Source organism: Lycium ferocissimum, chromosome 9 (assembly GCF_029784015.1).
Source record: "Lycium ferocissimum isolate CSIRO_LF1 chromosome 9, AGI_CSIRO_Lferr_CH_V1, whole genome shotgun sequence".
NCBI classification, from domain to species: domain Eukaryota; kingdom Viridiplantae; phylum Streptophyta; class Magnoliopsida; order Solanales; family Solanaceae; genus Lycium; species Lycium ferocissimum.
The window spans coordinates 15,420,149-15,492,237 of NC_081350.1; the positions used below are offsets into that span (position 1 = coordinate 15,420,149).

The window sequence follows — 72,089 nt, forward strand, 5'->3', positions numbered from 1 at the left end:
ATCCGGCTATCGACCCCGAAGGCCGAGTCCTACCTCTACCACCAACCGAGGGGAAATCACGCATAATATGGCCCGGTCGACCACGAATAGCAAACCTCGAACCCAATCTCGCACCGACCCCAATGTAACCTCCCACACCGGGAACATCGTGGTACGGTGGCCTCGCCTGACCCTAATCACCTCTAAACTGAGATCCCGAAAAGCTCTGACTCGGCCCGGGATGAGTGGATCTATCAAATCTCTGACCTGAAAACCGTGGAGGCGCACTAGTCATAGAATAGCCTGAATGCCTCGAAAACTGTTGTCGGTGCCCGCCCCTATACTCACTCATCGGACCCGAAGATCTAGCCCTCTTGTTATGCCCTCTATCATGCTCACGCTCACTTCTTTGTTGTTGTAGGCTTTCTTCTAAATTCTGAGCATGGGCTTGGATGTGTGAAATATCCATATTGTCTGAAGGGACGCAACAAGCACCTATCCATCAAATGTGGCCCTAAGCCTTTCACAAACCGGTGCACTCGGTCACCCATATCCGCTACCATGGCCGAAGCATACCTTGCCAAAGAATTGAAGCGGAGACTATGCTCTAGAGCACTCATGCTTCCTTGCCTCAAATTCAAGAGCTTGTCGGCTCTAGCTCGCCGAACTTCTGGAGGTAAATAATGTCGGAGAAATGCATCTACAAATTCTTGCCATACCGGAGGAGGTGCATTGGCTCCCCGTGAAGCCATCCAAACTGTATACCAATGAACCGCAACATCCCTCAATCTATAAGACGCTAACTCCACCGATTCAGTGTCCGAAGCATGTATCAAGCGAAGCGTCCTTAACATACCATCAATAAAATTCTGAGGGTCCTCATCCGGCTTTGATCCAAAGAATTCCGGAGGGTTCAAACTAATGAAATCTCGGGCCCTTGCACTAACAACCCTATCACCTTGCCCCGTACTTTGCCGCCGTGAGCCGGCGTGAACCAATTGAGTAAGCAAATGAATGGCCTCTTTCACATCTTGGCTCGAAGCATCCGGTGAAGGAACCGGGGGTGCTAGAGTCGGGCCGAGGCTCCCTCACGCTCCTCAAAATAGGTACCGAACGGGAGGACCGAGATTGAGCCGCACTCTAGACTCACTTTCCACTACTACCGGTGGCGGTGCTCTTTCACCACTTTTCGCCACCGTCTTACCCTTTTTGACCGTCGTAGCCTTTTTCTTTACAGGCATTTCTGAAATACACAACATACGGTTAAGGAACAAAAAATTCTTATATCATAGCTCTATCGCACGATTCTTATGAAGAAAGAAGGTCATTCATTCCTAAAATGCCCGCAGCTTTTCTTGTTTATAAGTGTGGCATGCAACACACCCATAACTAAGACTCTACTGGACACGGCTCGTAGACACACCCTAGGACTGAACTGCTTTGATACCACTTTTGTCACGACCCAACAGAGGGCCGCGACGGGCACCCAGTGCTAACCCACCCGCGCACCTCTTAACATGCTTTCCCGTACATCTAGGTGAGCCATATAGCTAAATCATACTTTTCATTCATCATCATGCTAATCCCATTGGGCATCAATACATCTACATCATCATAAACAACTATGCCTATAGCAATGTACATAAGATGACGAGGCTAACAAAATAATATCCAAAATATAGGCCGACAAGGACAAACACATCTAACCATATACACATGTCTATGAGCCTCTAAGAAGAGTATGTCATATCGTATAGGCGGGACAGGACCCCGCCGTGCCTATAAATATGTACACAAAAGAATCTATACCAAAAGCTGCAGCTCTGAATGAAATGGAGCCCCGCTATGTAGTCCCTGAATAATGAAGCTATGGATTAAGTCTGTCTCCCTGGCCACCTGCGGGCATGATGCAGCGTCCACAAACAAAAGGACGTCAGTACGAAGAATGTACTGAGTATGTAAAGCATGATCAACATCAATATGAAAGCATAATAGATAACATATGAAATAGCATAGGATGGGAGATAATAGTATCATCGTCATAGCACTTACTTGCTTTTCATAGGGACATTCCATTTCTATTGCGTACCCGTGTACATACATCCATATCCATATCCGTATACGTATTCGTACTCATTTACCTTTCGTATCCATTTTCGTATTTGTATTCATATTTCCATTCATACTCATATTCATATCATATACATTGCATATATATATAGTCTTTACATAGCATTTACACATATTTAACATATTCGTACTCATATTGATGTCATATACATAGCATTTATATAGCATACCCGGCCACGAAGGTTTGGTGTTTCGTATATACAGGCCCTACCAAAGCTCAAGATATCATACATACCAAGGCTCAGGGTTATCAGTACCCAACTACAGTGGTGCGCGCGCATTATATCTATACATTCTACCCGGCCATATAAGCTCGGGGTTTCATAGTAGCCACACATGGACACATATACATATAAACTCATAAGCATCTTTAGCATCATTACTATCGTCGTTCATTACATCTATCCTTAAAGGATTACTCGTCGTATAAGGAACTTAGTACAATCGTATCGTATCGAGAATCATAAGCTCATTAGCTTTTAGAGATAGGATCATTGGAGAATATCGTAAGCTCATAGAAGGATAGATATTTGGCCAAAGAACCATGCCTTATGAAAGAAGGATTATCCTTACATACCTTTCCATTCAACTATTCTATCACGTGCACATTCCCCTTCAATGTTCACGTTTCTACCTTCATTAGAGTACATACTAACATTAGAAAATCGATAGCTTAGCATACTTGACTAAAGCTAGAGAAAATTGGACAACATCTCCTTTATTTATACAACTTTCTCTACCTCATACATCAACTTCCAATCATCAATAATAACCTTCACAACATCATAACCATAGCCTATATTCACCTACATCATCCTTACTTTTCAATTCACTTCCAATCATCCACATTCATGGTCATATCACACGATTACGTTCATTCATATACAATGTCTATTCCATGTTATCAATATCATTTATAACATGATTATAATCATAATGCATCAAGAAGCATAACTCAATCCAAACATTTACTCAAAAGTGACATTACTTCCACATTCATGACCCATTTCCTATTTCCGTATATAATCCAAGTGTTTCAACTTTCAAATACCTTAAACAACATGGAAATACCATAAAACTTACCTTAGATGGTGTAGGAATAAACCTTGGGTGCAAACACTTCACTTGAGCAAAACCCTAGTTTCACCTTCACTTGGATTTCTTGTTTTGGATGAACTTTAATGGGTTTCTCACACTTGATTCACTTCATTTGATGTAGATAATCAATAATATCTCTTGAATTTATGTGGGAGAAGTGTTCTAGAGAGTTCTAGAGAGAAGGAGTGAAAATGGAAATGAAATAATAAACTTGGTCCCCTTTTTAATAACTCAAAAATGTGATCTGTCAGGAGATTATACGGACACTTATACGGTCCCATAAAACTTATACGGTCTGTGTAAGTGACCGTGAAATGGACCCTTCAACGTCTCTTCTACTGGACCATTATACGATCCATTATACGGTCCGTATAAATTTATACGGTCCGTATAAGTGACCGTATAATCCCACCGAAATGGGGACCTTCACCGTGATGGTCCTCGCGGTCTATTATACGTCCGTATAACATTATACGGTCCGTATAATGGGCCATATAACCCATCAGTCCACTGATCTTGTTCTCGTTACTTCGTTTGATTTCCAATCCTTATGGAAACTTCTTAACACTTATTTATCACCTCATTAACAATCTGAGGGACGTTATAACTCTTTTCCAAAACATTATTAAGCCATCATTAACTCGTTACTCGTAAATCTCTTCCAATACTTGTCGTATGCCTTGTCTTCTCTTTGGCAAACTTCATACCCTTACTTCGAATACCTTTAATATCTTAATTAGGGTCATCAAATGCTATTTCTTACTTATCAAAACATCGTATACATCATGCCCTTCGTTAGTCTATTCACTGTGCATCAACGGAAAATTTTTCGAGGTGTAAAAATTATTTTCACCATTTTTGGACCTAGACACTTCCAAAACTCTCTCTACAAGTCCTCATATGATTTAAGACCAAAATCAAGGACAAACCAAGTGATTTTAACATAAAGAATTCCATAATCATCATTAGATTGTTTTCCCCCTTGTGGTGTTGAATTTGAAGACTTCTTGGAGGTGAAGAAATTTCAAATTTAGAGTGATCCTTGTGATTGAAGGTAAGATTATCACTCTATCTTCATGCTTATAGTATTATTTAGCTTTTACATAAGTTATGGGAAGGAGAACATGTGAAAGTAAAGTTTAATTATGCTAGAACGGTTCTTAGCTATGTTTAGTCATGAATTGTTCTAGACTTGATATGGTTGTGATGTTGTTGGGCTGGTTATGCAAATAGAGTTGTAGTATGAAGATGTTGGATTGTTAAGTGAGTTGTGAAGATGGAAAAGAGCTAGTGAATAGTTTGTTGTGCCAAAATATTTATAGGATCAAGTAAAACAAGTTACATGAATCTTATGCACATAAGGTGTTCGACAAAATATCTAAATGAGTTCTTTTATAAGTTATGAACCCATCGTTGATACGGATACTTTGTTTACTGTAGATAATCATTAGTAAAGCGTACGAGGACTCGTGGAATCCGTATAACTAAGGAGACAAGGTATGTTAAGGATAACGCTCTTTCTTAAGGCATGATTCCTTTGTTGTGAACCTACATGTGATATCCATAATGTCCCTATTTCCAAAAAATGCTAGAAGCTTATGATATTGTTGATAAATGTCCTCCATGATGATGATTCCATTTCTAGAGATACTAAAGCTTATAGTTCTTGATATTCTCACAATATTATTGAGCTTGTTGCATGATTATTAATCTTGTTCATTGCTGTTGATCTCATTTTATGATAGTTGTTCCTTCAAGGTAAGATATAGCGATGATGATGATTCCATAATGATAATTGGAGGTTTATTGAACTTACATCACTCCGATTGAGTTGTAACGTTTTATTTGGGCTCTCATGCATGCTTTATATATATGTAGCTATTTTCTCACACCGAACTGCACTATAGTCGGCCGGGTACGGCTCATAGATGTGCACACCACTGCAGTGGGTAAGTTATGATGTTATCCCGGATGCGGGATGATATGATATAAGGATCGGGTTGCACGTTCCGCAACACTAACACTTATATTATATATATGTATGTATGAAAATGTTTCTTTAAAAGAAAAGGCTAAGCATGCATGATATCCGCCTTAAGAGGCCATCAGATGTACAGGTTATTTCTCTTATCTTATGTTTCTTCCATATTTTCATTATGTAGTTATTCATGCCTTTCATATTCAGTACATTATTCGTACTGATGTCCTTTTGTTATGGACGCTCGCGTTCATGCCCACGAGTGCAGACAAGAAGACGGACTGCACCCTAGTCGCTTTTCACCGCCGACATTACGAAAAGGGAGCGCTCCATTTGCCCACAGAGCCACGCTTCACCCGGTATTATTCTTTTGTGTATATATGGCATGGCAGGGCCCTGTCCCGTCCTTATGATTCTATATGTTCCATGTAGAGGCTCGTAGACAGATGTATATAGTTAGATATCCTATAACCTCATCGGTTCATATTTTTGTATATAATTTTGGTAGCCATATCGGCTTGTGCATACGGGCATAGTTGATGATGATCATATAGATGTGCATTTAACTTGTGGACTCATGCCCTTACAGATTATGATTATTATGAGTTACCTTTGTGGTCCACCCAGATATGGTTATGAGTTGTATGTCAAGAGGTGCTCGGTAGGTTAGGTCGGAGTACTCGTCATGGCCCTCTGGTTGGGTCGTGATATCCATAAACATTGTAAAAATCATTAAACTCTTCACTGCAAAACTCCAAGCTATTTTCTGTGCGAAGATACTTGATTTTCCGCTCCATTTGATTCTCAACCAAAATCTTCCACTCTTTAAATGCTTCAAAAGCATCACTTTTCTTCTTCAAAAAACGCACCCAAACCTTTCGTGAGAAATCATCAATAAAAGTGAGAAGATACCTCTTTCCACCCTTCGATGGAAGTTTAGAGGGACCCCATAAATCTGAATAGATGTAGTCTAGCACCCCTCCTATCTTGTGCTTGCAGTGAAGCCGACCTTTTTCTCGCTTTCCTGTGGCTGCGTGCTCATAAAATTCAAGTGTACTGATCCTCTCACCTTTCAAAAGGTTACGGTTGCTCAACATCTCCAGTCCACGTGTGCTCATATGACCCAATCTCATGTGCCATAATCTTTCCTTGTCATCATTAGATGACTACACTATAGATGCATTTGCAGAGCCAACAATGGTGCTTCCTACCAATGTGTAAAGGCCATCCTCCAGTTGCCTTTCAAAGATGACTAAAGAACCTTTAGTCACCTTCATAGTTCCTCCTTCGCTCATATACTTGTAGCCTTGTTCATCCCGCAGTACCCGGGGAGATCAAATTCTTCTTCGCATCGGGAACACGACGGACTTGTGTAATAGTCCTCGTGGCTCCATGGCATGGTAACCCGAACTGAGCCAAAGCTTACTATTGCACAAGTTGCATTATTGTCCATTACTACGGTTCCTCCACTTTTCTCATAGCTGCTAAACCAGTCTCTTTGGAACGTCATATGAAGAGTACAAGCAGAGTCTAACACCCATTTGTTTCCATAACTTCCATTATTGCACGATGTTATAAGTACATAATCATTATCATAATCATGTACCTGTTCAACTGTGGATGCACTCGCCTTTCCTTGGACTTTGACGTTAGACAATCTCGTTCAAAGTGCCCTTCTTGTCGCGGCCCCAACAATCTGCATTCTTCTTATTCACACGAGATTTTGATCTGTGCTTTGATTTACTCCTTCCCTATTGGCTAGCTCGGCCTCTCACAAAGAGCCCACTTGCCTGATCATCTTTGTCTCCTTCAATATGCCTCCCCACATCACTAGAGTTAAGTACTTACCGCACTTGCTCAATGTTTATAGGCTCCTTGCTATACATCATTGAATTCTCGATATCACGATATCCTGAAGTCAATGAAATAGCAAAGCACATGCAAGCGTTTCCTCGTCCTTTTTAATTCCTACAATCTGTAAGTCCATGACAAGTTTATTGAACGCGTCTAAATGATCTTGTAACAAAGTACCTGACCCCATCTTAAATGTGTGAAGATGCCATTGTAACAACATCCTTGTTGTCATCGATCAGCCCTGGTAAAGCCCTTTTATCTTGTCCCATAACTGCTTGGCCGTCTCTTCGGTTCTTGTACTCACTTCACAAAGCACATTAGATGCAAGGGACAGTTGGATTACACTTAATGCATCCCCTTCAATCTTCTCCTTGTCGGAAGCCGATGTACCATCGGGATACTTTCCGTCAATAGCATGGATTGAACCTTCCCTCCGCAGTAACGCCATCATCTGGATCTTCTAGATATTGAAGTTGTTGCGCCTACTGAATCTATCGATTTCAAACTTCATGGAACTCATCTTTTCTTGCTCTTCCTCCTAGGATCTTCAAAGATTCCTAAAGCTCTGCTACCAATTGTTAGCGGAAACGTAAAAGAAAAAACACAGGATTTAACGTGGTTCGGATCAAAATGATCCTACGTCCACCAGAGAACAGTTGCCTTTATATTATTAACAAAGAAAAATTGCCTACTCTTTTATAGGCAAACAATGACTTGGGCTCCAAGTGTGCTACATGGGCATTTCAATTCTCCTCCACATCTTAGCATCCTTTGGCTCTAAGTAATGCATCATTTGGCTCCAAATATCATTTGGCTCCAAGTAATCGAGCATCCTTTGGCTCCTAGTAATAGAAAATCATCCAACTAAAATTGGCACATGAGTTTTTCTATCAAATAACAAAAAAACAACTCTTTCCCTTCTCTCTACAAAAAGTAACTTTTTGTCTCTCCAAAATTCATTCTCTCTCTCGTGTACTCTCAACACTAACTATTCCAACACATGTTTGACCTTTTTCTCCTTTTTCCTTTGCTGTACATTTCTTTTTATCGATTTAACACTTGAATAATCTTGTAACTTGTTGTTTTGTCTTTGTCTCGTTAAACTTTTTAATTTTTTATAGCATGATGCAGGAGATTCCAATTTGATAAAAAGGCCTCCAAAGAGAACTAGCAAAATAAAAGAGGCAACTTTGTATAAGAATTTTAGTTTGCAATATGTATTGAAGATTAACGGTGCAATGAACCCCAATTTCACCCAATTTAACGGTGGTGTGGTGTATTATTCTTGTATTTTTTATTTTATTTTTGCCTACGATTTCCACTATTATATGTTGTTTCTTGTATTTTGATTATCGTACTATTATGTGGTAGTTACTACTTCTTTGTTTTTTTAGACGGCTTTTTCATGCTTTTTACGGTGTTTTTTTTTTCATGTCTTTTATATACTGCTTTGAACTGCTTGTCCTTGTGCCGAGGGTCTACCGGAAACAGTCTCTCTACTTCCCAAGGTAGAGGTAAGGTCTGCGTATATTCTACCCTCCCCAGACCCCACTATGTGAGATTTCATTGGGTATGTTGTTGTTAACGGTGGTGCGGTGTGGGGTGGGGTGGGTGATGGTATGGGGTAGGTGTGGGTGAAGATGAAGTGCGTTCGACGATGGTAGTTGGATGGGGGTGGGATTTGGTTGAGGGGTGGGTGTGGGGGTTGGTGTGGTATGGGGTGGTGGGGTTGGGGGTGGGGTTTGTGGAGCTTGGATGGGTATTTTTCAAAAAAATGTTTTCTACCAACTAACCGAACATGAGAAAATAAGTAAGAAATTCACTTATTTTCCACTACCTAACCGAACATGAGACAATAAGTAGAAATTCACTTATTTTCCAATAACAAATTTTCCCGGAAAACATTTTCCTCCTTACCAAACACACCCTAAGATGCAAAAAGTTCTCCTACGAATATGTTCACTCTTCCAAACCATAATTCCCTAAACAAATTTCAAAATTAGAATCAAGTGTAGTGCATAGTTACTTCGACATGATTAGTAATGGGCTTTGGAGTCTCAAATTATTAAAACCCTCAAGGCCGGCCAACTAAAGAGCTAATCTTTGTTTATGAATAGAAGTTACAAAAGCATCATTAATTTATTTATGTTATAACAGAGATAACCAATTGTAAATGTATACAGTACAGTTATACAAATCAGAAGAAAATTGTACAATTGGGTTTTATTATCCGGTCGATGACTTGACGATAGTAAGCTTGACGTCAAAAGGCAAATTTGGTCGTTACAAGTCAACATTTAATATAAGGCTATTTCGTTGAATAAGGTAGATTTCCAATTTAAATATACTTTAAACACAAATTATTTAAGTTGCCAACTTAAAGAGATCTATAGTATGTCCAACAAATAGACCCAAAAAGACGAATTGGGGTTTTCTAACGGACGTGCAAATCAAATCCCACATACATTCAAATTGATGGAATACAGGCATAAACAGCGGAAGCAAATAGCCAAGACAGAATTTGCATGCAATATAGACAATACATAATCACAGATTTTAATCAAACATAAAATCGATACTTATCTCTTGAAGCATGACAGCGACCAAATCTTCAAGATTGAGTGAGTATCGTCCACACAATCGTCCTCCAGTTCCACGGATTGCAGTCTTCTACTATGTAACCTAACTAGCCTTTGGATAGAGAATACTCGTGTGGGCAAGTATTACGGCTCAGAAAAAGTTGTCCTTCTTAGGGCTAAATAGTATCCTATTTATAATCACATCGTAGGGTGTAAACCCTAGACGTGTAGACTATTTTTCCTCCAAGAAACTTATTTTCCAAGTCCGTTAATTAATTAGGCATAGCAGGGACCATAGAATAAATAACGAGGCTTCCAATCGTGGTTAATTCGAAATATGAATGAATTAATCCTACCACAATAAATTACAGATTATTCCACTAAAAAACTGTAATTGTACTCCTCAGTTTAATTTCGAAATCTTTCATTAAATCTTATTTTAACTCCCCGTGTTAAGATTACAGATATCAATCAATTAAATTAATTACTGACAATTTAATTCATTGACTAATTAAACCCTTTATACATCCGCTTAACTTATTTCATGTGACGAATACAAAATCCACCTGCAGGGTTTTCACATGAGACTTATAAGCATCCATAAAGGGGTATCATCAATATCAAAGTCGAGACATGGATTCTATCAACTAATTATTATTTCACAAATGTGTTTTGTCATTATCCAATTTATCTGGAATATATTGACTCGCAATTGAGTCGCACCTTTTAATAAATCAAAATAATGAACAAATCACATTGATCATAATAATCATATCAACATTAAGAGTATAGGTACATTTAATGAGCTTTGTTTTATACATTCAGTACAGAAACATTTATCTCTACTTGGTTCGTTCAATACACACAAAATGTACTAGCACCTGTTCCCATAATGAAGAAAATTATATTTAATCTTGTGCTACAATCATATCGATGGCTTTGTCCAATTTTTATAATACTTTATACTTATAAGAACAGATGATTTAATCTTCTGTGTATAAGCTAAACTATATACACTAAATCATCTACTATATAAGTAAAGGACACACATACTAGTACATAATCTATTTAACTGTTTATTAAAATTGAATAAATAATTGGTCTATAATAAATACTAAATCCAAACCCATGATTAACAATATATATATATATATATATATATATATCCCAATACAAATATCTCTATAACAACGTCGGTTGTACATATATTTTTTTGTGTTGTAACAAAATATTGTTATAGAGAACATATATATGTAACATAACATGATGAAATTTTGTCCAAGAAAAACCTAACCGTTTTAATGAAATTTTGTTACGGAGGATGACCAGGTATACTATACTTGAAAACAAGGATACATAGTTCCATGACAATTGACAGGTTATTTTGGAATTCGAATTTCATGAGTAAGATTTTAATAAGATACTAGTATTTACTTTTAAAGACAATGCCAAAATTAATCCATAAAAGTTATTTATACCATTTAAGTGGTAGATATAAAGACGTTTGATCCTCGGTCATGGGGTCCTCTTATCTTTAATCACGTTCCAAATGAATTCAGCAGACAAAAAGAAAAAGACTTATCCAAAATGGGAAGAGGGCCAAAAATGTGCCTAGTGTATTGAATTTTAGCTAAAAAAATACTATCCTTCCACTTATTGGACTAATATAAAAAAAGGCTCTTAAGTTATTTTTTCCCCATAAAAATTCCCCTAAAACTAGCGGTTGACTAGATGAGCTTTATAAAAGCCACATGACAGTGTGTAAATTGGTCAAGGACTCCAGGTATTAACCCAATGTGAACTAAATTACACAACTCATATATATCACATTTTTGCGAGTTTTCTACCTGAACTATCTAATATTTGTGTTTCCTACCTGCACAATCACGAACTATTTATCAAAAAATACCTCGAAACTGACTAGACCAAGTGTTTGAATACAATCGCCAAAAGGCGCGTGACAACTTAATTTGTCCATAATTTTGTCCACATGGCAGCTGACACATTAAGGAGGTGTGTTTTGATATATAGTTGGTAATAGATCAGGTAGGAAACGCAAACACTTAATAATTCAGGAAGGAAACGCAAACACCTGATAGTTCAGGTAGGAAACTCATAAATGATACTTCAGGTGTGTTTTTTACCATTATCTCTTAATTTTTTCTTAAAAAAAAAAATTCAATTAATTCCTTAAGTTATCTACGTGGAGTGCCATTTGGCACAATTTTAAACACAAAAAGAGAGTGTACACCAGGCACCATCAGATACTAGTCGAGGTGTTCTTTGATAAATAGTTGGTGATAGTTCAGGTATGAAATGCAAACACCTGATACTCAAAGTATAAACTCGCGAGAAAAGTGATACTTCAACTATCTCTCTCTCTCTCTCTCTCTCTCTCTCTCTCTCTCTCATATATATATATATATATATATATATATATATAGCCCTATCTTAGGCTGATTCGCGCTATACACAATTGGAAGGTTTTCTAAGTGGGTTCTCCCACTTAGAAAACCTTTCAAAAGCGTGGCCCACACATGGCCAAGTGGGAAGGGACGGAGGCCGCCCCTTAGAATCGAATTCTAAACTGGCGTGGTGTTTCTTTGGATGCTTCGATCAATAGAACATGAAGAGGAGCTCACCAAAAGAAAGACCACCAAAAGTAACGACCACCAAGATAGGCATAGTAATTAGAATTTTTTGATCACCCATTTTTTGAAAACCATTCATGGGGGCTTCAGCCTTATACACGGAAGATTGGATTTATATACTACTACAATATTTACACAATTATTCTTGTATAGCCACTCTTTTAACCGATTATCAAGGATCGTGGCGGATGAACATGATCCCTCATTTAGAAGCGAATCTAGAATTAAAATTCTATGAATTCAACCTGTAAGATTTTTAGTGTTGAATCTATTATATTTTTAAAATTATGAATTCAGACCTAAAATTTGTTGGAATATTATACATATGAATTATGCTCTCCGACTGCCCCATCGAAAAGTATTGTTGTTCAGATAAACCTGCTGTAAATTGCATCCGATTCTGCCTCTATCCTTAATCAGAGGTCTAAAGTTCGAGGGTTTAAAATAAAAAATAATTATATTAAAAAGCATGTCCTCTTTAATAGTATTCTCTCCATCCTAATTTATATGGCACACTTTTCTTTTTAGTTTGTCCCAAAAAAAATAATGTTACATTAGATTTAGAAACAACTTAACTTATATGAGATGATTTGCAACCACACAATTATTTAAACCTTGTTTTAGAAAGACAAATTTTAAAAGTCTTCGTGTCTTTCTTAAACTTGTTCATGACCCAGATCAGTTTGGTCTTAACCATGGCTACTTTGGTATCTCACAAACTCTTTTTTAACTTCTTCTTCACCTACCAAAACCCCAAATTCTCGGCAACATTTTTCTTCTTGGCTTATTTCTTTTAGATCTCTTCCACCTTTCCCTTTAATTTCCACAACAGAATTGAAGTTGGTAACATATCCAAACTCTGCTTAAATGGAGGAAGTAAGAAAGGATATAATCAGAATTAGATATGAGGAATAGAAAAGAAAAGAATATTAATACTACTACTATGTAAAAAGAATATTTAGTCTATTGATTTAACTCAGACCTGCAGTACTACAACTGAAAGAGAGCTACAAGGTCCTGGACTGCAAACATTTTTAATTGCACCCGTTTCTTGATTCACTTGTTTTCTTCACCCAACAACTATTAAATAAAAATTCATTTTGAAACAAGACGGATGACTTCAAATTCAGTTTAAATTAAAAATTGTTACATAAATTTCAAATCCTTAATTAATGTTTCAAGTACTACTAAGGAGAAGGGGAGGATAAGAGGATGATTATGCGTGTGGGTATGAATCTAGGTTCTTGAAGAGGGAGGAAGGATAAAGAGAAGTAACTTAACCATGGTTAAGGCCAAACAGATCTGGGTCATTAACATGTTAATGAGACAGGTGTTAAAAATCTAAGTCTCCCCTGGACAAAAATGGAGAGAACGTTACTGGAGAGGAGCCAACTCTCACAACTAAATGTATGCTCCCTCCGTCCATTTTTACTTGTCACGTTTTGATTTTCGAAAGTCAATTTGACTAATCTTTGGAGCTAAACTAAATTAAATTAATTCAATAATTTAAAACTAAAATTTAGATGTTCGGAAACTATACGAAAAATAATATAAGTTGCAATTCTTCTCATATTAATATGATGAAAAAATACATCTTAGTAGGCGTTTGGCCATGAAAACTATATATTTTTTCACTTTATTTGGAATTTTGAAGTTGAAGTTGGAGTTGGAGTTGGAGTTGGAGTTGGAGTTGGAGTTGGAGATGGAGTTGTGTTTGGTTATAGTTTTTGCAAAGAATATTTGGTTGTTTTAATATATTGAAAGTGAAAAAAAGTGAAACAGAGTTTTAGGTGTTTTTCAAATTCCAAATACTTCAAGTTGTATTTGGAATTTTCATGATCAAACGCTGATTTTCAAATAAAGTGAAAAAAAATTCCGGAAAAAAGTGAAAAAATTTCATGGCCAAATGGGTTCTTAAAATGTTGGTCAAAGTTTATAGAGTTTGACTCTCGAGAAGTGAAACGTAACAAGTAAAAGTGGACGGAGGACTATAACAAATTCATGTGTGGCCGCGCAAAGCTAGACAGCTTAAGTTAAACAAACAGCTTCCATTACTACAGCTTTCATTTACTCCTATTAGATACTTAGCTTAATCACGTTTGTAGTTTACTAAAAAAAATGATAAAAACTGCAGCTTGAAGCTTTTTGTATCCTTTGTAATTACTCTCTACACTTTCAAAAACTCTTTACGCGCTCAAGCTTTCTAAATTTGCTAAATATCTCTATCTCTACATGCACTTTCCCGACGAGACGAAATGTGTAATCTCCGGTCTCTGTTATTGCTCCTCTTCTCCTTCACAATAGTTGCAGCTCAAACATCTAACAATGCAACCACTAAATGGCTCACACTAAACGGTAACTTCATTTGCTTTTCCACATTACTTAACTACGTTGCTTACTTACCAAATTTGGAAAGTTTCACTTAAGATGCTAGTTACTACGTGGGGTGAAGAAAGAAGTGATGAATTTGCAGTGATTTGTAGCAGAAATTTAGTGAAGCATTGAATGTAATCAAGGAATTAGGTCAGAAGATATTTTGTGAGTAGAGAGAGAAATAGTAGACTTGCTAATTTCATTGATTCAGTTAAATTACATAGATGGCTTACAATGTGATATTTATACTCACTTCCACCGACCCCACTAGTCACATGATCTGCACATGACTTAACTAACTGAGTATTAACCTTTCTAACAACCTTCCTAACTACCTACTTAAGCAACAACCTCATTATTATTAATGAGCCATATACTGTAATTCATCACTCCCCTCAAGCTGGAGGGATAAAAATATCTAACACTCCAAGCTTGCTCAATAACTGTTGATGTTGCCTAACTCCAAGTCCCTTTGTCAAGATGTCTGCCAGCTGCAATGTAATGTTCAAATACTGAGGTTTGATCAGCCCAGATTTGACCTTCTCCCTTAAAGCAAGGCGCTCATTTCAATATGTTTAGTTCTTTCATGGAACATGGGATTCCCTGCCATTTGAATTGCTGACTTGCTGTCACAAAACAAAGTAATAGGCTTCTGTAGTTCAATTCCAAGTTCTTCCAACAATCCTGTGAGCCAAATGACCTCGAAAACCGAGGCCACGCTTCATATTCAGCCCCTCGCCGAACTTCTCGCTAACAAAGTGGCTGTTTCTTTGATTTCCAAGAGATGAGAGCATCACCTAGCTTGATCACATAGCCAGTAACGGACCTTCTTGTGTTGGGGAAAGCTGCCCAGTCTGAATCATAGAAGGCAGTTAACTGATTAGTGTGTCCTCTTGGAAATGAGAGTCCCATTCCTGGTGCCCTCTTAATGTATTTAACAATTCTCAGTCTTTCTCATGCAGGACAACTTGGGGTGTTGCATGAATTGGCTCAGGACTTGAACACCGATACAAATATCAGGTCTAGTGATGGTTAAGTAGAGCAACTTACCAACTAACTTTTGATAACAAGTAATGTCTGTCAGTTCAGGATCTTCTACATTCTCCTTCTTGTGACTTGTTTTTCCTTCTTTTCCATCATTCCTGGCAGTTTCTGCAGCCAAATGTTGATCATATTTAAGGCTTGTAAGTCTGAGATTAGGCTCCATTGGTGTGCTAACAGTTTTGGCACCACTCAGTCCTACATCTAAGATTAATTGCAAGGCATATTTCCTCTGGTTAAGCAACATGCCATGTCTAGACTTCAACACCTCAATTCCAAGGAAATATTTAAGGTTTCCTAGGTCCTTCATTTTGAAGTGTTGATTCGATGTCCCTTTGGCTGCTTCAATCATTTGCAAGTTGTCTCCTGTTATTAGTAAATCATCAACATATACCAAAATGACCACCAGACTTCCACCCTTTCTTTTAGTGAACAAAGAAGTGTCATATACACTTTGTTTGTATCCAGCACCAAGTAAGGCATCAGTGAGTTTAATATTCCACTGCTTTGAGGCTTGTTTAAGCCCATACAGTGACTTTAATAATTTGTACACTTTGTTCTCCCCCTGCCTATGAAATCCCAGAGACAGTTCTATGAACACATCTTCAAACAAATCACCCTGCAGGAAAGAATTATTTACACCCATCTGTACTAAATTCCAACCTTGAGAGGCTGCTACACTGATAACTATTCTCACAGTCACCATTTTGGCCATTGGTGAGAAAGTTTCATGGTAGTCCAACCCCTCCTTCTGATTTTATCCTTTTGCTACTAACCTCGCCTTATATCTCTCCATCTCACCTGATGCTTTGTACTTGATTTTATAGACCCATTTTGAACCTATGGCCTTTTTTCCAACAGGCAAATCAGTTACCACCCATGTTCCATTCTCTTCTAAGGCTTGAATTTCCTTCTGCATTGCATCTCTCCATTGAGAGTCTTGTGATGCCTCTTTATAGGATTGAGGCTCAGTCAAGGCTGAAAAACAGTATGTTTTGTAATTATCAGACAAGTGTTCATAGGAAACTATGTCTGCAATAGGATACATACTAGGCTTAGTGGGCACAATGTAATCTTTTATCCATATGGGAGGCTTCACAGATCTGCCACTCCTTCTGGATGATACTTGAAGAGGTGCAGACCCCTCAATATTCTGTTCTTCAGACCCCTCAATGTTCTGTTCTTCAGTGGGTGCATTCACTACTGTAGTTTCTACCTGTTCTTCCTCAGATAAAGGGATTTGTGGACTTTCATCTGGCATCTCTTAAACATGATCTTCAGATGGAGCTCGTGCATTGGCTTCATATGGGACATTGTCTTCTGGTAAGAAACATCCCACATCTAAACTCAAGGATGAGGGTAGAATAATGGAAGCTGGTGTTTCTTTCATCATTGATACCTGCTTATCCTTGAAAGGAAATAAATGCTCCTTAAATACCACATCCCTACTCACAAAGAAGGTCCAAGAGTCCAAGTTAAACAACCTGCACCCTTTCTGTGTTTCTGAGAAGCCTAGTAAAACTGCAGGTTTTGCTGCGCAAATTTGTCTCCTTTAGGTAACACAGATGCAAACTCAAACACCCAAACACCCTTATATGATTCGTAGATGGTGAGGTTCCCATGTAAGAGTTCATAAGGTGTCTTGTCATGTAAACCAACATTAGGAACTCTATTTATCAAATACACTGCTTTTTTAATGCATTCTCCCAAAAACCAAAGATGAACATGAGATTGTAATTTGAGTGCTCTTCCCATCTCCAAACCACCCCATTTTGTTGTGGGGTGTATGGGCAACTACCTTGATGTATGATGCCAAGATTATTTAACAACTCATGCACTTGATTATTAAAGAATTCAGTCCCATTGTCTGATCTTAACACCTGTATTGAATGACCAAGCTGATTATATACCATGGGAATAAAGCTTTTCAACACAACTATCACATTTGATGAAACAAACTAATCCAGGTGTATTTGCTAAAGTCATCTACAATTGTGACAAAATAGTGCTTTCTATCATGTGTGGGATGTTCATGAGGACCCCATACATCTACGTGAATAAGATCTAATACCTTGGAAGTTTTAGTGACACTGATTGGAGAAGGCTGCTTGCATTGTTTTGCCATAGGGCATATCAAACAGTCTTGATGCTATTTTTCACGCTCCATTTTATTTGGCAACTCTGGAATTTTCTTTAAGGTGCTAACAGAAGTGTGTTCAAGTCTCATATGCCATCTACTTAAACTTGTATCAGCCTTCTGAACTGCTCCTACTACAAGACTAGCATGCCTCTTGAGGATGTACAACCCCTCAGACTCTCTACCAATCCCAATCACTTTCCCAAAGAAAGAGTTCGCAAAGACACACAAAAGATAAAGAGCACTGAACATCTTAACTGCCTAGTTAGCTTTGACACTGAAAGCAGGTTGAATTTAAAATCTGGTACATGCAACACATCGTTCAACAAGAACTTCCTTAATATTTCAGCAGTTCCAGTATGCTCTATTTGTATTCTATTCCCAGTAGGAACTTGTACTTTACTATGCTTCTCATTACTGACTAAATTCACACTAGTCAGTGCTTCCTTAAGATGTGTAATGTGATGTGTTGCCCCTGAGTCAATTATCCACTCCAAATCTTTACAATTACTTTGATATGAAGTAACCATACCTGCCATGTTAGACTTACACTTCTCTATTGTATTTTTGTTCATCATGTCCACCAATTGATTGTACTGACCCTCTAAGAAATGCTTTCCTTCATGATATTGTTGTTTAGAAGTGCCTCCACCTTCCTAGGATGATTGATGTGCCTATGGTCTGTTTTGTGGTCTGTTTGCTCCATATTGACCTCGCATTTTCCCTTCTTGGTTTCCCAAATACTGTGGCTTCTTCTTATTCTGAACCTCTCCTCCTCTCTTGCTCTTGAAGTCTGGAGGATACCCTATCACCCTGTCACATCTATTAGATGGATGCCCTTGACATCCATAATGCTCACATATTCCTTGATACTGGTATGGTTGATTCCTTTGAAAATTCTGACTCCTTCCTGCTAACATGGTTAACACTTCCTTACCAGGATCATTATCACTAGCACCTAATTTCCTTTGACTCTCTTCCTGAGCAACCATAGCAAAGGCTTCATTCACATCAGGTGCAGGTGTTCTAAGCAAGATAGCACTTCTCACTTGTCCAAAAGTCTCATTCAAACCTACTAAGAATTGCAACAATCTCAAATTCCTCATATACTCTAAGAAAGGCTTGGCCTCCTCACAATCATAACTAGGAGGTATCATCACATCTAATTCATCCCATAGATCTCTCATTTTCGAGTAATATGTTGTCACAGTGTCAGTCCCTTGAGAAAGTGCTCCTATTTCCTTCCATAAACAAAAAAATCTATTCAAGTTTGACTTGTCAAATCTCTCTTTGAAATCCTTCCAAATTCTCCTAGAACTAGAAGCATACACAATACTTTTCCTCAATTTTGGTGCTACAGTTGCACTAATCTAAGATAGTACTACAACATCACATCGATCCCATTGAATTTCTCTAGTTCCTTTGTATGTACTCCTAAGGCATGTTCCATCTACAAAACCTAGCTTATTTTTTATTAACAAAGCTAAACGCATTGATCTACTCCACAAGTTATAGTTTTCAGGACCAGTAAGCATCATCGGTACTAGCGCAATACCTAGAATGTCCGTGTTTTGCAAAAGTAAAGGATTATTGTTATCTACACTTTCTGCTACTATTGCTGAAGTTGTATTACCTGTTTCCACCATTGTTGCGATCTCTGCAAGCTCAACAATGGCGATTTTGTGTTATTGTTGATTTTTATCAATTCTTCTTCGAAATCAAACGGAATTCCCGATCTCGTTGCAATCGCTACGATACCATGATGAATTTGTAGCGGAAATTTAGTGAAGCATTGAATGTAATCAAGGAATTAGGATCGAAGATATTTTGTGAGAGAGAGAGAATAGTAGACTTACGTAATTTCATTAGATTTTTATCTAAAGGAATTACATAGATGGCTTACAATATATATATATATATATATATATATATATATATATATATATATATATATATATATACACTACTTTCACCGACCCCACATTTGTCACATGATCCTACATGACAAAAAGCGATATTAACCTTTCTAATAACCTTCCTAACTACCTACTTAAGCACACACCCTCATTATTATTAATGCGCCATAAAAAAATTCATCAAGAAGCCTAATAATGGTTGCATGTAATCAAGAGCTAATCAAGTTAATAATTTTTTGCTAATTATTGACCTTCTCTTTCTGTTGCTAATTTCGGTTTTGCAAATTAATTACTAAGTATTATAAATTATATTTAAGACATTTTTTCTGAAGAAGCGTGTCCCTTTGTGTTTATAAGAACAGCAAGAACATAATATAGTTCTCTCTTCTATTCTCTCCGGCAATGTTGAATCTCCGGTCTCTCATAAGCTTATTATGTGGCCGTGATATACAGACAACTTAAGTGAGACCGCGTAATTAAACAACAGCTTCCCATTGCTACAAACTTTCATTTACTCCATTACTTTGCTTAATCGCGTTTATACTTACAACGCCACCTTGAAAAAAAAAACACAGCTAGCTTTTGCAGCCTCTCTACACTTCAAAATTTTTGTAAATTGCTAAAGTTTCTCTCTTCTTCATCCAAATATAGTTCGCATTCTTGCCGAAAATGTTGAATCACCGGTCTATCTCATGCTTATTATTGTTCCTCTATTTCTCCATCACAGTAGTTGCTACTCAAAGGTCCAAAAATGCAACCAATAAATGGCTAACACTAAGGAGTTGTTTGGACATGATTTGAAATCATGAGATGAAATCATGTTTGGACATGCAATTTAGATTTTTGAAGTTGTATTTTTTTTTTATCGACATAAAAACCCCCCCAAGTTACGAAAACCATCAAAACTTTTCCAATTCTTATACAATGTCATAGTGCATAACAAAATTAATACGCCACTAGAAGGCCTTTCTAAAATATACAACATCAATTGATCAAATTTTAGTTCAATAAAATGAAAAATTGAACATGAGTTGTAATGTAACTACTCTTTAATATAATCCTCCAACATCGTTGGTAAGAGTAACTTTGTTATAATATACTACCAACTTGTAGATCTTTTAATTTTTGATATAAATGGCTGGTAAACATGATTGGTAAATATATCTACTAACTTATGGATCTTTTTTTATAAAATATAAACTTATGGGTCAACTTTTACATTTAGAAAATTTGAAATCATATTTGAAATCTCAAATCATGTCTTTTTGGATGATTTGGGATTTCATCTCATGAGATATAATTGCATGTCCAAACGCCTACTAAATGGTAACTTAATTCTTTTACTTAACTACGTTGCTTACTTTCCTGAACCTGTGAGTTTAATTTTCTTCCAACTTTGAGTCAGCTGAGGAATTAAAAATTTAGATTTATATTCAGGAAACTGAGAATTCTTGAAATTATACCCCGAAGTTTGCTTTAATAGTCTAGACTTTTTCACAAGTTTTTTCTGTCATGATAATTGATATAGATGCAAAGAAGTTAGACGAGCTATTCACTTAAAGTCATCCTGCACCGTGTTTTGTAAGTTTCTGCCAGTAATGGCTGTTGGTAAGTTTTAGTGACTATAAGTTGGGTGATAAAGAAGCCTTTCACTGTAATGAAGAGCTAAAGAAGTTAATAATTTTTAACTAATTGACCTTCTCTTTCTATTGATTTTGCCTTCCACGAGGGTCTATTGTACGGTACGCAGTCAATTCCTAGAAAATATGTAAATAATATACTTAATTTTTCGGAATGATCATGAGTTCACGTGCCCCATATTTTTTTTTACCTAAATTCGCCCCTGACAGGGGTGTTCATGGTCCGGTTTGACTCGATTTTTGGTTAAAACCAAACCAAACTAATTAAGTCAGTTTTTTTTAATATTCAAACCAAACCAAACCATTATAGTACAAATTCTTTCGGTTTCGATTTTGTCGGTTTGGTTCGGATTTTGCGGGTTTTAAGGATGTATTTTATAATGCAAAACAATTGATACAAGTGAGGTACAAAAATTCATATTATTCATAAATGGATAACGGAGTTGTAGAGAAATATTGGCATACGCTTGAGACAATATCCAGAACTCTTTGAACTGAGAGACGAAATCAGAGAGGAAATAATTGGTCTCTTGAATCTACCTATGTATTTATTGAGTGGGAAGCTCTTGGCTAGAAGTATCAAATCAAGTCTTTTGACTGAAGTGAATAACGTATTATTCATAATTGAAGGTTGATATCAACTGTCACACCCCAACCTTGGGGTGTGGCCGGCACCCGGCACCCGAAGGGCCGAGCGAACCAACTGTGATATCTAAACTCTGTAACATGAATCATAGGCCGACGAGGCCGCTGAATAACAATAGTAAGAAGTATATCATAACAACTTGCAAGCGAGAAAGGCCCAACAACACATATATGCATTACAAGGGCCAACAAGGCCACAACCAAGAAAGACAACTAGTCGAAAGGCCGCAAGGCCAAACATAATACTGTCATAATCGACCGGTAGTCCGTAAGCCTCTAAGAGCACTAATATGCGATCAACCGGTCGGGACAAAGGCCCCGACGTACCCATAGCCATAGTCTCTCTATATATATGCATGCATCCTATTTAATGACTCGACCGAAGAACTCCGGAGAATGGAGTGCGAACATCCTTGAACTTTGGTATCCTACCGAGAAAGGTACACAACAATCGAGTCTACCGTACACGGGCATGATCACGTTGCATAAAATGTATCGTACGAGAAGATGTCTGCCGAGATATATGAAGCGTAAATAAACATAAGCATAAGAGATACAAATATCTTGGGAAAAGATGTAGAGACAACCTGAAACTCTGAACGAGGCCACTGAGGGCGACCATAATCATGACATAAATGTAAATGCATGCCCGCACAATCATTCCTCACTGTGGAGGCATATATCATATCATATAACAATAATAAATCCCTCTGTGGGGTGAGCTCATCATCATAACATCATCTTTGCCCAACTGATCAGTGGCAATGCACAGCGACGTGCCTACCCGGCCGCCTACAACACGGCTCGGTAAAGAAAGAAATACATCTAGGTAAGTGCCTACCCGGCCGACTATAGTGCGGCTCGGTAATGAATATATAATATATATACATATATACAATATATGTGCAATGCAAGACCGACCTCGAAGAGACATCATAGAAAGAGTCGAAGTGACACAATCGTCGTTACCCTCCAATTTTCATTATTGTCGCTACGTTTATCATTATTTGATCATTAGGCCAAAGAAGTAAAAGTACAAGGAAACATCTTGTTATGAATTATTCAGGAAGCCAAATTTATCCAAACTCTTATAAAATATGATCGACACAACTTTTATCAGAAAGAATGTGCCAACGAGAGGTTCGTCACCTTTGAACAATAGACAAGAAGATAAGGATTAATTCAATTAAAGGAAGTACAATCAACTCAACTTTGATGTGAAGAGTACCATAACTAATATCATTCTTCATTCGATAAACAAGAGGGATACGAAATGTGAAAGGTACTTCAATACAAGCTATTCGCGAGAAAAGGGTAAGCTTAACCATTTTGGGACATAATCGACACAAGTTGAACGGAAAGTCTTTTAATCGATAGCCAAAAGGAGATGTGGACCATAATTTGGTACAAGTCATAGATGAGTATGTGTCGGCTCGATTATCATAGAACGCGATCGACCCAGTTAGCGGAACAACTTTTCAATGAAAGGTCATTTGAAATCTAGTCATGCCACAAAAAGAATAGAAAGCCCTACATACCTCGTCGATGGAGTTGTATATACATTTCCCAGTCCTCGAACGTCTTACGAATGATTTCCTACATAATACAGACTATTCAAGATCAAAACCAAGGTCATAGCTTATAGAAATCTTCATTTAGACATTTAATCGAGAAACTCATGGGCGTCAATTTATAGGACTTTTTGTAGTGTAATTTCCTCGTAAAACGCTACCAAATTCTACTTTTCTACTCCTCCTCGTCAATACGATCCAATCCATATCAACACAGCTCCAAACAACACGTTAAAACCACATAAAACAGCCCAACTATCAAGCCAAGTCCATAAGAGTTCACAAGAAGACAACATCATCAACCAAAACAACAACCTCATAGCAATATAAGCAAATGGAAATCTCTCAAAGTTCCGATCAAAAACGGCCCTCAAGGCGACCATATCAACCAACTAATCTATGACTTCAACATAATTCCTTCACTTTAAACTAAGGAATTCTCCCATGAATAACTTAATTAACAAGAGTAGAGTATATTACATACTTTATTACCCAAAAAACTCAACTAAAATCCTAGCTCTAAGCTTCAATAATCAGCCACACATCAAGCACCAAATACTATAATCCTTTCCTAACTAGTTTCCAATTCCTAAGATGAAATCTTGGTTTGATTTGGAGGAATTCAACTTGAAAGATTTAGAGAGCTTTTAGGAGGGTTTGGGAGGGTTTAGAGAGAGTTTAGGGTGAGAGAGATAGAAAATGGTGGAAAAAAAAAATCAAATTTTCGATTTTTAATTTCCCGATTTTCTTGTTCACCGTGTTACTGTTCACCCGCGGAATTATTTCATGGACTCAAAAAAAAATTTCCATTGTTTTTCACGGATAGTCTCATTCCCGAGCTTACATTAATCAATTTACGATGTGAACGACGCAAAAAAAAAATTTAGAGGTGTAACATCAACGATTGGAAAACTAAGAAAAGTTTGAATTTGAGATCAAAAACTAAATGAGGAAAAATTCCATTTTTTGTAGCACTTTTTTATTATTATTTTACCTTAAACATAAATGGGCTAGGGGAACAATTGGGCTAGACTTTCTTGTCTAATTATTTGAGTATGTATTGAACTTGGAATGCCCAAAATTATGAAGAAGATAGATAAAATTTAATTAATATATATAATATTTTAAATATGTATATATTTATCGGTTTGGTTTGCGTTTTTTTTTTGTGTAACACCAAACCAAACCAAATGTTATCGGTTTTTAAAATTTAAAACCAAATCAAATCAAATTGAGCCGGTTTTCAGTTTATTAAGTTGGTTTGACTCAGTTTACCGATTCGGATCAGTTTTTCGGTCTCATTTGAACATACCCTGGTCTGGGAGGGTCTGGTTTGAATTATTATTCAATAAATCTGTCATGATAGTTGATATAGATGCAAAGAAGTTAGATGAGTTATTCATTGTAATGAAGAGCTAAAGAAGTTAACAAATTTTTGCTAATTGGCCTTCTCTTTCTGTTGGGGTTTCGTTTTACGATCATCGTTCTTAATGAAACTAAGAAACTTTCCTTTCGTTGACAACTGAACACAGCCTTTTGGTAGAATTTCAAGCCCAATGCTTCTCCACCCCCCACCCTACAAATAACATACCCAATGTAACCTCATAAGTGGAGTCTTGGGAGGGCAAAAAAAAGAGAGAGAGAGACCTTTGCCTTCCGTATTCTTTACTATGTTTCATAGTCATTATAGTGTATTTATTTCTGCTTTGCAGGAGATGCACCATTAGTCATAGCCCGTGGTGGATTTTCTGGATTGTTTCCTGATTCAAGCTAGATGCCTATATGGCGGCAGTGAATACTAGCTTGTTCAATGTGATTATTTGGTGTGATGTACAGCTCACAAAAGATGCGGTCGGCATCTGTTTTCCTGACTTGAATCTTGCCAATGCTTCTGACATTGATGTTTACTTAGCGAAAAAAGATATTTATATGGACGCATATTGGTCTGTAGCTTTCTATTTCAATGATCTGGGGCCTGTCAGCTGTAAGTTCAATAACTTATGGGATTTGGTTGTGTCCTTCACATATCATGTTGTGCATGAGTGTAGGTGCAAGAATCTGGAATCAATGTCCAAGAATAGCAATTTCAAATATCCCTTCCTATGGTTTATATAATATAAACAATTAATTGCACGGGCTTTGACTCACTTAGTGTCTTAAAGGGTGATCAGATTCTTCTTTCTTCCCTTTTTCTGCTCTAAATAATTTAGGCTTCTGCCATGTTTGGATTTTTTTCTCTTTCCTGAAATGGCATGTTGGCTCCGTGTGTGTATTTATTTGCGCGCCATTGGTAGTGTGCAACTCCTTGACGAACTGCAAAAGAAAGTAGTGCCGTTTCTAAAGTTGACTCTTTCGGTGAAGTGTGAATTGGCATAGTTATACTCGAGAACTTTTATGCTAGTATTTATAGTTTTTAATCCAGTTGAAAATAAAACCTTTCTTTCCATAAGTAATTTGAAATAAAACATTTTATTCTTCACACGATTTTTATGTTTAAATCAATGACAACCAGTAATGGTGTCTGATAACTCAACTTTAAGACAAATACCTGCTGTAAAATGTTAAAATTGGTATGGAAACTTATGTTGGTGATATAATCTAGAGAACCATAGCCTTGTTAGGGATGCCGAACCTATTGCTTTGCTTGTATCAATTACTTCCGGTGACTGAAGTTTCTGCACAAAACATTATGTTTGTTTTCTCGGACAGTGAGGCAAGGGATTTCTAGACGAACTACAAGATTTGATGGAAGACTGCAGAAAATTCTTATGGTCCAGGATGTGCAAAGACGAGTCAAACCTCCGGGATTATGGTTGAACATCCAGGTACTTATTCAGTTTGTGAAACGTTTCCACTTATAAGGATATAGTTGTCTGGTTTTAATTTATTTCAGTTTCTTTTCATCCAAAGTTATCATTTAATGTGTTGTTGCAACATATTGCTGTATATCATTGGATCTTGTTTAAATGGTGCCTTGAGTTTGTATCGGTACTGCTTTTATTGATCCTTTGTTTTGCAAATCCTTTTTGCAGAATGACACCTTCTTCAGACAGCATCATCGGAATATGAGTAATTTTATTATATCCCTGTCCAGGGATCTTCTCATCAACTATATTTCATCACCTGAGGTGAATTTCCTCAGAATTATTGTCGCAAAAATCGATCCACGAGTTACAAAACTCGTTTTCCGATTTCTCGGGCAGGATGATGTTGAGCCTTCAACAAATCAAACATATGGTTCCTTGTTGAAGAACCTCAGATTTATCAAAAACTTTGCCTCTGGAATTCTTGTTCCCAAATCTTATATCTGGCCGGTGGACAACTCATTCTACTTACAACCACATACGTCGCTCGTCTTAGATGCTCATAAAGAAGGTCTTCAGATTTTTGCATCGGAATTCGCAAATGATGTACATTTTGCTTACAATTACAGCTATGATCCCGTAGCTGAGTATTTGTCCTTTGTTGACAATGGCCACTTCTCTGTGGATGGAGTACTGTCTGACTTCCCAGTAACTCCATCAGCGACAATAGGTAACCACTCTACAACTGATGAATAACAGAATCTAATGTAAGCTTTTATTGTTGCTTTCTTATTTTTAGTTGCTCATTCTAGTACTTTCTTGACTGCGAATACTGATGACTTGTTGAAGATATCTTCAATTTAGTGCAGTCTCAGAATTTCATGCATTTTTCAACAATTATTTCCTGTTTTTTCAATATCTTATTGTGCACTTGGTGCAAAGTAAATCTAGGTAACTCCAAAGTTTCTGGAGGCTGAAATTGTGCTGGTTTACAAGGCCTGCGTAGTTAGTGGAACTGCAGTCGGGGGCGTTCTGGACTTTGAAAATGCATAGGCTAATCATAGAGGAACAGACAACATAAATGTTTCTGCACATATATGAAATATATAGAGTCAAATTCAAAAGAGTGGGTGTCCACATTTATAAAGTCCAATAACTGGTCTTGAGGTGATAAGCTTGTCCTATCTTTAGTTTGAGTATAAAAACAGGCATGAAAGGAAAAACATAGTTTTCTTTTAGATAAATTGATCACTGATAGTACTATCAAAGAGTAGACCTTGGACACTCTAGATTTGTGAATGTGGTGGTAGGTGAAGGTGATCGCAGTTGCCTCCATAATAGCTTAGATTTGGATATCTGAGAGGACCTTTTTTTTCATATTCAGTTGGTCTCGAAGCTCTGTGCTATTTCTCTTTACCGTGATGCTCATCATTATTCTTATACTTTTTGCACTATTGCAGATTGCTTCACTCATTTGGATAAGAATGATAAACCTCAAGGTAAGCTACTAATATACACTCTTATTTTTGTTAGACAGGTGAATATTCCACACTAGATGGCTTTTATACACAAAATACAAATTGCAAACCAACTGCAAAACTTTGGAGCAATTACTGTATTCAAGGTTGAAATAGACTGAAAAAGGTTTGATTCGTAAAATTTAGAGTTTGAGATCAATTCTCTTGTCATATTAAATGAGCTTATCTAGGTGGAGCTTCGTTTCAAATTACAATCCCAAAGAGACTGTTCTAAGAAAGAGTAAGCAAATAAATTGAGAATTATATTATCTTGGAGATACTTTAACTTTTCAAGAGAACATAACTGTAGCATTTCATTGAGTCATGTGAAGCCAAGCTAGCACTTCAATTGAGCTTGGTGCAACGATGTGACCATGCTCATATCTTGAGTTGGATTCAGTTGCTCTTCTGTAGATAAGGCAAAGTTTGAGTCACAACAAGATTCTCTTATTAATAGGTCCCTCTTACTGATTTAGTTTTCCTACTGTGCATTTAGTGTTTTCATTACAGTTTGTACAAGACATTATATCTCACTCTTTCCCAGTTTCCTGTTTTGGCACAGCAAAGATTCTGATTATCACATCTGAAGGAGCAAGTGGAGACTACCCGGTTGCACCAACTTGGCATATACAAAGGCTGCTATGGATGGTGCAGATGTTCTCGACTGTCCTGTTCAAATGACAAAGGATGGAATACCCTTCTGCCTGGGTTCTATCAATTTGATTGATAAGACTACGATTTTTGAATCGTCATTCAGCAATATTGTTGATAGTGTCCCAGAGCTTAACATAAGTGTTGGAATAGTCACCTTTAAGCTTACTTGGGATGAGATTAAGAGCCTGAAACGTAAGTTGGACCAACTTTCCTTTATTTTATCTTACAGCTTTTCAAACTAAACAACTACTGCCTTCAAGTTTCCGGGGGAGATAGTATGTTTAAAGACAATAGTTGTTGATGCTTCTTCAAGTTAATGGGTTGAATAATGTAGGTGTACATTTTTGGATACCTGTCTGTTAATTAATTTAGTGACAGGGTATTCTGTCCTCTTACATTTATAAGGTTAACTGCTAGTTAATGTTAATCATCAAATTGTTCTATAATTGTATTGTACAACAACACTAACACCTCAATCCCAAACAAGTTAGGTCGGCGATATGAATCCTCACTTACCATGTATCTCCAACATTACTCATCTGTATTAGACTGCAAAAGTATTAAATTATATCAATGTGCGCAAGAGTGAGTTTCTGGTCTCACTCTTAACTATAATATTTTTTTATCTTTTGGATTGTAACACCCCAAGCCCCTTATATGTGAAGGTTTCAGATAATTATTTTGATCTCTAGATGCCAAAGCTTTAATGACATATGTAACAAGTTAACATGCTCTAATTTCTTGTAGCGGTAATATCAAACCCATGGTCAGAGGTTGGATTGGACCGAAATCCAAAAGCTAGTAATGAAGGAAACTTTGTGTCGTTGGTGGATTTCTTGTCATATGCAAAAAATGCCACGACTGTATCCGATGTCATGATCAGCATAGAGGTGAGTTTATTTATTGCCGGTTCTGTTGACATTGTTAATTCCAACAACATTATGTATCAGCAAATATTAAGTCAATATTATACCTAAATGCTAATATCCGTTCTCAGTAGCTTTACTCGACGTGACTTAAATTTTGAGAGTTTGAAAAAAGGCATAATATTCCATATAAGCAAAGAAAATCCCAAGAGGCTTTTGGAATATGGATGTAACGATTTTTAACTTCAGTTGTTGACATTACAGGTTTCCCCTTAATAGAATAAATCCTTTTTTCTCTTGTGGTTTGTGTTTTGCACTCAATTGGCACTAATGGCTGGAAAAAGAATGCCTTGAGATGGAAAATTCCTAAACAAAAATGACAAAGTATTTCTATTAATTTAAGAATAAAGTCGTCCCTCAAAGATGCAATACTCATTACTATTTATTTTTATATGATGACTCCTTATGTTGGGGATTGCTTGTGGGTATGGGAGTAGATGTGGATACAACTTTCAGGGCATAGCAAGAGGAGGGAAGGCCTATCATTTATCATCTGTTTACCGCATGAGGCTAATAAATAAACCTGTAAAATATTCAAATGTTGTCGAAATAAATGACATTTTTTCTCAGTTTGTTTTAAGAAGCAAATTTTAGTGCCACAAGGAAGCAACATAATTCCATACCAATTCATTTTTTATCTGACAATGTTCTGGCACTTGTGTAGAATGCAGCTTACCTGGCAAATCAGGGATTTGGTGTAATTGCTGCTGTTCTTGAAGCCTTAAGGAGTTTTGGTTACCATAATCAGACAGCAAAGAAAGTTATGATCCAATCAAAAGACAGTTCAGTTCTGAAAGAATTTAAGAAAAGCAGCTACGAACTTGTTTATAGGATTGCTGATGATATCAGGGATATTGAGAGCTCAAATATATCCGAGATCAAGAGCTTCGCTACTTCTGTAGTATTAACCAAGAAATCTGTTTTTCCAAGTGAGGAGGAGTTTCTCGTTGGGAAAACAGATGTGGTGCAGAAGCTGCAGTCATCAAATCTGCCAGTGTATGTTCAAGGCTTTAACAATGAGTATCCATCTCAAGTATGGGATTTTTTCGCAGATTCATCTGTAGAGATAAACAGCTATGTTGCTGGAGCAGGAATTGATGGTGTTATAACAGATTTCCCTGGCACAGCTGCTAGATACAGAAGTAAGTGATTCCAATAGCTCGTCTATACGTCCATCGCATTCCACCCCCAGCTTCTCTTTCTTTATTGTTCCCTCATTTATCTGAATTTCATGTGCTGGGTTACAGGGAGCTGTTGTTTGGGTTACAAAGACCGACCACCGTATCTTAGCCCCGTTGAACCTGGAGGTCTCCTACAATTCATGCCTCCTCAGTATTCGCCAGCTCTACCTCCTGTTGCGAACATAACCCCTACTGCGTGCAATGAGTCTACAGCTAACGCTGCTCCCACCTGTCCAATCGGTCAATCCTCAGTTGTGGTTGGCGTTTTGACATGCTGCCTCGCCATTCTTCTTGCTGATCTTCTGATTTTTTGATCTCAGTTAGACTTGTCAAATGGGTCATAGAGATGATGTATGGACAGATATGTGATTATATTGAAAGGAATAGCATCAGAAAGTTGAATTATTGTATTTACCATCTCAGTACAAGTGTCTTTCGTAATTTTAGTTGCTACTCTATTGTTGTATGTTTGATGATGGAGTCATGGAGTCAGCTACTCATTTTTTCGTTGATTGATCTTGGAGGATAGCAGTTTGGGATGAACTCAGTCGCTGGTTGGGGCATAGTCTTGGGCAGAAAGAGTTGGTTGCTGCAGCATTTGGAGCTTGTATATACTATACGTGGATCACTAGGAACAACAAAATCTTTAAACAACACAATGTACAGGTAGATACTACAGTTCAACAAATCAAAAATGATATCAAAGAAAGAGTTGAAGCATTTAGCAGTACAAAATGGGCAAGGAGATGCAAGGGATTTATACAGAGAATTTGTACTTAGATAGTTTCTGCTATTTTCTGTTTTGTAGGAGTACTGTAGAATTTTAGGTTGTTGTGTTGGTAGCTGGTGTTTTTCTTCTGCTTGAGGCCCATCTGTGTATGAGGTGCTCTTTTTGTGTAAAGGATTGAGTTGGTTGGTCCGGTAATATTCACATATGTTACCAAAAAAAAATCCCCACCCAAAAAATAAAAACCAATCCCTGCTTGGACTCTAGCACTATATCTTCAACGTGTCAATCCTACGCTGAAACGTTGGCTTAAATTCAAATTTGAGAATCTGATTTTGGGCACAAGACTTGATTCTTGATAAGAATGTGCTGAATTTGTACCTTACTTTGAACATTATCCAAGTCCCAAATAACATCGAGAGATAATGTTCAAAGCATGCAGTGAACTTCTTCCTAAAGGAACTAGAGTGTACAACGGGAGACTCAAGATGAAATTGAAACTTAATAAATTCTAAAGAAATGTAAAAGCTCCTTACTGTCTAAATGATGATACTGGTGCAACTCCTAAGAATTTAAAACCTAAACAGAGCGAGGCCTATCCCTTATTCCAAATGCGCGTTTTTAAACCTCAAAGTGCAGTTAAATGTATTCTACTAAATGGTGGATTTGATCAACTTAACATAGAACTAAGACCTTGAGAAATGTTTCTAGTTTTTCAAACACTTCTTTAACTAAATCAGTGTTTCTTAACTCAGTTCTAAATTCGGTCAATATTATAGTTAGTAAGACTTAACTCATGTAACCAAAGCGAAATGGTAGAGGATATTTAGAAGTGAGTTAGCCTAGCCCAACTTAAACTCATAAATTTACCTAAAGGGTAGATGTTGACTCAGGCTAAAATATGACAGAATATACGAACTGATGTATTAAATTATCTAGAACCTATAAGGATTGCCCCAAGATAGACTAAGTACTAAGTATCTCGATTAGCTTAGGCTAGCAGACCTCATAGTTAGATTCAAAAGCTTAATTCAATGACTACCTATAAAATATTAATGTTTCATCATGCTATATACTCGACTAGTTGATTTAACTGGATATACTATAAATTTTCGACAAAAATTAAGCATAACGTAAGTACTCATAGCAAGTAGCAAATAATAAAGTAATTGAAGCAAATAGCAAGTAAAAGTAATGAAGCTAATAAACATGTACTAACTTTATTAATTAGAGTTTGCTACATTAATGAAAGTGAAGCAAGTTGTTTTTATGTCTTCAATAACACGAACTCCATAGGAACTCAGCGTGCACGAGCTCATGGTCCATGTAACAACCAATATATCAGGAAGAACCCCAGAGAAAGGTCGGGGGTTTTTCATATGCAAGGAAAAATTAAAAGAGAGAGAAGGGAGGTAGGGCTAAGTATGTGAGTCATGACACATACAGAGCATAAGAGACAGTTGGAAACAATTATGCTGCTGAAATAGCTATATATTCCATAGAAATTAATTTTACAACTAGGAACAGAGAGTTACGAGTAAACATAAACTACAATCTTGGCCAAACACTATGACATTTACAATTTGCCAGCTTTAGAGAAACAAGAGACAAACACAAATTGAAGGATGACAATACTAATCTAAACATGGGTTATTTATTTACGTATGGTAAAAAATCAGTCACAAGGTTCCACAGCATGATCATTATATTCTTCTTTCTAAAGTTATAATTTGTCTTAGCAATTAACCCAATATAGAGAAAAAAGAAATGTTAATGGAAGTCTAGCAAACGAGATTAAATAGTCTAAACAAAGAAAGGTAAACTAGAAAACAAACTCTACAGCCCCTGGCACACTACACCAAAAACGGCTTTTAGCGGCAATATTTGTTGCTGAAAAAACATTTATCAACAATTGATTAAATGCCATTGGATTTTAGGTCGCTAAAACCTTTAGCGACATTTATGTCGCGTGCTGGTAAAGACTCATTTTATTGCCCTTAAAAGTAATTGCTTTTAGCGGTATTTATTTAGCAGTATTAAATTGCCGTTAAAGCTACCTTAGAATGTAATATCAAACATATTTTGCGGCTTTTGTTATTACCGGCAAAGATGCAATAATTGCCACTAAAGGAGACCAGTTTTAGTGGAGATAATTATGACGACTAAAATTGATAATAAGTTCACCTTAATCCACGTATTTAATGATCACTTTTTTATAGCATCAACAATAAAAAATCTCAAGAGAAATAAATTTGAAGGTAGTAATAGAAGAATTACCAAACTCAAAATCATTCCCTTAAAACAAGAACAATCAAAGATACACCCACTTTCTTATCTTCCGGTGGTTAAAAAAGTTGAGTATGAATTATCAAAACAAAAAGAATGCGTTCAACAACGAAGAAACACGGAAACTGTGCCACTAGTTTTTTTCCCTAGAGAAACTAGCAACTGCCCGGATTTGGCTGAAATGTTGCTTCATTGCCAACTGTAGTAAACCATAGTGCTCCCTTATCACAAATTACTCTGGACAGTAAGTGATACCATTCCCTAGTAAGTCGACCAGCATCAATCCCTTCTTCCCCTTAGAAATGTACAGTCAATCTCCCTTTCAATTCTTGAGTTGTCCTCATGTGCAGCAGATTATATGAATCTTCAAGTATATAAGCTCTTCTCACAGAAATTCTCGGAGGACAGTGATGATGGTCGTGTTGGAGTCGTGGATGTCAATGGAAAAGGGACTGTCGAGCTGCAAAAATAAGGAACACTCATTTGCACAACTTTCAGAATTGGATATGATAGATATGCAAAGCAACCTCTATTAGTTCCTGGTTCGGGTGCCGGGGCTGACGTGAGATGGAGAGAGGCTATTAGACAATTTACTTATTATTATGGTAAGTATGGGTACCTGAAGTTAGCATTGGTCGTCTTATTTGTTTGGATACTTGTTCAGGGATGTCAATAACAACGGCAGCTGATATCAGGAAGGCCTTGGCAACTGCTGCAGCATGCTGTAGGCAACATCTAACAACCTGTTTCACACATTAGTTAGTAAAATTTTAAAGAAGTCTACAACGCACTAACAGTATCAAGCTAGTTTACCATCTAATACAAACTGGTCAGTAGAAGAGTCCTAGACTATGTGTTGGCAAACAGAGTTGTGTTTTATAGTATCAGTTACGATGTTTGATTCCTAAACTTTTAATAACAGAGTCATGGAGAAGACTCAGAGACTGCAAGCAAGCTTACAGATAGAGTTCAAGACTGGTTTCAGTTTTTCAAGATTTCTTCACCTCCGATACAACGAGAGATAATTTCCTGGTGAAGGCGGAAATGGAGGACTCTTTCCCTTCACAATAGACAAAAAATGATTATATTACCTATGCAGGATCCAAAATTTTGGCAGCCATCAAATCTTCATATCCGACTCTTGCAGCATTGTATCCATATTTCATGTTATTGACTAACAAATCTGCACATATCTTGAAAATTTCAAGTTAGTCACCAGATGATGTATTCCCATTTTGAGTTTAAAAACTTTATTGCCTGAAACAAATAGTACAAAATGACATAACATTCAAAGCTACCTTCTCTACAACGATGTTTACACCAGCATTTTTTGCTAATATCTGCTTTGCAGGATAGGATAGTGCTCTTTTAAAAATATCAGCTCCTATCTGTGAATAGTTCGAGGAAACTGTCAGTCTAGGGACCAGACAAGCAAAAGCAGCACCAGTAGGAGAAAACACAAATATCCAATACTCGTGATAAAAAGCAAGCAGTTCAAGAAACTGAGAACTGAGATAGTTTAATGAAATGAAAATTGCTTTCAGAAAATTAAACTGAATAAGAACCATCAGGATTATGAACCTTTACTATAACATAGTGACTAACCTTCTGATCCTCATTATCCAGCATTTCTTTGATAGCACGACCTTTGATGATAGTCTCAGAAGACAACAGCCGTCACCCACTAGTACTCCTTCCTCAGTAGCCTGAGCAGGCAAAGTAGAGAAACTTGCTACTTTGAAGAATTATCTCTTTAAGGTATAATAGATAGAACCCCCAAGAATAGGATTAGATATAATATAAATTAAATGAATCTATCCTACTAGAGCTCTTAAGCACTTTAAACAAAACTCACATCAAAATCATTAACGTGTAGACAGGGTCAGATGCACTACGTGGCAGTGAGATTGGCGCACCCATTGTTATGCTAAATCCGTACCAATTGTCACAAGGTGTTGTGGATGCTTTGGTGTCTCGCATCCACCAAGATAAAATCCTAAATCTGCCTTTACCTTTCATCAAAGGTACTTTTGAAAGACGAGTGTTTATCTAGTGGATAACGCCATTTCCTTCACATTGTGTAAGGTGGGTTTATTTAGGGATCTGCCTTGGTCATCACTTTTACTGTGAAGACATGTAAGGTGGGTTTATTTAGGGATCTGCCTTGGTCATCACTTTTACTGTGAAGACTGTTCTAACTGCCAAGAAACACCCACCAAGGGAACTTGCCACCTCAAAAGAGGTGAGAAGCTACAAGTTCTAGAACAGAACTTCTGCTTTACTTTCTTTTTTTTATTTTAGGAGCTGGTTGCTGTTTCGAGATTAAAAAGAGTATATACTATAAAGTAATCAGATGACAGTGGCTATGATGTGTGTGATACTTCAGACCGAACTTTTTTTTTTTTGTTGATCAAGAAGTTTCCATCATAATAGATCATGTATAATCAACCATGGGTTTTAAGTATCGGGAGAAGAGGTAATTACCCTTGCTGGATTGAGGGCGTACCTCTTTTTAGTATCAGAAAACATCTCCTTCCTCAAAAGATCTCCAGCATTAATGTGTTAGAATCCAAAGATTTTTCCAAGCTTCAGATATGAGTACTTTTTTCCACCATCAATTGAATATGCAATCGATTGGGAGATGCAGAGAAATCATGCAAAAGAGAAAAAACCACCATATCTGAGAACAATCGCCAACTCCAAAACTGGACAGCCGACAATGTTGGGGAAGACGATGATGGAACGAATGGATTCACCGATCTTAGTGATGGGGTGATTTAACCTATGGTGTGAATGAAGAGTTTGGGTTGAGCATAAGGAAAGGGAGCGAAATTTTGAGAGTAAAAAAACTAAAAACAAATGCGAGGGATTGGAAAGTTATCATGGTTGTTTTCCAGAGCATTTTTTATCATTTGTCACTGAAAGTTGTTTATTAGAGGTTAAAGTTTTAATTGCCGCTACATAAGAGTTTAGAGAAGGAATTTGCGGCAATTTGTTTTGTTAGACACCCAACTAATGTTAGACCATATATTTTGTAACGTATTCAGATAGAATACAAATTCTCGAGTCAATATATTTAATTTAAGTGTGTACTTGAGGAATCTCCCCATTCTTCCGCTCAAACTTTCATCAAGAATCCCATTTACAACACTTAGAAGTGACTGTGTTGGGACAATCTGAAAGCAATTAAAAATGAAATGAGTGGAACAAGTATAAACTAGCAAGATCGCTTCATTGACAAAAAAAAATGGTTGGGGTGGGTTAAATTTATTACTGACATCCAAACTGTTAGATTTCAGTGTGGCTCCTTGTTTAAGCTGAAATACTTCATGGAACTTATGTCCAGCATGATGTATTAACGTGGCTGTTGGCTCTACAAAGTTCAGATAAAAGAATTTAACAGTCTGAGGAAGGGACATGGCTTGTGGAGTAGCAAAACCAAACAGGTATAAACCTAATTTAACAATTGATTAACTTCTTAATGCCCAAGAAGAGCAAAAGACGATTGAAGATCGCAAAGCAAATATCAAACAGCTGTGCCATGTGTAGATATGAATTCACAACTGAAAGACATGCAACTGCTTAGAACATATAAAGACTACACATGAAGCATATAAATCTTACATCATATTTGCAGCAAAAGCACCAAACTTTACCTGTTTCGCCACACCACAAGCTTTGTCACATGAGTTCAGTATCTCAAAGTAGAAGACAGAGAAATTAAGTGCAAGACCCAGCCTTATTGGATGTGTTGGAGGTAGATCTGCCAGTGCAATTTCCTTCAATGACAACAAAGGCAGGAAAACAGAATCAGTGAAACTCAATTTTCCAACCATATGATGGAACATACAAAATGAAATGCAAAGATATGAACATACAAGATTTTACCAAATGGAGAACAGATAAACTCACATACCAGACTACACAATTTTTTGAAATTAACAGTTCATCAAGAGCCAAAGGGAGCAAAACCCGAGAGAACTAACAACCCCAGGTAGCAGTAGCAATCAACCTAACCTCCTCTATACAATGTCTAAAAATGTGCAGCATAACTAGAAAGCCTTTGCAGGTAAAGTTAATTTTCTGATTCATACACCCAACCCAAGTCAAAAAGTTGGTCCTTGAGTGTTCCTAACTACATCAAATGATATGACTACAGCTAAATTCGTGTAAGCCTTATTAATGCGCACATCCTCGGATACTTACAAACACTGACCAGTCTAACAAACTCTATGAAGATAATACATTTACACATAAATCTCTTTCAATGGTAAAGAATAATAATGCAAAGGAACTCATCTTAAACTGCAGCTTAAAAAAACATATCGTTAATTAACAATATATTAGTAAAATATATGTGATGGAAGCAGAAAAGTCAAAACTACACCCTCCAGCTAAGCAATTCATTTCTACCACATTAATAGGAGTAATATATATGTGACAGAAAAGCTAAAATACAACGGAAAAATCAAACCCGATTTAACAATCTCCACTACCCTTTTTTTTTTCTTTTTTTTTTTTTTTATAAGGTAACAATCTCCAGTCCATTCTCAAAGCAAGCACATAAAATCCAGATCAGAATGGCTAAATTTAGTTATCTACATTCATATCGAAAACATCTACAGTTTCTATATATTTTTCATATCTCAATGAAAATTCAACATGTAATTTGCCATAATTTGAAGAACAGTAAGAAGCACCAACAAATCAACTCAAAAGTGAAAATAATAAAAGTTGCTTTCAGTTTTCAATTTCTACTGCCAACCATTTCCTCTGATTGTTAACTCATTACCAGCAAAAAAAAAAAAAAAGTTTATTGCCGGTATTGCTTCAACTTAGACAACAAAATTAACGGCAATTACACTATTCAACTAGGGGTGTACAACGAAAACGTACAAACCGTATCACCCATTAATCCGAGTCAAATCGGGAAAAAAAAATTGATTGATGGTTTTGGTTTGACTTGATTTGGTGGTGAAAGAAAAAATCCGATCATAATTGATTTGGTTTGATTTTAACTAAAAAAAATTAAACCAAACCAAATCAATACATGTATACAATTTTAAAAAATATTTTATACATATAAGCATTTCTTTGTAATGTATTTTATAAATATTTCTTAAATTTTCATAATTTTTGTCTTTTAACATATTATTTCAAGCTTGTACTTAGAATTTTGAATCATCCAATAAATTTTATAGTCTATAGATGTTGGATATCTATTCTTAGTTTTGCATTGGTTTAGACTGTGTTAATACATGACTTAATTTTATTTTTCATTAATATTTAGTTATGTAATTAATACGTACTTGTTAGTCATACTTATTTTAGCATGATTTAATACTTTTAGATTATGATCATTTTCATTATGGCTTAGTGATTTCATTGTCTTTTTTGTTGAATATTTTAATACAATATCATCACTCATCTCACATTTTGTGTTATTTTCTTAAGAAACACCTTAATTAGATACTTGTATCTTACTAGAACTAAAGAAAAATTTGAAGCACAAGTTATATGTTTTTGGTATGTAGATTTTACGGGGAAAAAACTCGAGAAAGCCGAAAAAATCCAAGGTTGAAAAACCCAACTTTGTTGGTTTAGTTTAATTTATAGATTTAAAAACCCGACACAATTAATTTGGTTTGGTATTTAACGAACCCAAACCAATCTGGTTCATGTACACCTCTAATTTCAACTAAACAATTGTCAATAAAAACCTGTTGTTGTAGTGAGTCGCTTACGAAGAGCTTACTACCAGTTTTATCCTAAATAAACAAAGGAATAAGATTACCTCCAAATTTAAGTTTCATCTTTCAAAGATTTTTCTGATAACAAGGATGGACAATACTGATGGCACTCCTCATTTCAAGACTTACATCTAAGACCAAGAGATGGAACTTCAAGCTCTACAAGCGGCATGAATGATAAAGATGGTGTTGAAGTCCTTTGGAGGCCCATACAAGCCCTATAATGAGGCCTATGATGTGTGGGAGGTGGCTTGGGCGAGGCTTGAAGATAAGGCTACAAGAAAGAAGGCCGGCACTCAAAGTGGCTAGAAGCGTAAAAAGGATAGAAATGCAAAAGTGGCCAAACATGCAAAGAAGGGACATACATGCAAATGGTCGCAATTGCGAGCTTTGAAGATGGGATGATGGCTATTTGTGCAAGAGAGAGATATTTTTGGATTCCAAGCTAACATCCAACTAGCCAAACAAAGCCCTTGCCTCATTAATGGCATTTTTGTAATAACTTAGTCTTCTTTAGTCTAGGAGTATAAATACTAGACTTAGTCATTTTCTTCACTTAGATTGGATGAATTATGTATTGAATACTCTAAGGAGTGATAGTTTGTTTAGGGTTAGCTTAGTTAATAGTGGATTCCATTATTTGTTTGTGAACCATTTTTCCATTGATTTCATGAAGGGTTGTTCATTTGTGGATTTCAATTGAATTTCCCTTGCCTTTATTTCAAATAGCTTAGGTTCTATTGATTGAATCCGATTGGAAGGGTCTAGGTTTCATATACTTAGGTTTGTCCATAGATTCATTATCATTAGGGTCTAGTTTTTATCCCTCTATTTCTCATCCCTTTTCTTCAATTCTCATCTCCAATTTCTTGCTTATCCTTAATTCCGCGTGTTAGTGTTGAATTGGTGTTCTTCCCCAATTCAAATCGTATCATTTGGTACCAGAGCCAGGTTAAGAGATTGTTCCTACAATTTCTAATCCTAGGCTTAAAATACAAAATCCCAAAAAAAATCGAAAATTGTTTTTGTGTTGTTATTTTGGTTGATTTGAGGTTGAATTTGGGTTTGTTGCTATCAAAAACCCTAGATCTGAAGTTTCAAGTGATTTGGTTTAGTTTTGAAAAATCACGATTGAAGACCTTCAAGCTTCTTAAAGAACTCCAAATGGGTCTTGGTGATTGAAGTTAAATTTGTCACACCCTAGCTTTGATAGGGCATAATGGGCACCCGACCCTTACTTAGGGCCGAGCGAACCCGCTGATTCTCGTGATACTCACAATCATATTAGACTCTTAAAGCATGAAATGAGCGCATAATGTAAGCTTTTCAAACAAACATACTTTTCGTCTTTCTCAAATCGAGGAAAATCTGTAAACATATGAAATTTGTAACATACTGCATAATGACACATCGGCTTACAGAGCCGCTTACAAGACTGACATGTTCTATACGTGACTCTGTCTGCAAAGTCTCTAACATAAATCAAGATGCCATAACATAGATACTTTGACTCCTACAAAGAGGAAATGGAGCTCGCCAATCCATGAACATCTTCTACTAGCATGCTCTACTCGTCCGTATACACCTACGTGGCATGAAACGCGGCCCCCCGAAGAAAGCGGGGTCGGACGGAATATGTCCGAGCATGTAAAGCATGGAATACGGTAAACGAGGATCATACGAAATAAGGAGTGTAGAAAACGGTACAATAACCGTAAAACCATAAGGCTTGCCTTTGAAACATAAATCATGCATGTCAATATCATATCCAATTCATTATGGGACTTAGAAGCATAAGTGAATAATCATCTTGTACATATGCATATATAACGCGTCCCGCCCTACTGAGTGAGGGACTCGGTGAATAGAATCATCATATCATCATGTCATCACATCATCATATATATATACCGTACCCGGCCTAGTGAGGGACTCGGGAATAGAATCATCATATCATCATGTCATCATATCATCATATCATCATATCATCATATATATATATCCGTACCTTTTCGCCAGGGACTCGGTGAACGAGATCATGTCTCCATCACGTATATCATACTCGGCCCATCCCGATCATCATACCATCATGTATATGTATCGTACCCGGCCCTCTAGTGAGGGACTCGGTGAACAATGCAAGGAATCGTGCACGAATACATACCCGGCCCGGACTCGGAAAGATATAATAACAAATGCTAGCACGAGCGAGTAGTGAGAAACCATATGCATATAAATCATCATTTCGAGACTCGATAGATAGGTAGACAAATCAACGCTCGAGTATCCGAATAATAGTCACATTCGTTATCATTACGAAATATGTCACATAACGTCTCGTGGATCATAAACACGTATCAAGCCAATCTGAGTCCGCCCATGAAAGTTACGGGCATTATGCATTAGAGAACACTTTACGAACATATCAAAGCAATCCGAGACCATATATGAAAGTTAGGGACATTATACGTTATAGAACACTTTAGGAATAAAAACTCTTATGCAACATTCATTATCCAGACATACAAAAGACTCGAGGGCAATAGCTCGACTACATTAAGAGTGCGAATATCAAGAAGAGGATAAGCTTTACATACCGTCCGCTTCCTAAGCTAATCCGAATTTAAGTCTCGGGCTTTCCAAGATCTACACAACGTCATTAGATACCAAACATTAGCCATAGGCACTTAGGAATCCCATCCTAGGCTAGCACTTTATTTACGTAAATTTGGGCAGCATTTTCCCATAAATTCAACAAACCCCGAGAATTCAACTCGGCCAAATCATCAACAACAATACCAACAACCATATTAACAACATCAACACATTCCTCTCTTCCAAGTTCATGAACTATACCAACATTCCATACGTTAACAACTTCAACTTGAATCATTAAATCTTCATTTTTACCATAGAATCCACAACAACAACAACCCAAAATATTAAATAAAATTAGTTCATCATTCCTACACAACACAACACTTACACGGCTACAACCCAACACTTACACGGCTACAACCCAACACACATAATTTCATGAACTTCATCCATTTCCACACTCTACAACATGCACAAACCATCCATAACATATGAAAAAGGAGATTAAGCCTTACCTTTACCCATTAGCTTTCCAACTTGGCTAGGGTTGGTGAATTGCAACAACGAATAGTTTGATTGCTCCAACAACTACTCCACGTTAATAAGGACCTTCCAATTGGTTGAAATGCTAGAAGAGAATTATTTTTTTTGATCAAAATTTTTGGACATCAATTTCGGCTAGAAGGACCTTGGCCGAATGCTTCTCCATTTTTTTCTCCAAGCTTCTTGAATTGTAAAGAATGATGAATAATTATCTTGATTGGTCATTTTTTTTCTATATATATATATATATATATAGCCTCTACAAATACAAGGTGGACAAATGCCCTCCCTTATGGCTTAAGACAATTGACAGCCATGTGGGACCCACACCCCACATCATGCACACGGCCACTTGGCCACTTTTGGCTTTTTCATGAAATATTCTTTTCACCTTCTAGCCCCTAATTTTCCTTAATATTTTCATCCAATAAAATTATAAGCAACTTGTGCATTAAAACAAATCGGAAAATAACCTTGCCCTTAACTTATCGCAGTTAGCTCAGAATATCCCGATGTACAAAATACGGGATATAACATCCTTCCCCCCTTTAGAACATTCGTCCTCGAATGTTAAACTAGTCTTACGGTCTCATAAGGATCTCGAGGGGGGGGTTTCCTTTATTACTATAACATGCGAAAATCATCTACCAATCATATTTCTTCGTCATCTCCTCTTCTTCTCAAGTCATCTTCTCCCCGTTATCGCTCCGCCACTACACCTTAACGAAGCCACGTCTTCGAAGGTTCTTACCCGACGATCCCGTATATCTACGGGTTCTCTCGTACGATAGCTCTTCCGTTACTATCATCCATGAGAATACCCAGAGTCACCAATTCATTTTATGAAGCATAGACACATGAAACACTGGGGGTACCGCTTCCAGATCAAAGGGTAGGTCTAATTCATTGGCAACCTTGCTTACCTTATGAACAATGTCATAAGGTCCAATATATCTTGGGCTAAGCTTCTCCTTCTTGTCGAATCTCATTACACCTTTCATGGTTGATCTCTTCAAGAATACCCACTCGCCAATCTGGAACTCTAAGTGTCGACTCTGAGCCGTTAATAACCTTTCCCGAACAAGTTTTACCTTATCAATGGCTTGCTGAATCATATCTGGGCCGATTAACTTAGTTTTCCCAACATCAAACCGACGATGTTTCTCGCCATACCGCCTCATACGTAGCCATCTAGATGCTAGAATGGTAGCTATTATTATAAACTAACTCCAAAGATAGAGACTAAGAGCAAAAGGTAGAGTGACAGTTAAAGTCTTGTAAAGGAGTCAAGAAGAAATACATGAGGCTGAAGATTCCAGAATATGGACTTCATGACAAACTTACCTCGCACCCTACGGAAGTATGACTCTATATGGATTAGAGTGGATAGGCTGACGACATCAGCCCACCTTCTTCCAGTCAGGACTATTTATCCAGTTAAAGGCTATGCCAAGTTATGTAGAGAGACTTCATGAAGTTCTCACATCTATGATCTCGGACGAGAGGGCTCGATTCTGACTAACTTCGGAGATCACTCCCGATGGACGGGATGAGGTCACAAGTGACCGGTATCGGGATAGATCTTTGGTTCAACCATAGCCGTGTCCTGTTTGCCCTCAATACTAATTCTATCTTTCTCCCTTGCTACTCATAGATCGCAGTATCATTAGCGAATAACTCTTTTTCCCACATCTCAGCCTCTAATCCAGTACAGTAGTGTTTTTTTTTTTTTTCACAATATCTCTGTAAGTTACTCGTTACCCTTCTCTTGTCGTATTCTCTCCCTTTTTAAGCACCCACTTTCCAATGTCATATCATTCAAGATCTCTACAATTAATTCTCAGCACTATCTCAATTACCATCCTAACTCCTACCCCTTTATTCGTCGGCTTTTAGATCTTACTAACTTGTCTCAAGAAGGAATCTTGCTCGTAGCCCAAACATCTGTATCAAATATATGGTAGTGTCGATTGTCTCCATCTTACACTTGCATCTCTCGCACTCACTTCCCCCCTTAAGGGTGTACTTATACTATTACCCGATTATACTTTGCCCTATGTCCGTATTTCCAATCTCAATTAGGCGGCACTTTTATTTCGACATTTTGATCTCCTTGCCTTCCATCCACTCACTTTCTTCCTTTTCCAAATATCATTGTATTAGAACTTTCCAAGCTTAACCTGTAGGGAAAACAACATCAGTTTGCCTTGTAACATTTGTGCCCTTTATTTTTCTTTTCACTTGAACTTCGTTACCCCGTCCGATTAATGCCTTCCATATACCGCAATGTTGGTTGCGAATACACATATCCGCCGATATAGCCATGTACGGGATAGCATGTGCATACCTATATATATATATATATATATATATATATATATATATATATATATATTACTATTTTGCTTACAAAATATTTCCAAACGCTATTCAACTTACCCTGCTTCTAGAGCTGTGATGCACCTTCTTTCTCTTCACTGGTTCAGTCTGTCTCGTCTTATGTGACCTCTTAAGGTTTCTGCCCACTCTGTATACTCTAATTTCCCTTAGGCTACTCTGGCCTCCCATTTGGTTCTCTCGCGCGTCTGACCTTATAGGACTTTTGGTACACTTCCCAGGGGGTCACCCATCTTAAAATTTCTCTCACTCCAGCACGCTTAACCTTGGAACCCTGATAAGATACGATGCTTTAATGCTAGTAAGATAGCGTCCACCTCACCGCATGACCTTCATCACATAATCTGGAGTAAATTGAAGTCTTAACAGATTTCGAAATGTTCTCATAACACATCTCCCTTCGAATTAGAAAGGGTCTCTTACTCTTCTGACTCCACAATTACTATTTTAGCCCTTTTTCAATCCTCAATATTCACTCTTCACCTATGGACAAGACTACTTTCCGTCCTAGACTTCCAGATTCCCAATGGTGATGAACACACCTCGATCGCCGTTACTTATAAATACTTGGTTATCGGCCTTTGGATTTCTGCTCTCATTTTGCCTCGTTCCTCATCCTTTCTATAACCGAGTCTTTCACAGTCCCGTCACTTATAGCACTCGTATCCTTGGCTACATATGTCATGGTCTATTACTACATTGTTATCTCGCTCTCTTCTTATTTCCTTTTTCCAATCACCCTTTCTTTTCTTATGCTCACTATGATTTCCGTTATTATATAACCCTTATTCCAAACTTTCCCTACAGAACTTGATAAGCCTTCCTTATTCGTTCTATAGCTCGCTTTTCCGTTTCATACTTGCCTTTATATTCTAGCTACATAGATCACATCATAGCTTTGGCCACTTTCTCACTAGGCTTTACTTATTTTCATAACAATCCTCATTATATCCACATTATATCTTATTCGTAATCAATCCTATAATATAACACTTCTTAACCCTTTACCCTTTAATGGTCCACTTTATCCTTAATATCTCACAAGCTGTCTTATCAATACATTCATATCCGTCACAATTCTTTTCCTCTGTACTCTTGTCTTACTCATACTATTACTTCCAATTCCGCAATTAACTTCTTTCTCGAGGTCAGCCGTACTCGCAACTTAGTCAAAGCCTATCATTACTATTAGTACGACCTTTCAAGTCATATCACAAACCTACATCTCATTCTCTTTTTATTTCCAGGAAAATTTTGGCAGAGTTTCCTCTGTAATTGTTACTATCTCAAAACCTGCACGCGAAATACCAACAATGCCTCACGAGCCAACATATGTATATATGTATATCATATCATATCACGGCCACACAGGGCTCCCAATATCAACAACAGTACGAAAATGATGAACATACCTCGTATGCCCAACTCAAATTGCACCTGTTACACTTTCTTGTTTACTTTCCCTTTTAATCTTCAACCTGTATTTCAATTGTACTTCAATATCTTACCCGACATATATCTTTCATACCTTTGCTTACCTGCGTGCTTTGTAACTTCCAATATCGCTAGTCACTCTCTTCTGTCGATGCCATTCTCCTGCTGAAATCAAAGGGTAGTATAAAGAATCTCATTCCCTACGACTTGGCTCTATGGCACGATCTCAGATGTGAAAGAAGGGTAACCGCCCTAGATGCCCGTAGCCTCTTGTTTATAAATGTGGCGCACTTCAGACCATAAACGGACTCTCCGGACACGACTTTGCGTACAACCCCTAGGACGAACCGCTCTGATACCAATTTGTCACACCCTAGCTTTGATAGGGCGTGATGGGCACCCGACCCTTACTTAGGGCCGAGCGAACCCGCTGATTCTCGTGATACTCACAATCATATTGGACTCTTAAAGCATGAAATGAGCGCATAATGTAAGCTTTTCAAACAAACATACTTTTCGTCTTTCTCAAATCGAGGAAAATCTGTAAACATATGAAATTTGTAACATACTGCATAATGACACATCGGCTTACAGAGCCGCTTACAAGACTGACATGTTATATACGTGAATCTGTCTACAAAGTCTCTAACATAAATCAAGATGCCATAACATAGATACTCTGACTCGGCGGACTCCGAAAGAAATGGAGCTCGCCAATCCAAAATTGAACATCTTCTACTAGCATCCTCTACTCGTCTGTATACACCTGCGTGGCATGAAATGCAGCCCCCGAAGAAACGGGGTCAGTACGGAATATGTACTGAGCATGTAAAGCATGGAATACGGTAAACAGGATCATACTAAAATAAGGAGTGTAGAAAACGGGTACAATAGCCAGAAAACCATAAGGCTTGCCTTTGAAACATAAATCATGCATGTCAATATCATATCCAATTCATTATGGGACTTAGAAGCATAAGTGAATAATCATCTTGTACATATGCATATATAACGTGTCCCGGCCCTCTAGTGAGGGACTCGGTGAATAGAATCATCATATCATCATGTCATCACATCATCATATATATATACCGTACCCGGCCCTCTAGTGAGGGACTCGGTGAATAGAATCATCATATCATCATGTCATCATGTCATCATATCATCATATATATATACGAAGTACCGGCCTTTTAGTGAGGGACTCGGTGAATATGAGATCATGTCTCCATCATGTATATCATACTCGGCCCATCCCCGTGGGCCGGCGCCATCATCATATCATCATGTATATGTACCGTACCCGGCCTCTAGTGAGGGGACTCGGTGAACAATGCGATTGAATCGTGCACGAATACATACCCGGCCGGACTCGGTGAAAGATATAATAACGACTAGCACGAGCAGAGTAGTGAGAAACCATATGCATATAATCATCATTTCAGACTCGATAGATAAGTAGACAAATCAACGCTCGAGTATCCGAATAATAGTCACATTCAGGACTCTTGAAATATCATTACGAAATATGTCACATAACGTCTCAGGGATCATAAACATGTATCAAGCCAATCCGAGTCCGCCCATGAAAGTTACGGGCATTATGCATTAGAGAACACTTTACGAACATATCAAAGCAATCCGAGACCATATATGAAAGTTAGGGACATTATACGTTATAGAACACTTTAGGAATAAAAACTCTTATGCAACATTCATTATCCAGACATACAAAAGACTCGAGGGCAATAGCTCGACTACATTAAGAGTGCGAATATCAAGAAGTGGATAAGAATCGTAGACATGCTCGGATCTTAAGAGTAGAGTTACCCCAAGGCTCGTATCGTATCATACTTACATCTAGGACATGCCAAAAGAAAGAAAGGATAAGCTTTACATACCTCGTCCGCTTCCTAAGCTAATCCGAATTTAAGTCTCGGGCTTTCCAAGATCTACACAACGTCATTAGATACCAAACATTAGCCATAGGCACTTAGGAATCCCATCCTAGGCTAGCACTTTATTTACAGAAATTTGGGCAGCATTTTCCCTATAAATTCAACAAACCCCGAGAATTCAACTCGGCCAAATCATCAACAACAATACCAACAACCATATTAACAACATCAACACATTCCTCTCTTCCAAGTTCATGAACTATACCAACATTCCATACGTTAACAACTTCAACTTGAATCATTAAATCTTCATTTTTACCATAGAATCCACAACAACAACAACAACCCAAAATATTAAATAAAATTAGTTCATCATTCCTACACAACACAACACTTACACGGCTACAACCCAACACACATAATTTCATGAACTTCATCCATTTCCACACTCTACAACATGCACAAACCATCCATAACATATGAAAAAGGAGATTAAGCCTTACCTTTACCCCTTAGCTTTCCAACTTGGCTAGGGTTGGTGAATTGCAACAACGAATAGTTTGATTGCTCCAACAACTACTCCACGTTAATAAGGACCTTCCAATTGGTTGAAATGCTAGGAAGAGAATTATTTTTTTTTATCAAAATTTTTGGACATCAATTTCGGCTAGAAGGACCTTGGCCGAATGCTTCTCCATTTTTTTCTCCAAGCTTCGAATTGTAAAGAATGATGAATAATTATCTTGATTGGTCATTTTTTGTCTATATATATATATATAGCCTCTACAAATACAAGGTGGACACATGCCCTCCCTTATGGCTTAAGACAATTGGCCAAGCCATGTGTGGGACCCACACCCCACATCATGCACACGGCCACTTGGCCACTTTTGGCTTTTTCATGAAATATTCTTTTCACCTTCTAGCCCCTAATTTTCCTTAATATTTTCATCCAATAAAATTATAAGCAACTTGTGCATTAAACCAAATCGGAAAATAACCTTGCCCTTAACTTATCGCAGTTAGCTCGGAATATCCCGATGTACAAAATACGGGATATAACAAAATTGAAGCTTAATTTGGATTGGGCTTCGTTCTACAAGTGAAGAGGAGCCTAGATCTGAAAAGTGGAGTGAAAACAAGTTGATTTGAAGGTAGTTGAAAATTGGGTGTTCATAGTGTTCTTGAGCAACCTTCAAACCTTCATAGGGAAGAAGATGACTAAAAGTTGCATTTGATCCAAGTATTTTTCCCAAAGTTGTGAAAAGTTATTTTTCTACCCCAAAAAGGAAAATACTAGGTTGTGTGGGGCCATAACAGTCAGCAAATCCAAGGAAATTGGCACAAAATTTGAAGAAGAACACGTACACAAAGAATTCCCTGGAGCGAAATACGTCCACTAAATACGGGTCGTACAGTTGTGTCCGTATAAAGTGTCAAGCAAAAGGAAACTACTATTTTTGGGAGACATCACTAAATACGGCCCGTATTTCACTTTACGAACCGTATAGTGGCTCGTAAATTGAAAAGTGTCCAAGCAGTCTTCAAGTTGAGCTCACTGTCTCGGGAAAAAGATACTTAAATATGGCCCGTATTTCACTTTACGGACCGTATATCAGCTCGTAAAAAGTAAGGTCCAAAGTTGAGTATTCTGCCTCTAGGACTGATCCTTAAATACAGTTTAAGTATACGAACCGTATTTCACTTTACGGTTCGTAAACTTCAAGGGTCAGTCATATAACTGTGGGAGTCCAGTCGTATTTCACAATACGGACCGTATATCAAAACACGGACCGTATTTGGTGAAGTTTCAGTCGTATTTCCTAAGGTGCATATCTTGTTCTTAATTCACTTCAATTCCAAAAAAAAATTGGGATCGCTTGTTGGTTTTGTGTCCCTAATTCTTTGGTAGGGAGCAAAAAAAAAAAAGTATAGAAATTTAAAAATTTTAGTTGTTTCAAATTGATACCTTAGATCAATTGGGGCTTCACGGTTGTGTTTTTCAAGTTACCACCTATCCGGGCCCGAAATTTTATTTCATTCCCAATTTTCGTATTTGGTTTTCTTGTGTTCTTCACTAGTGTGAATTTAGTAATTGTTCTACTTGTGTACGCTAGTTCTTGAGTCCGTATTTCTTTCGTGCCAATTCTTTTCAAGCTTTTCTCGTTTAAACCTCGTTGAATCTTTTGGATCAAGTCCTTTTGCTTTATCGAGTCGTCCGTCTTTCGATTAACAAGAATCTATTCCTCCACAAAGGTTAGCAATCTTATGAATTGATTTGGATTAAAATGGTTCTTGACTAACCTTGGAAGAAGCTTAGGTTGAGAGGTAAGCTTGAGTGCAAATATGAGTGACGTGAGAAACCTTTCCTACTAATCTTATTTGCTCATTTTGTAGGTACACGAAGAGGGGACATAAGGAGAAGAAGAGATAAGGATGTCATCCATAGCTTCCGAGTCATGTGGAGATGATTATGAAGGTTATGCCTCTAGCAATGGAGGGTATGACTATAAGGGAGATGACATAGGATATGAGCATTACTATTCTTACAATGAATATGATGGTGATGGTGCTCATGAGTCGTATGAGGAACATGGTCGATATGATCATAACTTCTACGAGGGTGAAGAATACTACTCCGAGGGAAATTGTGAGGCAACACCTCACAAGGCTTATGAAGAAGAAGGAGAAGATGAGTATGAAGAAGGGTACTATGGTGGATACAAGCATGAAGAGTCTCATCCTACACGCCATGGACATGGGAGTGAATTGAGGTGTGCTCCTTCCTCACACTTTCGATATGAACCAATTGGCGGGAACTTGCAAGAATCAGAAGAATGTGGTGATGGTGAGCCTAGTGGCTATGCACTTCATAGTGAATATGTTTGTGAAGAAATAAATTAGCATATGGTTCTTATGAGGGGTCTTCTAATAGATATTCACGTGCATCGTCTTGTAATACTTCCTATTCCAAGAAAAATGGTATAAGTGTGTGGACTGGTCCGAGTAATAGTAGTTCGAGGAGGAGAAAAGATTATACATTTCCTAATCCAAGAAACACAATGAACTATGATTCTTACCCTAAGCCAGAGGTGTCATGCTCTCAATATGGTTATGGTGTGGAAGGTAGGAGGAGAGAAGTGTTGATGGGAGGTGACCAACTTGTTGGTTATGGAAGTTCTTTTGGAGACTTCTCAAGTCAGATATCTTATCTTAGTCCAAAGGTTATAACAACTAATCAAGGAAGTCGGATTTAAGAGATAGGAGATCGGCCATTCATAGAAAGGTCATTGGCTATGATCTCGAATCAATTGTCGGGCTTGACATCAAAGGTGGAAAGTATGAGCGGGACGTTGAAAGGTATAAATGAACGGATGGATCGCTCATGCAAGGTACAACAAATGGAGATGGAGAAGTCTAAGCCTTGTGAAGCGAAAGAGAAGAGTGAGGCGGAGGGTTTTCTTAACCCTTCCAAAGATGTACTTGACACTTTCCCTAACTCCCATGAAATTGAGAGAGAAAAGATTGAGAGGAGTAAGAGAGTGAAAAGTGACAACTCTAGAGAGAAAAAAGGAGAGGATGTGAGGAGTGATGTGAGGGAGTTGTCACAACCTTTATCTAACCCTTGTGACTTTCTTTCGTCTCTAGTGGTCTTAATGATAGTGCAGGTATTCTCGAAAGCAAACCTAATGATGACCTTCAACCTTTGAAGGTTCTTGAGGTAGTTGAGAGCTTCCCGAAGGAGCAAACGAGCTCCAAAGTTGAAACCCAAGGCAAAGGAGATGAATGTGAACTTCAAGGTAAAATAGCTAATCTTAACACCACAAATGATGTGATTGATCATGTTGTTGAAGTGAGTGAAAATGATAGCTTGTCCTTAATTGAGCTTAATGAGCCTTTGCCTTGTGATGAGCTCAGTGCTATTGTGACAATTGACAATGTGTTTTATATGGGTGATCCAACACTAGTTGATCTTATTGATGACTATCTTGACTCTTCTTTTGAGTTCAAGTTGCGTCCACCTAGTGTTGATTCCTATAATTTGGATGTTAGTACATTGTCATGTGAAATGATAACTCACCCACTAGTTAATCCTAGCGATGACCGAGTTGATTCTTCTTGGAAGATCGATTTGCGTCCAACTAGTGTAGATATTTGTGTTGATCAATTTGTTTGCTATGAAAATCCACTATTTGAGGAACCTTGTGATGTGCTTAATGACCCTCAATTTAGTGATGATATTAATGTAATTGATCATGTGAATAGTCATGTACCTAGTGGGAAGTTTGGTAATGTTGCAAATGTAGTGTCCTTTGGAGACTACAAGGTATTTAGTAACCCACTATGGGATGATGATGGGCTTGGTCTTGATGACAAGCATGGGATGGTTGAAGTTGTTGACACCATTCCCGATGACAAAAAGTCCTTCTTGAGGGTTTGTGACCCACTTGATGAACTAACGTCGAATTTTAGAGTGGCTTCCGAAAGTGAAAAGTGCTCTTTAAAGAAGGGGAGTGACTTACATGAACAAGAGCACACTTCTTGGAAGGACTATGCTAGATCTCCTAACCTAAGGAATGGGGAAATGCTATTTCTAGCTTGGCGTAGGTTAGATAACCCTTTCCCTTGTGATGGAAACCTTCCCTTGAAGGGAAATGACATGATAAGTGGGGAAGGATGTTTTGAAAAAAAAAGGTGAAACTTGTTTGCAAATTGTCACGTCTTCCATCAGTGTTCCAAATAGTAGTGGCTTTCTTAAACTTGTGCTTGAACCCCATAATGAGTCTATACTTGAGGTCACTTTAGTTGAAGAAGTTGTTTTGTGTGACACCTTTCTTTATTACCTATTTGCCTATGATGAACTTTGGGATGATGCTCATGTGTAAGTGTGCATCTGATGTGAAGAGAGACTCTTATAGGGTAAATGATTGTGTCCTTGACCATACTAGGTGGGTAATCTATCCATTTGATCCGGGTGACACCTTGTGTGATTTGAGAGCACTATCTTGGGAGAGTCCTTGTTTGAAAAATGAGAGTGTCCTTGTTTGGACATTGTGCTACATGTCAAATAGAACCAATGTAGAGTTGTATACTTCGTATTTTGAATCCATTGGTTTTATTACTCTATCCTCATGTCATGAACCTTGGAGGGATCAACTTTTTGATACCTCATGTGTGCGATTGTTATCCATGATTGTCATTGATGTGTGGTTATACCACAAATTTGTTCATCCTTGGCATAAATATGTGATTATGGCTTTGTGTGCTAACCCTCAATCTTTGAGGAGTATGTTTTCGTATGTCTTCCCTTGGATTTTGCTAGGTTCGGATTCGAGGACGAATCATTTTGAAGAAGGGGAGGATGATATGACCCTACTTGGCACACCTCATTTCAAGACTTACATCCAAGACCAAGATATGAAACTTCAAGCTCTACAAGCGTCATGGATGATAAAGATGGTGTTGAAGGCCTTTGGAGGCCTATACAAACCCCACAATAAGGCCTATGATGTGTGGGAGGTGGCTTGGGTGAGGCTTGAAGATAAGGCTACAAGAAAGAAGGCCGACACTCAAAGTGGCTAAAAGCGTAAAAAGGACAGAAATGCAAAAGTGGCCAAACATGCAAAGAAGGGACATACATGCAAATGGTCGCAATTGCGAGCTTTGAGGATGGGATGATGGCTATTTGTGCAAGAGAGAGATATTTTCAAATTCCAAGCCAACATCCGACTAGCCAAACAAGGCCCTTGCCTCATTAATGACATTTTTGTTATAACTACCCTTGCCTCATTAATGACATTTTTGTTATAACTTAGTCTTCTTTAGTCTAGGAGTATAAATACTAGACTTAGCCATTTTCTTCACTTAGATTGGATGAATTATGTATTGAATACTCTAAAGAGTGATAGTTTGTTTAGGGTTAGCTTAGTTAATGGTGGATTCCATTGTTTGTTTGTGAACCATTTTTCCATTGATTTCATGAAGGGTTGTTCATTTATGGATTTCAATTGAATTTCCCTTGCCTTGATTTCAAATAGCTCAGGTTCTATTAATTGAATCCGATTGGAAGGGTCTAGGTTTCATATACTTAGGTTTGTCCATAGATTCATTATCATTAGGGTCTAGTTTCTATCTCTCTATTTCTCATCCCTTTTCTTCAATTCTCATCCCCAATTTCTTGTTTATCCTTAATTCCGCGTGTTAGTGTTGAATTGGTGTTCTCCCCCAATTCAAATCGTATCAAATACAAACAAAACCTACGTACTTCAATGAATGATATCAATGATATGGAAAAGAAACTTTGTAATCAGATTTTTTTTACGCAAATGCTTCATTTTAGGTTGATTGGAGTTTGTGACTTTCAACAAACAAAATAGTCCTTTTGCTCCATCTTATATGACACTTTTTCTATATATTTTTTTAATTTGTTTCAAAGATATGAATGACACATTTTTTTTGTAATTCAATACTCTTTATTTTTAAATTTCTCTTTATATGCTTATGACATACTCTTTGGGGTCGTTGATTGGGAAACAACTTATCCCAGGATTACTTATCCTGAGACTAGTTATTCCGGGATTCGTTATTCCGCCCTCCCACAGGGATAAAATAATACTACAATCCCTGGATTAGTTATACCACGATTTTATCCCAACCAAACGTGAGATAAACTCATCTCAAATTTAATCCCAAAATTATTTATCCTTTATCACTCGTACCAAACGAGCCCTTATAGCCAAACTACGATATGCCTTTGATGGAAGGTTCATGGTGCGTGTTGTTTAATTGCCTCCATGTTTCACGTGAAAAAATAACAATATATAAATACCATTTCACATGACAGATTAAAAATAATTAAATCAAACAATAAAAAATGAATAGAAAATAAAAATAAACTTTAAACATTAATCCACTAATCTCCTCCACCGTTGATTTCTCTCTCTTCCTGTTTTTCCTTATTAAGCCTTACAATGTTTGAGACAACAATGCTAATGATTAAAAAGTCTACTTTCGTAGTTTAAGGAGCTGGTACAGTCAAACCTCTCTATAATGACATCGTTTGTCCGAAAATTTTATGACTGCTATAGTAAGGTGCTGTTATATATGTATACTGACATTTGATGTTTAAATCTCATTTAGTTATTATAAACACAAGTACGCAAACATTAATTATTTTTTTGTACTTTTATGTTACATATAAACGAAAACGATACACTTGTTAATTTTAAAGTCTCAATTGATTTTCATATCTCATTAATTAAAAACTGAAAAGATTAATAAATCAATAACTAGTTGTACCATGCCGATAAAGAATTAAAATCTAAGGAACATATGCATTTAAAATTAATTGAGAATCTAAATATTTCAAGTTTGACGTAAGAATTCTACAATTGTAGGTTATTTCGTAAATTCCAGTCTCTTAGTGACAATATAACACTTGAATTGATGAAGAATTTTGTTCAAACTTTCAGCAAAACGGAATTCAATAGCTTTTCCTTGAAGGTTGTCTATGAGCATAACAGTTGACTCTTCTATCTCACCCCATTTGACAGTTGAGTTTTAACAATAGCTTTTTATTTTTATACATAATATATTTCTTAGAAAATATTATTACACAATATTTAAGTATGACTGTTATATAGAGGTAATTTTACAACGAGCGTACCGCTATAATGAATGTCACTGCTATTATAGGTAGAATGCTGTTATAGAGAAGTAAAATATAGCATGAAAAACCGGTTCCGGAGAAAATCATGCCGTTATAGTGACATGTTATTATAACGAATGGCAATTATAGAGAGGTTTGACTATAGTTATATATTGATGGAGTTTTTGTCATTTGGGATCAAGCCATTTTTTTAAGAGAAATTTTGCACCTTTCTTTTTAAATTTCTTTGGACCTTTTATTTTTTATTTTATTCTGGTTTTGGTTCTTTTTAAATAAAAGCTATTAATATTTACGCTTCTAATATGCTTGCAGTTTACGTATTTTGTCCAACTCAGTATATTTAGTGCCACATACATTTGGTCAACAATTAGAGGCATTTAAAATATGCATTTTGATCAAATTGAAGTGTCTCCTGGAAACCCCATGAAATAAAAGGACCGAAATGACAAACTGGAACTAATACATGGATCTCCCAGACCATTTCGTCATTATCTTACAGGAGTAACTTTTATCCTAACAGAATAAAGAACACATTTTCTTTGCCAAAATTAAAGAACTTCAAAACATCCAAAATGAGCAGTCAAAAGTCATATGATAAACTTTTTTCGTAAGGGTAATTCACCGTGAATTAGTCAATTGCTAAAAGATTACAGCAATTTATTCAAACTAGAATTACAATCCGTTTTAACAGGACACATCTAGTATGTGTATATTGATTGTTGGGTTAATTTTAGCGAGCACTAGTTAGGAAAGTCAAAACATTATGAACGCTTCCTTTAAGGTATTATACTTCCTCAGTACTTGATATTCATGCAAAATAAATGAGATTAAATTTAGCACTTAAAAATTAAAAGTAACAGTAATACATTACACATGATCATAATTAAGTGATAAATACGTATGAAAGATATTTATCTTGCATTCATTAATTTACTATATAAATAATGGGTGTGATGAATTTTTTACCAATTAAAATATTCCCACATAACAATAATGAAATGAGTAGTATCTCTTTTCTAGTCTTCATTTTCAATGATAGGAGTGACATGCTTGTAAAGTTTATAATCAAAATAACTAAAGAGCATAAACAGTCACTTTATTTTTATTTTTTCTTATTCGTGACACCAAGAATTAGGTTGAGTTTTTCGACATTTCGACACTTTAATCCTCCGTCTTTTTTTATATAATAAAAAGGTAACAACACTTGGCCAAAAAAAAAAATGTACAGCTGACAAATCATTCTACAGTGGGAGACATGCCTAAATGAGCCTTATCATTTGCTATGAAAATGGGGGACTCAAAAGGGGTGCTTTGGATATATTGAAAACCTTAAAATAATCATTGGGAAAAAGAAAAAAGAAAAAACAAGGAAAAATAACAAAAGAATTAAGGTAGAATACTCAAAGACTCTCTTAAATTTGGCACATTTTATTTAGATTCCCCCTAAATTAGTAGTTTTAATTACCCCTAATGACGCATTTTATTCAGATCTCCTAAACGATCAGTAGTCTTAATTCCACCCTAAATTTTGCTATTTAATAGTCTTTACCATATGCACGATCTCATTCTAAGAGAGTGAGATACATGTGTCTACCACGTGAATCTTTTCTCCACGTGGAATTTTTAAAATTAAAAATATTTCTTTTATTTTTGTAATATGCATTAATTTCTAGATTTTCTTTTTCGGGTCAAATTAGTAAAATGCGTTGCTAGACCTTCACTTTTTAGGCAAAAAAATTTATTTGGCTAAAAATACTAAAATATTAGCCAATTTATTTTTTGAAAAGAAGAAATGCACGGTTGAAACAAATGGTCATTACATCTAAATAAGATATAATAAGAATTATTAAGTTTGTTAAAAGTTCTTATTCCACTAAAAATAAAAGAGCTCTAACATGTATATTTTTATATAGACTTGGCCCGGAAAGAAAATAACAATTGAAATAAATAGCCATTGATCTAAACAAGAAATAAAAAAGAAGAACACAATTGCAACTCCATTATTTTAATTAAAAAAATTATTTAATTAAAACTAATGGAACTCTAAGTTTTCTTCTTTGATTTTGGCTTGAAAAGAAAATACACATTTGAAATTAATAGTCATTGCATCTAAAAAGAAATAAACATTTGGTACTCTATTATTTTTTACTAAACTAACTTTATTCGGCTAAAATGATGGAGTTCGAGCCAAATTTTTTGCTTTTCAAATTGGCCTTGAAAAACAAAGAAATATACAATTGGAGCAAGTCGTCATTTCATTTAATGAATAAACTTTAAAAATGCAAAGTTAGGGCAAATTTGCATTATATATTAAGCTGAAATAAAATAAAAAATACACAATTAAAATAAATAATTTAATCATTTATGATTATGTGGCGATTAACAGTTTAAAACTAGCCTACTTGGGAGTTGATTCAATTTTTTTCATCGCCACACGCCTAAAAGAAAGTATAGTCACTCTCTTTGCCACATCAGCATCTAATGGATAACGACTATCGAATAAAGGGGGGATAATTAAGACTACTGATATTTTGGGGGGAATCGAATAAAAACGTGTCAAGTTTAAATGATCTTTAGTTATTCTGTCAAGATGATAGACTACTTGCGAGAAAATGACAAAAATGATCCATTATCTTTGCTTGTAGATCTAAAATAGTACCTTAAGTATCAACGCGGTTTGTTCCTTTAAATTTGCCAAAAAAAAAAAAAAAAAACTATACAAGACTCTTGAAATACCCAAATAAAAAAAAATAAAAAAAACAGAAATTGTACCTCAAAAATAGCATCTGAAATAGAAAAATATAACATAAACTACAAAATATGTACTTCTAAATGTGACTTCTCGTTAAATATTTTCTATTTTCACAATTATGATTACATTTAACAATCAGAATTTGATAAATATCTGATGGGGATCAAAAAATGCACATTTTTGACAAATATTCAAAGGATCAAAACTGATCAAGTGATACTTGAGAAATTATTTTGAACCGGGACCATTTTTGTCATTTTCTCCTAATAGTCAAGGAGAATTCTGGCTTGAGACCTCCAGTGCTTGGCTTTTTCAAAACCATTAGTATAATTATCAAAATCTTCTACAGTTTGGTCAATCTCTTGTTGAGTATTCATGACAAAAGGCCCCAGTTGTGCTACTGGTTCACCCAATGGTTCACCACCCACCAATATGAACCTTAAGGGCTTTGTTGATTTATTCCATGCCTCAAGTCCATCACCAGAACCACCCAATAAAAGGAGATTATGTGCTGATGTTGATGAGGATTCATGCGGCCCAAAAATTCCCTCTCCTTCCAAGACATACACAAATGCATTGTATGATTTTGGAATTGGTTGATGAAGATGGGATCCTGGCTTTAGAGTGAAGTCCAAATACATTGTTGGAGTCCTTGTATATATGGTTGATTTTGCTCCTAATGATTCCCCTGCTATTATTCTCACCTTGATCCCATCTTTTGCTGCTTCTGCAATGTCTTCGCTTGATATCTCTTGGTACCTTGGTTGTATCCTGTCAAATTCAAGATTTGAATTTATGAATTCCGGATTTTATGCATGAACCCACTGAATATTTAAATTATAGGTTCTAAACTCAATATTTGTACACGTTGTAAATTTATTGACATATAGAGGAATTGAGCAAAAATTATTAGGTTCAGTTGAATTCATAAATAATTTGCCCCTGAATTTAGTTGAAGATGCCTTTTGCACTTGAAGACGGATTCGAAAAATATATTTGCTGGATTCAACCTTTAAGTTCTACATTGTTGTATTTTTGAAAAATCTAAGTTCAGAATTTAGTATTTTATTGTAATTTTATTAATATTTCACATGTATTTATATTCCGTATGGACTTATCAAGTTTAATCGAACCCGTTAAATAAGGTTGCACCCTGCCTATGTTCCCATTTCCAATTACTTCAAACCAAGGTGCCCCTTCACATATATATGCAAACTTTATTTATAATCTGTTGTAACAAGTAACATGCATTATTTTTCAAGTTATTAATTTTATATCTTATGTACGATAATCTATAATTACCTTTTAGATGGCTTGACAGTGTACAAAGTTAAATTCTTTTACTAGTAATAAAGTAGAAGGAATAATGCATACATTTTATGTTTGGAGGAGAGATTAATCCACAACTGTAAACCCTTTTGAGTTCCCTCAGCTGCAGGCATTTCAGAATGAACTATTCCTCTTCCAGCTGTCATCCACTGTAAATCACCAGCTTCAATCCTTCCTTTGTGACCTTCAAAATCTTCATGTGTCACAGCTCCCTGCAGTGTCAAATTAATTGCTTTTTAATTAATATGATTAAGTAACATAGTACTACTAAAGTTGTCTATCTACTTGAGAACAGAAAATGAAAAATTATCCATTAATTTTCTCTATCATTGGTATAAACTCTTATAGAAGACGCATGTCATATATCAGTCAAGATCAAGTACTTTTTTCGCCATTGCTCCACCCACAAAAGTTGATGACCCCATTGAATTTGAATGAATTTCAAGAAATGCACTACTAAATGCGTCACTTTTAAATTACTTTTCATTTCAAAGGTAAATACTTTGATCCTTCTATTTTAAAATTATGTGAATCTATTTGACTTGATCTGAAGTTGTAAAAAAGGAAAGATTTTTTAAACTTGAGAGCTTAAACAAGTCAGAAAATTTATGTTGCTATAAAACTCTTAAATATGTCATAACATAACTTTTTGTCAAAAAAAAAAAATTATTTTCAAATTTAGAATGATGTCCTTTTCACACAAAAAATAGACTAAAAAGAATTAAAGGGTCAAGTAGATTGGAATGGAGCGCGTAATATCTATGCAAAGAAACTTCGCTAGTTAGCCTTGATATTTACACTCCATAATAGATGAACCTTTATTTGATTAACATGCGTTAGCAGGACTAAAGAGGATATTTCGTATTTTACTTTTTGTAAAAAAGTAGTAAGTAGCATATAAGTTGCTTTCCTAGAAGTTAGACAATCACATCTGCTCAACTACTGCCTTCCAAAACATGAAAATATATCAATATATTAATATAGTAATCCATTAGTTTAGCCTTTGACAATCCACACAAACAATGAATGAATACGACTACAGATGGAAAAACTATGATTACGTCTGTATTGGGTTTTTGAATAATTAATTAAGGGAGAAACAGAGTGACTTTTATAAAATAATACCTGCAACATGTAGGTGACCGTTTCAAAGCCTGTAAATTTAGAAACATAAGTATGATAAATTAGAACACATTAGTGAAGAGAAATTGCTAATTTAGCATTGAGATTAATTTAAATACATATAACGAACTTCGCTCACATTTATCTATTGTAGCAAGTAATTACTAGTTTATTTTCAGGATTATGAATTAATTTCATATTTTAACAAAATTTATATATGAATATCATTTGAATGACCTAATAGTATAAAAAACAGTTTACATTGATAATGTATATAACTTAAAACTCTTTAACATTAAAGAGAGAATTGGTTTTAGCATTAAAGAGAGAATTGATTTTTTTCGCGAAGAAAAAAGAACACAAAAATGTCAAAAAAGGAATCATTAGAATGTCACCTCTATGTGGATGATCAGGAAACCCAGCAGGAGCAGAAACTGAGAACTCATCCAAAACAAGAAAAGGGTCAAAGTATCTCAACTCAAACCTGAGAAAAGCATAAAATATAAATTAATTAATCTTCTTTGTGATCAGCTCATAAGAACTGCAAAAAATCAATGTGCATTTGTTTGTGTAGTAGTGACTGAGTCAGAATTTTCAGTAAGGGAATTCAAAATATAAAAATAATAAACACATCAAAAAGTCGAGAAAATTCAACATTTACAATATATATATACGTAAAAAAAGAACTTTAATATTATATATATGGTATAATTTTCTAACTAAGGAGTTCGGATAAAGTACCTTCCAATGCTTCTTCTAACCACAGCACCAAGTCCTTCATGCTGAGGCCTTGCGAGAAATTTCTTGACAACAGAACGCGGTGGCATTTCTCTACTTGTGATATACTATTTTATGTCCGGTTTTTAATGCAATGCTTGTCTAAAATAGTGAGGTTTTTGTACCAATTTATAGAGGTATTCGTTAGTTGAAATTGGCAAGTCAAAAGAAGATCGAGAGGATGGGGGCCAAAGGGCCGGGACATTTTCCTTTTTCTTTTCTAATACGGTTCTCACGTCAGCCTAACGTTTTCATGATGTCTTTGCTAATCTACTTCCTCATTCAATTCACACTGTCCCACCCTTTACCTGTTCTATCATTCATTTATCCTTCCCCAAACACGTGATACCTGGTTGATGATGATGTGTGGAATTAAATGAAATGTTTTTTTTGGTTGAAAATAATTGTCTTTTTAAGTCTTGACACATTCATTAAGAAAATACTAATTCTCTTCTTATTTTAAAAAGAGGTATTTTGACTAAACTATCCTTAATTAAGATTTGCAGATTATTATTGAGTTGACGCATTGGGATCTGGTCACTTAACACTTAATAAGGACGAATGCAACAAATAAAGTTAATTCCTTCATGTTTATGTAAGTGGACACTTATTTTAGACCACAATAAAAAAGTTAAGTGGACACTTATTATAAATCGGAGGGAGTAATATTTTATGGGGTTAAGTTAACTATCTAATAGACGTTTGCACGAAGGTTTTTTAAAAAGTTTAATCGAAAGTGTTAATGTGAACACGTTATCATGTGTTTAGGTACTCAATTGGAACATATCGTAATTTGAGTGTCTAAATAGAATTTACTGACAAGTTTAATGAGTTGTCGATGTATGAAGCCAAAAATTTAGAATATTAGAAAGTATATATACTTTTATTTGATTATTATATCATCAATACGTCCCTTTATAGGCGGGCTTTGATTTTTTTTCAATGGATCAAACACATGATTCATTTTAATAATGAGTGAGGTCAAACACGAATTTAAGACTTTCGTCTGTTTTTGATATCATGTTAAAATATGTGATCATCTTATCTAAAAGATTTTACAGACTACATATTTATTTACTTAATTATATTTATAACTTTAATACCTTTTGTTTCAAAACTACCAATAAATATTTTATTTTAACATGGAATAGTAGGTAAGTCATTATTTTTATCAAATTAATAATTATTATATTCATTTTGTTTATATGTTGTTATTAGGCTGAACATAAAATTTAAGAAAAAAGCCAATCAAGAAACTTCAACAAATTCCGTTCATATGGAACGTCTAAGTGTAAAGGCGATGAGAAAAGCAAATATATGCATAAAAGCTTAAATTATTTATTTAATATGTTCACTTTCTTTAGCATAAACTATCATAACTAAAACAAACATTTTACCACCTACAAAACGAGTATGACGTGGTAATATGAGAAAATATGAATGTCATTATAGCTCTGTTGAAATTGGGAAGGAAAGTATGAATAGATTTACATCGTTTCTGAAAGCTTGAAAACATTTCTTATCAAAATAGTCTTTGAACTTATCCAAGTAATAAGTTAAATTTATTTATATTGAAATTTTCGTCCACGAAAAGTGGATATGGAGGAGCTCTAGTGGGTTACAGGATAAGAACAAGTCATAATTGATTTGATTTACGTACATGTTCTTCCTAATGGTTTAGTCAGACTACTTAACAGATCTGAATAATTTATGAGTTGAATAACTAGGGAATTAGAAACGAGAATGAGGAAAACAGTATTTGCAATGAAAGTGAAAATTCTTTACTCTGCATGTCGAATTGACGTATAGCAACAAGTTATATTTTGATCTTAAGTAGGATATTGTAACTTAAAAGATAGAGTAATAACATATTATTACAGAATATATATGTGTATATTGCACTACTAATATAATATTTTTACACAATTCTTGTATAATAATACTCTTTGAACCGATTACTAAGGATTGTGATCAAATGAACATGATCCCTACGTTTAAGGCAAATTCAAGATTTAAATTCTATGAATTCAACTTTATATGTTCTTAGTATTGAACCTATTATATTTTTCAAACTAGTATCATGTCTACCCGCGCGATACGCGGAAAGTGTTAATGAACATAATTATGACAAATTATAATCTGACTTGTTTAAGTGCATTAGACCTTATTATTTTTAATAAATAAGTAATTAAATTGTAATATTGTTTCTTACATTGCAATGTACTTAATAATAAAATCTTTATGAAATTAATGAAACAAATGAGATATTGTGCTAGAATATCTTCTTAGTTCCTTAAATAGATATCTAATTTATTTTATTCTTTTATATGTTTAATATTATTATTTAAACCATTGCTCAAAAATATATCGCAATCTTTTATAGGTGAAAATTATTTTTTCCTTTCTAGTTTGCTTTAAAAATCAAACACATCCCTCAACTTTTAACAATTGCGCGCCCCCCCAACCTCCACTCGCCACCCCCTTCCCCACCCCACCCTCTCCCAATTAAACATTTCAAGTACCTTTTTACCCTTTAAATTATTAAATAATTTCTTATTGTAATTTTTTAATATTACGATTTTTTTTTCTCTTTTTAACATATATTATGGACTTATCTATACTTATAGTAGTAAAAACTCAATCTTTTTATTTGAGATAGAAAACAAAAACCTTCCAAACATATACCTAATGCATGTGATATACTGTACAAAAATAGTTATTATCAATAACGATATATTTAATAACAATAGCCTTAGTGATTCGATATTATACTTTAAATGAATTTCATATAATCAGAAAATAATATATTTATGGTAATCAAAGCTCAAAATTCTATAGATCACCCTAGTGTGTATCAATAGACTCTTTCAGCTTTTTTGTTTGTTTATTTTATTTTTGAAATTAATTCAAAGTATAAATACCATTATATTATCTCCATTTTATTTCATTATTCAATATTTTTTATTTTATCTCATTTTCTAAAATTTTAGCTTTCTGATCTCATCCACAAGATGATTTTTCTAAATAATGCAAAATTATATAAATATAGGCAATTTTAAATTAACCATATCCGGTTTAAATTCAAATTCAAAGATATACGAAAACAATTGAAATGTTTTTGTATTAATTGTTAAGCTAGCCATTAGAAAAAGTAAAAGAAAAGAAAGGAGAATGACTCCTAAATGGCTTCAATTTAATAAACTATGTTTATCAATTGAGTTAATTAAGTGGTCATAAGTATATTAATATGATTTAAATTCTTAATTTGATATACACGTCGAACATTTCATATTCATAAAGTCAAACAATTGACTGATCATGAGAAACCTTCCGACCTGGTAGGGAAAATTAGGTTCGAAATCATCTGTACAGCATCTGTACAGATTACTATCATGTTATCTATAAATTAAAACTAACTTTTGAGAAGTAAATAAACAACTAAATGAGGGAGAATAACTATCATTGTCTCACAATACCAAATTAGCTCTGTCCTATCAAATTTCTACAACTAATTTCATTTATTTACAACCAATTGATGTCTAATGATATTTATTTTTTTCTAAAATAGAAAAATAGCAATCTAAATGAAGCAATTTGCATCTATATATTCATCTATGAGTGCTCTTCCAAAAACATCATTATGCTCAATACTTGCATCCATGGTATCAATTGGACATACATGAAAACTTTGTCCCATCATAAAAAAAGTTCATATCTCCTCTCCGTGCTTTTGACCCTGCCTCACTTATTTTGAGTTGGATAGATCTGTAATTTAAAACATAAAATATAAGCTTAGAAAACTAAGATTAGGAGAAATTTGCTAAATATCAAGCTAAGTTTCAATTTCTTAACGTCTATGCTATTAATAATGCCTAATAATCACATAAAATAAAGTCATTTATTGTTGAAACTCAAACATAAGTAATAGCTACTGATTAATCTCTTCATTACCCTCATTTTTCTTTAAGTCTTTAGATACGTACACCTCCATTTTATATCAATAATTATATTTTTTCAAAAGAAATATCAATTCATAACCAAAAAAATAATAATGAAACAAACAACTGATTAGATGGAAAAAAAAAAAAGAATAACTGCAAATGTCCATACTAATGCTAAGAAAGATGTTATCCTACTTTTATTTCCTACTTAGAGATCAATTAACATATCATACTATGAAAATAAAAATGATCACATAACTTTATAGATGATAAATCTATCATCATTCATATCCTGAAATTTTAGTAGCCAAATTGATTGGAAATAATTTTCAAGTGTTTGAACGACACTCTTACCTTTCTTTGTCGTTAATACGTTCAAGTTTGTGGTCATGGCAATTCATGTAAGTATCAACATTGTAAAACCTGAAATTCACGAACAAAATCAAAGTTAATATTTGACAAAAAAAATCTGCAATTCTTATTACCACGTGTTCGTCATGAAAAACTTGATAAGCACGAATATATGATCTAGTGATTGTATCAACCTTTCTGGAATCATAAGCTATTATTATAGAGAGAAGAAGGAGCCAAACCGTATGTTTATCACTAATAATAAAACACTACGATTAGAATTCAAATTTTAAAATTATATCTGATTTGTTTTAAAAAAAACTTTCGTCTGTATTCATTAGGAGAAGTCATACCCGTTTGGCTATAAAAATTGTTTACTTTTTTTTTTTTTCAGAATAATTTTTCACTTTATTTGAAAATGGGCGTTTGAGCTTGAAAAATCCAAATTCAACTTAAAGTTGTATTTCAAATTTGGAAAATGACTCATAACCTATTTTTCAACTCACTTTTCACTTTTGAAATTTTATTTAATTACATTTAAACATGAACATCATTCCAAATATTCTTTTCAAAAAATATAATCAATCGCAACTCACTCCATAAATTCCAAATAAAGTGAAAATTTTGGAATCTATGGCCAGACGCCTACTTAATATTTTGAATCGTAAACAAACTCTCGAGAGGATAGACCAACAGAGTTGTATCTTGTTCAACTTGTATGAACTATATTACCAAACTAATTTTCTATTCTAACTTATCCTAGAAAAATCTAATAAAATAATAAATAAAGTAGAACAAATATCTTAACGTACATGTAGGTATTTCAAGCTTAAATGCTCTCTTTTATTTTTTATATAAATTTGAGTTTTAATTTTAATGATTTAATTTCTATGTGAGAAGTTTAATCTTTATTTCTTAGTTTAAATTGTATGTTACTAATACCCACAGTAAATATTGTCCTAAAATTGTGGAGTGGCTTAACCTTAAGGTTGACTATTATATTTATAGGTTTCAAGATAATGCCATATTTTAATAAACTCATACGGTAGATATTGATGATTTTAAAACATTTAGCATCCAACAACAACAACAAAATCCCAGTATAATCCCACCAAGTGTACACAGACCTTTCCGGTAAACTCTCGGCTCAAGGAAAACCATTTTAGAAAAGTAGCTTTTATTTAAATTTAAAGACTTATTTTCTAATTCAAGAATTCAATATTAAATATCGCGGTTGCGATTATATTAGACGTTTCCATATAACAAAAATAACATTTCTATCATATCCCAGTAACATATATAAAAATATTCAATTTATAAAATATTAATATAACTAAACTTTGATTTAGTAAAACTAATGTTTTTACCATCTCCAATTTGACATATTTACAACTAATTAAAAACAACTATTAAACATAATATAATAAAGCTTTTTAACATTAGCAACAATGGTATTGATATTTCTATTCAACAATTAATGTGAAGATCATATAGACAATATTAAATACACGGCGAGAAAAGGTTTTGTTCTTGAAATGAAAATAAAATCTACACAGTTATAACTAATAATGCTATCAAAAAATACCATTTTTTTTGCTTGTCTCATCTCCTTTTGTTAGATCTCATGATATGCCGGAAGATAAAAGTACTCTTCTGCGCCTTTTGTTGTGTCCATGTGCCTCTACTACATTTTTCTTTTTAAAAACTGAGAATTAAAAAATAGAGCAACATTCTTCAAGTCTAACAAAGCATTCAAAAGATGAGGAAATTCATTTAGAGAGAGAGAGAGAGAGAGAGAGAGAGAGAGTTAGTAGATTTAATATATCGTATATAAGAAACTGACGATAAACTTGATGTTATTGCATGACTGCATATAGAAGAAGCGAGAAAAGTTAACATAAAAAGGTTAAACTGTACCACCAAAAACAACAATAAGGTAATTAACATAAAGTATAATAACTAAAAACATGAATAATGAGGAAAGAAATTGTAACACCATAGACCAAAAACTAATTCCAAATTAAGCCACATGTAAAGAAAATGTCACAAAGAATAATAATTGATGAGAAGCATAACCAAATAGCTTCGTAAGTAATGAAAACAATAAATCAATAAGAATTAAAATTTTCATACTCATTTCAATGAATAACGTACTGAGCTTTGTAAATGTCCGCTTCTACTTCATATTTCAGGAGATTAAATAGGTGAAGGAAAGAGAGATATTATTATAGCTACAGATAAAGATATAGAAGTCAAATAAAAAAAAAGTATCCAACTTAAGTAAAAACTCCATCTTCAAATTAAAATTTAAATCAAAAGATTATCACAATACTATGATGCAAGCAAAATGCAACTTTTATCTTCTTCTTTTTTCCTCCTTTTTTCTCTTTCTTCCCTCCTTATCCATATTCAATTTTATTTTCAAGCCCACTTGAGATTTAATAACTTTTGTAAATTCAAATACTGTTATATTTCAAATGAGTCAAGTTCAAAATATCTAAATTGATCTCAAAATAAAACTATTTAAAATAGTAAATAAATATCTACCATTTATATGACAATATCTAGTTTATTATTGTTATTACCCGTTTTAAAATATCCTCAAATTGAAAATTTTAAACTTATTTTAAAAAATAATATTATAAATTAAGTATTTCAAATTCAAAAATTTCAATTGTGTTGATTTGGATAACCACAATGTTATAAAACAAAGTAAAAAGGAGACAAAAACTTGTGATTTAATTGCTATAAAAAGGAGCCAAAAACGTGGGTTTTATTTGCTAAGTTGTCATTTTATATTTTCTAATTAAAATTGAAGTCTAATTTCATCCGTATAGAATTTTGTACAATTGGAGAAGTTTGAGGTGACTTATAGTTTTTGAATTTGAATTGAATGTGATTTGAATTTAATGTTGTTAGTGCTTATATTTCAATTCAAATTTAATCACTTTGTTAAATGGATCAATGCATAAATTGCCATAGTTATCTCAGTCCACCATTTTTTTTTTTCTCTTTCTATTATAATAGTATATCAATTTTGTAATTGATAAGGATAAAGACGAGACGTTGTAACCACCTTTAGAAAAATTAGGCTGGTTTTGAATTCAAAAGTTCAATTAAAATTTATTTTTTAGTTTTAAAAATAAATATATCAATTATTATGGGATATTTTTTGGTTATAAAAAACTTTGTCTTAATTCTTATTATTGTTGTCTTAAATTTGCCAAGTGGCTTGTTATTAGCTTGCCACTTGGCTTAACCGCATTGCTTATACCTATATATATATATATATAGATAGATAGATAGATTATGGATTCAAATCTAAAATTTATTGAAATTTTACACATTTATACTCTTCGACTCCCCATCTAAAAAATATTGGCTCAGATAAATCCGTTGTTATAAGCCTGTATTCGCCACTGCCTCCATCCTTAACTAGAGGTCTCAGGTTTGAGCCTTGAAATAAAAAATAATTATGGTAGGAAGCGCTTCCTCTTTAAAAGCTCTTACCAACATAACTATTCAAAATTGGATTAAAAATTCTCCAAGGAAGAATCGAAGTAGAATCAACTTGAATTCGGGACCGCTATTCGAAATCTCAGTGAAAAATGGAATTTTCTTATCTCGTGTCTGTTTTTTGTGAAAAAAACCAATCGAAGTTGAAGGTTTCTTCAAACAACAAGGGGCTAACACCATCTTTTTTGTCAGGATATACTAGGACCATAGATTGTGAAGAATATAAGAGTGGAGGAAGATAGAAATTGGTGGTACCAAATATAGTCGAGCTCCAATACGGGTATCGAACACTGGATTGAAAAAAGAAAAGAAAAGGAAATTGATGATGGGTCATTGAGAGTCTACGTTGTATTCCTCCTTGTGTGGTCTACTTGGCATTCCCTAACCCATCAAACATTTCATACACAAAAATCATAATTAGGAGAAGATAGTGAAAGGGAATTAATGCGTGGCGAAGAAACAGCAAATTCTTGATTGCCGTCTATCAAACTCCTCAATTACCCGTTTCCTCTTCCAACACGTCTTTAACACTACTTCCCCTCTATTTCTTTCATTATTTGGCACCATTATCATGTAACAAGTCAAATTAATTTACGAATATATCTATGATTTTCAAAGTAAATTAATTACTTTAATTAATAAAAATAATGATTTTGCACAATGATAAGAGTTTTTGCGGTTTGACTAGAAAGTTACGAGTTCAAACTATAAAAATAAGATATTGTAAAAATACAAAATAAAGCGGCATACAATGAATCTAGCTAAACTTGAACATAACAAAAGCTTAGTACATCGAATAATTCTTTTGAAAAAGTCTAGTTTATAGTGTTTTTGCATAAGTACTTATTTTTAACTTCAGAAGGGATTAAAAGATCGATATTTGAGTAAGATCGAGAAATAAAAAAGTTAACTTTTGTACTCCAAAGTTAACTATATAAATTTCATTTATGCGGGTGAAGTAATATACTCCTTCTCAAAATGTTAATTTATCTCAGTTTATTAGAAAGTATCTCATTTGAGCATGGACGGCTTTTGGGTGAGCCTCTAAAGCCTAGGCTTCAGGCCGCTCATTTTTGGGGCTCCAATTTTCATCAATATATGTATTTTTTGAAAAATTATAAAGTATTTTGGGTACTTTTTGTCATTAAAAGGAAATAGTTAATTAATTGATAGAAAATAAGGCCCCTAAATCGATAACGTATAATATACAAATACTCAATCTATATTTAGTATATTGACGAAAAACAAGACCCCTGATTGGTTTCTCTACAATACTCAATTTACTTTTAACTTTTCTCTAAACTTTAGTATACTTCGATGCTTTTATATTCTTCTTTATTTCTTCAAGAGAGTCTTTGATTATATTGCTATGAGAGACAAGAGCTGCAATATATGAATTTGCTATTTTTATTTTTTCTTGGGCACCAACTATTGCAAGAGGTATATTGAAGCACCAAATAAAAAAGATTCTAAAATCAAGTTATCAATTTCTTGAATCAGGTTATATATATATATATATATATATTAGCAATTTTTTCATCTAAAATTTGCTTGTTTTTGATATTTTACTATATAATATATATTGTCTCTTTAACTATTTATTAGAATATAAAATATGTCAACTAGAAGTATGGATTCGATTGTTCAAAAACTCAAAAAAAAAAAGAAAAAAGAATTGAATCTTTGATACAATATCAAAAAGGAGCTCGTGATAAGTTAGTGAGATATCTGCATGGATCCTCGTAAAGTAAACTTCACATGAAAAAATAAACATGAATTTTTTTCTATTCTCATTTTTGTGATAAAAATAAATAAATTAAAAAAAATTAATCCTCATTAAAGTTTGGGCTTTTGCGCCTTCAATAATATAAAGCGTACAGATATTTGATTGAATTCCATATATATACAATATTACTTTTCATCAATCCAATTGAAGTACTGAAAATTTTACGTTTGCGATATGACTTCCCTTTTCAGTTTTCAATTTTCAGTGAAAATATATACCATTATATTTTTAAACTAATGAATATAAATTTAATTTAATAAATATTCCATAAATGAGAAGCGACGAATAAATTAGAAACAGACGTTAAAGAATCTTCTTCCAAAAGAAAAAGAAGAAAATGGGGAAATATAGCAAAGTGGGAAAAAATGACAAGGGAATCAAAGCGGTCCAATCAAAGAGACGAAAAAGGCTTTTAGTTTATGTGATCATTACCCTCTTTCCTTTAATTCCTACTCCCATTTTACTTGCAAATTTCCAAACTTTGAGGCTGTTTGTTTTGGTGTGGGGCGGCGGGGGGGGGGGGGGGGGGGGGGGGCGGG

The 72,089-nt window shown here is 35.3% G+C and overlaps 1 protein-coding gene and 1 pseudogene across 1 annotated transcript; one reads left to right on the plus strand and one right to left on the minus strand.

The window, feature by feature from the left end:
• The first annotated feature begins 14,416 nt into the window (after nucleotides 1–14,416).
• Nucleotides 14,417–31,495, plus strand: LOC132069243 (glycerophosphodiester phosphodiesterase GDPDL3-like; annotated as a pseudogene).
• A 27,302-nt stretch (nucleotides 31,496–58,797) lies between these two features.
• Nucleotides 58,798–62,145, minus strand: LOC132029694 (pirin-like protein). Its single transcript, XM_059419018.1, has 5 exons — nucleotides 61,921–62,145; nucleotides 61,575–61,663; nucleotides 61,183–61,211; nucleotides 60,103–60,269; nucleotides 58,798–59,499 (listed from the first exon to the last, which is right to left on the minus strand). The coding sequence occupies exons 1-5, from the start codon at nucleotides 62,004–62,006 to the stop codon at nucleotides 58,992–58,994; spliced, it is 879 nt and encodes a 292-aa protein (XP_059275001.1). The 5' UTR covers nucleotides 62,007–62,145; the 3' UTR covers nucleotides 58,798–58,991.
• Between the last annotated feature and the right edge of the window lie 9,944 nt (nucleotides 62,146–72,089).

Excerpts from the sequence above, each read along its gene's own strand:
- LOC132029694 (XM_059419018.1), bottom strand. The coding sequence starts at position 62,006 with ATGCCACCGCGTTCTGTTGTCAAGAAATTTCTCGCAAGGCCTCAGCAT. Across the intron at positions 60,270-61,182 it reads CGGTCACCTACATGTTGCAG|GGAGCTGTGACACATGAAGA; the intron begins GTATTATTTTAT and ends TTGACACTGCAG. Across the intron at positions 59,500-60,102 it reads CTCTCCTCCAAACATAAAAT|GATACAACCAAGGTACCAAG; the intron begins GTATGCATTATT and ends TGAATTTGACAG.